The sequence below is a fragment of the Ziziphus jujuba genome, chromosome 4 (assembly GCF_031755915.1).
Source record: "Ziziphus jujuba cultivar Dongzao chromosome 4, ASM3175591v1".
NCBI lineage: Eukaryota > Viridiplantae > Streptophyta > Magnoliopsida > Rosales > Rhamnaceae > Ziziphus > Ziziphus jujuba.
In genome coordinates, this window is record NC_083382.1 from 22,465,255 (window position 1) to 22,537,343 (window position 72,089).

General features: G+C 33.1%; 1 protein-coding gene and 1 non-coding gene across 5 annotated transcripts; both read right to left on the reverse strand.

Moving 5' to 3' along the window:
• Positions 1-38,243: 38,243 nt before the first annotated feature.
• On the reverse strand, positions 38,244-40,919 carry LOC132803371 (triacylglycerol lipase 2-like). Of its 4 annotated transcripts, none has more exons than XM_060816154.1 (10): positions 40,745-40,914; positions 40,575-40,666; positions 40,272-40,385; positions 40,021-40,161; positions 39,805-39,915; positions 39,576-39,719; positions 39,421-39,461; positions 39,156-39,235; positions 38,923-39,018; positions 38,244-38,757 (listed from the first exon to the last, which is right to left on the reverse strand). In XM_060816154.1, the coding sequence occupies exons 3-10, from the start codon at positions 40,338-40,340 to the stop codon at positions 38,438-38,440; spliced, it is 1,002 nt and encodes a 333-aa protein (XP_060672137.1). In that variant the 5' UTR covers positions 40,341-40,385; positions 40,575-40,666; positions 40,745-40,914; the 3' UTR covers positions 38,244-38,437. The 4 variants fall into 4 exon arrangements, with proteins under 4 accessions (XP_060672137.1, XP_060672136.1, XP_060672135.1 ...); XM_060816153.1 differs by having other exon boundaries at positions 40,575-40,669; XM_060816152.1 differs by having other exon boundaries at positions 39,156-39,231; positions 39,602-39,719; positions 40,575-40,919.
• Positions 40,920-62,999: 22,080 nt separating this feature from the next.
• On the reverse strand, positions 63,000-63,072 carry TRNAF-GAA (transfer RNA phenylalanine (anticodon GAA)). The gene has a single exon. It is a non-coding gene; the product is annotated as a tRNA-Phe (tRNA).
• Positions 63,073-72,089: the final 9,017 nt, after the last annotated feature.

The following is a 72,089-nucleotide window of genomic DNA, read 5'->3' on the forward strand; positions in this document are numbered from 1 at the left end:
CTGTGGTATCTTATGATGCTAGGGTCATATGATAGGTTTTGATATTGGGAATGACACACATGTTTTGGTATTATATGGACTATGTATATGAAACAATTATTTTGCTTATGATTTATTTTTGGAAATTATAATTTATTCATTTAAGTACCTAAGTTTACGGCTGGTATCATATTTATAGATATTAACATATGAAATATGAGATAAACTATATATTTGGAGGAAATTCATGTGTTTTTTGAAGAATGCTTTCCAAACCAATGAAACTTTCAAATAAACGAAGTTGAGGTTTTGAGAGAAAGATTTTAAAGATAATAATTATTTTCATACTATTATTTTATTCCATTCACTGAGCTTATGTTATAGTTTTTTTTTTTTTTTCCTTTTTAACCGTTTCCTTTTAAGCCTTAGCTGACAATTTACATACATCATATCCAAGCATTTTTATTGTTTGTACATTGTTTTGCTGTTGATTTATTGTTCTTTCCTTTGACTTTGATGATATTGTCTATTATATCTTTCACTATTTCTAATGTATATATTATATCAAGCAATTTCTATATTTTGCATTTGTTCATTTATACTCTTAAAACTAGCAATTTCTATATTATATCTTTCTTTCTCTTGGGTCTTGTGTTTAGAATCCTTGATATTTATATTGATGATTTTATGGGATTTCTATTAGAAGCATTTATGTTACTTTATTTATATTGTTGGGTTATATTTAATGTATAGGGAGGTCCCACTAGGTTTTTGATAAAGCATTTGGTAGGCTTTCCACAAGCAGGGCCATTTTAGGCATCCAGCCTCGGGGGCAATCCTATTAACTTAGTATTAAGCATTAAGTTTCTTGTTCCTATATGATACGAACTTAGGTCGAATCGCTGCTAAACCTGTAACAAATAAAGTACGTATTGTTCTAGGACAAGTTTGATGGAAACTTCAACCTTTAATCAACTTGTGACTAAGAAATTTGGTATAGTGATGATGCCACAATAAGGATGGAAAAATTATTGATAAGTCTAGGGTTTGAATGCCACAAGCAAAGCTTGATAAGCTCATTAGTTCTTAGAGAACCAAGAGAATAACTCTCACAATTACACTGAAAATTCTTAAACTGTTTTATTCAACTAAAAAAGGTGTCTATTTATAGGTAAAGTACAAATTAAATTAAGCCAATTTTCGAAAACAAAAATTAACATTAAACCTAGTTTCCTAATCTCAATTGACTAATCAACATTCCTCTAATTGAAATTAGAAAAGGTGATTTAATTTAAACCTAGTTTCCTAATTTTAGTTTTACCAATCAACCTTCCTTTAATTGAAATTAGGAAAGGTGATTTAATTACATAACTAAGGCAAATTAGGAAACTAATTTGACACTTGTCCTTATCTAAAATAAACACAAAAACAATTAAGATTCGTAATTACAATTTGGAAACTAATTAATAACTTGGACACCAAGAAAAGTTAAGTCAGTAGAAATACCATAAAGGATGCCATATGACAATGCCACATCATCGTATGGTTGCCACATGACTATGCCACTTCAGCAATATGCCATCGTGCCAAGTCAGCAAAGGTTTTTCTTCATGAATTTGGATATGTAATTCTATACATTGGACCATCTTTGGTTCACCTTTAGTAGTGAATTTTCCTTAAGAGCTAAAGACCTTCTGAATTAAACAATTTAGTGCTTCTTTGAATCTTTTAGCTTGAGCTTGTGTTATTAATCTTGTCTTCAATTGTACAGGATCTTGGCTCCATCTTGTTGTGCTCCTAGGCATGTCCTCATCACTATAGACTCACATCTATGTGCTCATCCATTTCCTTGTGATATTTGCTTCATTATTTTAACATTTGTTCTCATTATTGAAGTTGGTTTAGCAGTAATGTGACATTTGAGTTGCACCACTACTTCCTTTCAATATTGTTTTATCCTTCTAAATATTTTGTTTCTATCTTAATATTTGTTAGGCTACGTTACAATATTTGAGTTGCAACATCCTTTAGCTTTTTTATGTATGATTTTTCTTTTCAAACTTGTGTACTTATTGTATTTGTATTGATTGGTCCGAATGTGACTTTTGAGATCACTTTCATTTCATATTGATGTTTCCTTTGAAATTGATCTAAAGATGCCGTATAAATGTGAATATGGTGAATTTAGGATTCAGCTTGAGTTAGATGGGAGTGTTGATTAGACTATACAAAAAGCGGATCCCATAAATTTTTTAATAAGATTTTTGTTAAGACTATTCAAGGTGTAGTTGTTGAGTTTAAAAAGCGAAGTGCTGTGCAAAGTGCCCAATGTTAACTTTATACTAGTAGTCCCTTAGTCATTCTTAGTCGAGGATTATTCAATAAGGTCTATTACAGTTCTAGGTTATCTGACAGTGTTAGTATTATAAGATGCAGTTTTGGTAGTAGTTAATAATTAGTGGATTATATAAGGCGTTCTTATCATTTTGAATAACTTATGTTCCATGTCACTTTTGTAAGCACATTTCACTTTTTGATTTATCAAAGATGTAATGGACGATACTATTATAGATAGCTTAGTCATTTCAAAAGGGAATGTCCTCTTTTGGTGCCCAGTAATGCTGAAGCTTCTGGATCTAGTTTTTCTCATTAGCAAGCTTGTGGTATTAGATGATAGAACACTCGAGTAAGACATGTTAATGGCACTTCTTGTGGCTACAGAATACAACACCTAGAGATAAAGGTAATGGTTAACAGGGATGACCATCAGGCTAAGGCTAAATTTTGCCATGATACAGTGAGATGTTCATGCAACTCCAAATGTGGTTACAGATGTATAATTATGGTTAATGATCAAAGATGGAAGCAAACTCAACTTTTGTGAACTTTCAAGACTTCTTTTTAGTTTAAAGATAGAATTGTTCACTACCAATTATTCTTCAATTGATTTTTTCTTTTTTCCTCTTTTACAAAAAAATCACTTTAAGATGATCAAGAAAACCTTAGGTCTTACCCTACAAAAGGCACGAAATCTTCCTCCATGTTTTATACATGTATGATCTACATGATGTTTATTTCATTCAAAGGGCATTTAAAACACAACCGTTACCTTAGATACTTAAAGATCATCATTTAGAAATGACTTTATGGATGAAGGTTCAATGACCTTCTGAGTTTCCGCCAGAACGAGAAACAAATTTACTAGTGATCTTATTTTTAGTTACATGATGTCAATATATAATGAGCAACTAGTAAAGATTTGCTATAAGAAAGACCATGCGTTTCATCTCGAGATCCTGCCTTTAAGAAAATATTGTGAAAAAGACATATAAATGAAAAAGCTACATGGAAATCTAATGAGCAATTGTGAGCTCAACCTACATAGCTTCCCTGTTTCCATGACTATGAAATTTCGAGGATAGTCTAGCGGTGATCTTTATGTTTCCTATAGTGCATGTGGCAAACATCGCTTTAAGGTTGTCAAAGGTGGGACGATTGTTTCTATTATGGACAATTAGCCCATTTTTAGGCAAGATTATCCTTAATCGATGTGGCAATATTGGAGTTCCTAAACCTAGCAGTGGATTATTTATGCTAATAGACATAAGGTATAGGTATGCCAAACTACAGGAGATCCCACCAACATTAGGCAGTATTTTACAACCACAATTAAAGTGGAGATTGGGAAGAATGAAAAGAAAGAAGAGGCAGACCATCATCTTGACTCAGCATGTGTAACAACCCATATCAAAATACACATGTTTTAACAAGTTTGACCATGTTTGACCAAGTGAAGAATATGTGGGTCTAAGTTGACTTTTTCATTGGTCAATATTTTTTGTTTGACTGAGGTACCATTGTGTAGATCTCATCGATACGACTTCATAGACTGGTGACACGCCAAATTCTAAGTTACGGATAAAGAGTTATGGTTCTGAGAAATTTTAAGCATAAGTTTTATATCAATGTCCAAACCCGTCCTTAGTTTTTGTCTGTTAGTGACCGAAGGCTCTATTTAAGTCTTGATAAGCATACCAAACAAGAAACCAATTTTCAAAATACCCTTTCATACCTAAAATCAGAGAAATTCTCTCCCAGACCGATGGGTCCGTACTGGGTCATTTCGACCAGTTTAACGCCGAACCGGGTCATCGTCCTTTTTGCCCATCTGGCCAGCCACCAGTTACACGTGCTAGCTAGGGATGAAGCCCACATGGAGGCGAGCTCAGCAGTGAAAATCAGGTGTTTATAATTTTTAAAATGTTTTGAGTATATAGAATAATATATATATATATGTGTGGTCTAGATATTTTATTTATATACCAATTAATTAAAATGTCTAATTTATGCATATATAAATATATGCTTTCACCTATATGTGTTATCATTTTATATGGATTTTCATAAGATTTTTAATGGTTTCTAATTTTGATGAGTTCATAGTGAACTTGTGAATTATGTTAATCGTATATTCTGGTATTTTAATTGTGATTTTAAATCATTTCGGAAAATGGTTGATTTGAGAAAGCAGATTGTAAACTTTATGATTTTAAGCATGTTCAAGTATTTCAAAATTTTATATGCTTAAAATTGGTTTATGGTGAATAAATTTTAGTGTGATATTTTCGATTTTAGTGGAAAATGATGATTTGAAAATTTTGAAATATTTATATAAGCAGATAAATTTTGAGATTAAATAAGGACTTATGATACAGTATTATTCAAAAAAGTATTTAAGATATTACAAGATTGTTTTAATGATACTGTATCGGTTATTTTTAATTGATGTACCATATAGTACCAGAGTTTCTATTTTCAGTATTATATTACAGCGCGCTGGGTTTGCCATGGTGTCGTGAGGTTGGTCTCACCTAACGGTTTACTATTGCCACAGACCGTGAGGTCGAGTTTATCTGATGGTTTATTATTATTACCACGGTGTCGTGAGGTTGTCTCACCCAATGGTTTATTATTGCCATGGACCGTGAGGTCGGGTTTATCCGACAGTTTATTATTATTACCACGGTGTCGTGAGGTTGGTACGTCCCGACAATTATTATTTCCACGACATATTTCATATATCGAGGGTCGTGAGGTGGGTGTATCCCACCGTTTACAGATTGGTACATCATGTGATACATTGTATACGTTTGAATATATTGTTGATTTGCAAATATTATGGATATTTCTGCGTTTTCATATTTATCTCGTGGAACTGTGCTTATAAGATTTTATGCTTATAATTTACATCATGTTTATGATATTTTGTAGCATTGTATTGATCGTTCATTTTATAGAGCATTGAATTTTTATGAGACTAAATTGGTATACAAGTTTGGATTTTGTAAAATGATTTTTAAATGAGGAACTTTTAAAAAAAGCAGATCGAGAGGTCCTGAGAGAATGATTTTTATGGAAATAAATTATTATTTTTATATTATACTATACCACTCACTAAGATTCCCTTATCTCACATTTTATTATTTTAAATTTGTTCCTCTAGGCCCAGGTAGCTAATAGCAGTCTACCTTTCGCACAGCTTATCGTTTTCTTCCTTCCACGACAGCAGCCGTATTTATCTTTCTTTATTTGTCATTATCTTCTGGACTTATTTAATTTCTTATTTGTACTCTTAGACTTCGTTGATATGCTTAGAATGCTCTGATTTTAAATATGGGACTTAGTAGAGACCATGGTACTTATATGTATAGTTATGACCTATAGTACAGTAGGCCGGTTGTGGACTTTATGCTATTGTGGATTTGTTTATTTATATATATATATATATTGAGGTATTATTGTTATCATTTGTGTTCATATTTTCTAGTGAGGTTTCATTGAATATTCTTTAAGGATTATCCGGTGGAACTTTACTAGGCGAGACCACCCGAGAGATCCTAGAAAGGTTCCCCGGACGGAACCTATCAGCATGACACCCAAATCATTTCGATGATGTGATAGAGATTTCCACACCCACAAAAAACTCCTTGTGGTCTTTACGAATGTTAAAGAGTTATTTTTTGTAGAGAGCTTGGAAACCACACTTAAGTTTGATTTATGCTTTTCCAGTGAGATGTTTATCTAGGCCCATTGAATACTTAGCTCTTGTGGTTGATACTGCTTAGTGGTTTTTGATTTTTAGGAGTATTGTTAATTTAGACGATATAGATGATTTAGAGCATATCAAAAGACCATAAGAGGTAAGATGGATAATTTTCAATAGTTTGAAGATCTAGCATTTAGGTTATTATTATTAGTTGTGATGTTAGAAGTAAGATTTAAATTTCTTTGTGGTTTGAAGGATGACTTCTTGGAGTCTACTCAAAAATTGAAAGAAAGTGTGGATTTCTCAAGAATAATATTTTGGGTTTATGAGAGAGGTTTGACTTGATCTTTTGGATATTTATTCCCTTTTATGTTTTATTTTGGCAATTGATGATATCTTTTGCTACTTGTGTATCGATAATCTTAAAAATTATATTTGGCTGCATGAGCATTTTGAGGTCTTTTATTAGCATAAATGTGGAAATTTTGATTTATGACTCTAGTAAAGTAATGAATAAAACAATATTGTTTGAGAATCGAAGGATTAGTGAAGATTATGGACCTTACAATTGAAAGTACAAGAAGTTGAGAGGAAAGGTAATATAATCAATTGTATTTTTAATTTTGGATCACTACTATGTTGTTTAAATAAATAGACTTAAGTTATAACTAGTAAGAGATGGGATTTTTGTAAAAGTGAAATTGATGGTTGTGAGATAATTTTGGGATTCGATAGTCGGAAGATAGATTCTTGAGTGATTTTTTTTTAGGAGTTAATAGAGATCTTTTGTTATCATTGTGATTTTTGTGGATCTATTGTTAATCACTTTATCAGTGGTTAGTTCTTCCTTTTGGATTATTTGTTAAGATGTTAGGCCTTTGTTTCTGTATCGAGATTGTGGTATTTGTAGGGTTGAGTTTTCTTTTGTGAATTTAGAAATGTTGTCCACTTAGGATTGAAAAGTAAGTACTTTCTTTTGGGAGTTAATAGTGTTCTCCAAGTGGGCTTGGTTGGATTGAGTGAGATCTTGCAGGCAACTAGTTTCTGCTAATGGAAATTTTGTGGTTTCTCATAAAGTTTGGGCTGTATTGAATTGCAAACAATTCAACCATATGAAGTCGGCATCTTTACACATTTCAATAACAATGTATGAAATTTTGAAGATGAAATTTTTATGAAGAGATATGTTGTAACTACCTATCTAAAGAAAGCACCTGGAATTTGAAATTTTGAACATTTCTCTTAGGTTAACCAAATTTTAAGGTATTGAACTTTTAAGAGGGACTAAATTTAACTTTTCTTTAAATATGGATTTTGCTTTAAGTCTTATACAATTGTGTAAAACTCATCGATATGAGTCTGTAGATTGGTGGCGCATTTAATTTGGAGATATGATTAAAAAAGTTATGTTTCTAGAAAGTTTTGAATATCAACATTTTATCTCGATCCAAACCAATCCAAGTTTTTATTTATTAGTGAACCAAAGGCTTATATGTACCTCATAAGAAGTACAATAGGAGTAAACAACTAAGAATTATCCAACAAGTCCCTAAAAACCTCTGAAAAACCCAAGACACTATGGCCTAAACTCATCCCACTAAAGACCCATCAAACCATTACCTCTAACCGTCAGCCTTCACCGAATCAACAAAGCTCTTACCATAATCAGCTCACATGTGCCACATACTTAGGAAGCACAAAAAATTTTAAACCAAAAGGCAAACTTTCACTGCCATCAAACTGGCAATGCACTGAGATCGGCCAGCTTTCTCCAACATCAAAACTCTAGCTTTCTCTCACCAATCTAACCAAATTAACCTATTTCCAATCGATTCAACTCTTACCAAACAAACAAATATATTACCCATGTAAAGATTGACCAACATACAAAATTTTCATGGTAAGAGAGTGTCGACCAAGCCTATATCAAGTGCTTTCCAGCGAGTGAGATTTTTCCTCTTTGCCAAAATTTTAGCCCAATTTGGACCATTTAAAGCTGTGCAATAGGTACTTGATCACTATTTTGGACCTCTTGAGTTCATTTCTATCCTTCTTTTGCTCAATTCCAACTCGTTTTTTAGATATGAAGAGATCAACTTTGGCTGAAATTTTTCTTACATTTTTTATCACTTACGTCGTTTTTTGATCAAGTTGAGCATACCCTCTTGTTACCCATTCTGATGTGATTCCGCCCGAGCCCGCTCCACCGATAACCCGCTGTGGTGTTGACTCGACACGGATGAAGACTAGGCCAATCACAATAGCTCAAATTAAGAGATTTAAGGACAACCTGGGAGTATTTATACAGGGGGTAATCAATCTCAATAGAGCTTGTCCATACTTGAAGATACAAAGCCTATTCTAAGCATCCAAGTGGTGGAAGCCGATACGGACCCGGGTGACGGTTTTGGTACATTTTTGGAGTCCAGGAAGCATGAAATGGTTCCAATGATTTATGGGTTCAATACATATGCCTAAGAGGTCATGGAATCAAGTTAAAGCAGCCTTAAATGCAATCAAAAAGGGCTTGTACGGACAGCCTCAACAATTTGGCCAAATTTGCTATATTGCTTGCTGGCTTTACTGTATTTTACTGTATTAGCCTTTTCTTATTTTTTCAAGCATGGGCAACGTGTGGGACTTCATATTCAGCTTATTTGGCATCCTAAAAATCATCTAGAAGCTGATTTGAAGCTCAAAGAGGTCAAAGATTGATCAAAGTCAACTTGATCAAAAAGGCTAGCATTTTTAGTTTCCTAATTTGTTTTTACTTTTTGTTTTAGGAAACTACTCATTACGTTTTGGCTTTTCTTTATTTATTTCCTGGAAAAATAACTTTAGGAAGGTTTTTATTTTATTCTTTCCATTGTAAATTAATTAATTCCTAATTTAATATAAAGGAATTAATTAATCAAACTTAGATTAGGAAAGGAAGTATAGTTTCAGCCAACTAGGTTTCTTTATGTGTGGTGGCTGGTTTTCTTTATGTTCTAGGGTTTTATTTCGTGGCTTTCTAACCTATTTAAAGGTTTAATTATCAATAAGAAAAAACTTTGATTTGATTAAGAAAATACTCGTGAGATTAATTATCTCTTTGTTCTTTGAGAACACCTAAAACACCATTAGAGAATTGGTTGTTTTAGCTTGACTTATCAATAGGTTTTCCATCCCCTATTGTGGCGTCTATATTATACCAAGGTTTCTAACCACAGGTTGGTTAGGGGTTGAGGTCCAATCCATTAGAACTTGAACTTAATTAAGATCCGGGCTAATATAATATGGGTTTAGGAGCAGGTCGTCCTAGGTTCGTATCATTTGGTATCAGAGCTACATTTTGTTCAAGTTTAATCTATCTTTATTTGCTTTATTTGTTTTTGTGTTATTCTGCAATTTTAGCATTAGGTTAAGGTTGCAATCATCCTATACACGTTCAGCATCTTAAAAAAAAAAAAAAAAATCATTCCTAGTTTTATCGTATTTTTGTTTCCTAGTTTGTTGGTTCTCTTTTATCATTGTTCTTGTTAATTTGGTTTTTGTTGATTTTTCTTTGCTGTTTTAGTCTTAAATATTTGCATTCATATATTCAAAAAAAAAAAAAAAGAAAACAGGAAAAAAAAAAGTTTGCGGCAACATTTAAAAAAAAAAACAAAACTGCACATTTTGTTTATTTGGAGGTCACGGGTTTGGTGTTTGTTTTGGAGTTGGAATTGCAATTTTGGTAATTATTCTTGCTACTGCAGTTGTTTATGTTCTGTGAGTGAAAAAAAAAAAAAAAAAAAAGAAGGTAAAGCCGAATAAAAAAAAAAAAAAAGAAAAAAAATATTTCGGTTTGTTGGAGTTTGATTTGTTTGCTGAAAATTTGTTGGAGCTGCTGGGTTTTTATTATTTATTCAATATTTGAGTTGCTGGAGAATTATTTTTGCTGCTGGATATTTGGATTTTGGGTGCTTAAATTATTTGGATTAAAATTAGATAAAGGAATTGATACAAAACTTGAATTACAAGAACAACAACCAACACTTTTCTATAATTTTGTTCTCTTTGATTCTTGTTCGTATTTGAATTTCTTTTTCTGGAATTTTATTCTTGAACTCATAATCTACTACCATCTGGTGCAGTTTTCAAAAATTCCAACGTTTTCCCATTATTTTGTGTTTTCTTGTCTAGAAAGCCGAAAAATTAGGATTTGTTGGATTCTTTCTGTATTGCCTACTTTTTGCTACTGCTTTGTTGATAAGTTTAATTAAAACATACTAGTGATCTAATTGCTGTTTTGTGGGTGTTTTAATTAGAACTTTGAGATAATTCATTGAGTGGAAAAAGGCAAGAGTGTGAGAGCTTAAAAGAGGGTAAAAGTCAAAACTAGTGTGCAAACACGAGTGTCGAGACCTTGTTTGAGTGAAACACGTGAGGGAGTAAATATTGTGAGGATTTATTTTATTTTTGCAGTATTTTACTAACATGGCAGATTCTAGAATAAGAAGAGGGGATCCACCCTTGAGGATCATTGAGGAAGAGTCCGTAGCATTCCATGGCGATGACCGAGCTACCGGGAGTGGAGACCAAGTGGATATGAGAGCTGTCTTGGAATCAATACAGCGGGTTAGCGCTCAAGTTGAGCATGTGAATCAAAGAGTGGGAAGACTAGAAGCCTCACAAGGAAGGCCGAATACAAGAAATAGGCAAGAATTCCATGGAGGACGAGGCCGAGGACGAGGAGGTCGCGAGAGGCCGATAGAGGAATTTGATGAGGAGCCATTCGACAGCGACTTTGAGGAAGGTATGGACGAAACCTTTGCTGTCCAAGATAGAGCTGGTCGTGGGAGATATAGGAGGGAAGATACAGATGATGATTTGGGAAATATCAAGGTTAATATCCCACCTTTTATGGGTAAAAGTGATCCCGAAGCTTATTTGGAGTGGGAAGAAAAACTGGAGATGATCTTTGACTGCCACAACTATTCGGAAGGTAAGAAGGTGAAGTTGGCAGCAATGGAGTTTGGCCATTATGCACTCCAATGGTGGACAAATGAGCAAAGCACCCAAAGGAGAGTTGGTGATGACTTAATTACAACATGGCGACAAATGAAAGGAGCCATGAGGAAGCGGTTTGTGCCATCCCATTACCATAGGTTGCTGCATCAAAGGCTTCAATCTTTGTCTCAAGGAAGTAGGTCTGTGGAGGATTATTACAAAGAGATGGAGATGTTAATGATGAGGCTGAATATGAATGAGGATAGGGAGGCAACCATGCCAAGATTTCTTGGAGGGTTAAACCGAGACATTGCCAACCAACTTGAATTACAACAATACTTGGAATTGGAGGAGATGTTGCATGTAGCAATTAAGCTTGAGAACCAATTCAAGAGGAGGGGTGTTAGTACACGGTTTGGAGGAGTTTCTAGTAGTGGAAGGACAAGTTCAAGTGGCTGGAGGAACAATCCCATCTATGAAAGCAAGCCAAAGCCGAAAGTCAAAGAAGAAAGTTCAAACTGGCCAAGGAAGGAGACTAGAATCAAATCTGTCCAAGCACCAAAGAATGAGGTAAACTTAGATCCTAAACCTTATAGAACTCATGATGTTGTGTGTTTTAAATGCCAGGTAGGAGGACACATTGATAGCCAATGCCCGAATAGAAGAATCATGGTGTTAAAGGGCAATGACGAGATAGAATCGGAAAGTGAAGAAAGTGAGGATAAAACCAAGCAAGAGGAGGAGGACTTGGAGGATGAACCCAAAACCTTGCAAGCATCCAATGCTAAATTAAACTTGCTTTCTAGGAGAGTACTTGCTGCATACAAAGATGAGGATGAAATTCAAAGAGAGAACATCTTCCACACCCGATGTGAAATTCAAGGTAAGATTTGTAGTATGATTATTGATAGTGGAAGTTGTACAAATGTAATTAATAACATTGTAGTTGATAAATTAGGCTTAATAACTATTAAACATCCAGAACCTTATAGATTACAATGGCTTAATGATGGTGGTGAAATAAAAGTGAATAAACAAGCCAAAGTAAAATTTAATATAGGTAGATATGAGGATGTAGTTTTATGTGATATTGTACCCATGATTGCTGGACATATACTATTAGGTAGGCCATGGCAATTTGATAAAGATGCTACTCATTTTGGTCGAGAAAATAGTATTGTTTTCAGGTTTAAAGGGAAGAAGGTCAAGCTGGAACCATTATCTCCTAAAGAGGTTTACAAAGACCAATTACAAATGCAAGAAAGGAGAGAAGCCGAAAAGCTTAAGGAAAAAGCAAGTATGGCACCAACGGCTTCACCATCCTTTCAAAAAGGTAAGAATGAGGTTGTTGATCAAGGTAAGGTTTCTAAGACTCATATTGAGTGGAAAGATCAAGGAAAAATCAAAAGAGAGGGGAAAGAGAGTGGCAAACCCGAGAGCTTGGAGAAGGAAGGGAAATCTGAAGGTTTGCGCCAATCCAAGGGGGGAAAAGAAAAAGAAAGAAAAGAAAGGTCAAGTAGCAACTTTTATTTGAGTTTAGGGAATATTAATAAGGTTATTGAGAGTAAGAAACCTTTGTTGGTCATGATTTATAAAGAAAATTATTTTAATGATCAAACTAACATTGAAGAACTTGAATTGCCAAGTTCAATATTTTCTCTTTTGAAGGAATTTGGAGATGTCTTCCCAAATGAAATTCCAAGTGGACTACCATCCAATCAAGAGGGAAATGGTAAGCTTGCTATTCAAGGTAAGTCTTCTAATACTCAGGTTGTGTGGAAAGATTTTAATAAAACCAAGAGTGAAAAATTTGATGCAAAAGCCGAGAGTGAGGAAGGTGAGATGGCATTGAGTGAGAAAGGAAAAGGAAGACAAGAAAGGAAGAATATAAATTTTTATCTTAGCTTTGGTGATGTTAATAAAGTAATTATGAATAAGAAACCATTGCTGACCATGAATTTTAAAGATACTTATTTAAAGATATCTTTATTGAATAGAACTTTATCTGCATTGTTGAGAGCTTTACTTAGTGGCAATTTGAAAATTTGGGAAATATTGTTTGCTAACTTTAAAAAGTGCAATTTTTACCATAATGAGCATGTATTTCTAGATTTTGTTGTAATAGTGTTTGACCCAGGAGAATTGGTTTGGTTGCACTTACAAAAGGAAAGGTTTCCTAATCAAAGAAAGTCAAAGCTCATGCCACCTATGGATGGACCTTTTCAAGTTTTGGAGCCGAATAACAAGAAAGCCTACAAGCTTGATTTACCGGGTGAGTATAACATGAGTGCTGCATTTAATGTTGCTGATTTAACTCCTTTTTCTGCAGGTGATGATCTTGATTTGAGGACAAATCCTTTTCAAGAGGAGGGGAATGATGTGATTCCGCCCGAGCCCGCTCCACCGATAACCCGCTGTGGTGTTGACTTGACACGGATGAAGACTAGGCCAATCACAAGAGCTCAAATTAAGAGATTTAAGGACAACCTGGGAGTATTTATACAGGGGGTAATCAATCTCAACAGAGCTTGTCCATACTTGAAGATACAAAGCCTATTCTAAGCATCCAAGTGGTGGAAGCCGATACGGACCCGGGTGACGGTTTTGGTACATTTTTGGAGTTCGGGAAGCATGAAATGGTTCCAATGCTTTATGGGTTCAATACATATGCCTAAGAGGTCATGGAATAAAGTTAAAGCAGCCTTAAATGCAATCAAAAAGGGCTTGTATGAACAGCCTCAACAATTTGGCCGAATTTGCTGTATTGCTTGCTGACTTTACTGTATTTTACTGTATTAGCCTTTTCTTATTTTTTCAAGCATGGGCAACGTGTGGGACTTCATATTCAGCTTATTTTGCATCCTAAAAATCATCTAGAAGCTGATTTGAAGCTCAAAGAGGTCAAAGATTGATCAAAGTCAACTTAATCAAAAAGGCTAGCATTTTTAGTTTCCTAATTTGTTTTTACTTTTTGTTTTAGGAAACTACCATTACTTTTTGGCTTTTATTTATTTATTTTCTGGAAAAATAACTTTAGGAAGGTTTTTATTTTATTCTTTCCATTGTAAATTAATTAATTCCTAATTTAATATAAAGGAATTAATTAATCAAACTTAGATTAGGAAAGGAAGTATAGTTTCAGCCAACTAGGTTTCTTTATGTGTGGTGGCTGGTTTTCTTTATGTTCTAGGGTTTTATTCCATGGCTTTGTAACCTATTTAAAGGTTTAATTATCAATAAGAAAAAACTTTGATTTGATTAAGAAAATACTCGTGAGATTAATTATCTCTTTGTTCTTTGAGAACACCTAAAACACCATTAGAGAATTGGTTGTTTTAGCTTGACTTATCAATAGGTTTTCCATCCCCTATTGTGGCGTCTACATTATACCAAGGTTTCTAACCACAGGTTGGTTAGGGGTTGAGGTCCAATCCATTAGAACTTGAACTTAATTAAGATTCGGGCTAATATAATACAGGTTTAGGAGCAGGTCGTCCTAGGTTCGTATCACATTCCACAAGCTTTAAAATTATATATGTCAATTTTGGATGTCATTTGATAATATTTCCATTTTGGATCAATTAGCTTAATACTAGATAAAATTAAACTTTGTTTATACAACTTTGGACCAAATGGCAATTTTAGTTCATTTCATACCAATATATATTTCTATGAATCAAAATATACAATGTCACACTTATTATTGAATTATGTTGCTTCATTAAATGTTGTTTTTTATCATACCATATAGGGAATGGATTTGGAATCAGCCACCGGTGATAGTATAAATGCAAGCTTTGATTTAAATGATGGTCAATCATTCAGAACACCAAGATGTGAAGATCCACATGTATTAAATTCGATATTCAAATATGGAAAATTATATACTTCATTATATACTTCTCTCACAACAAAACACATGCTTAGAGGGAAATTTGACTCACTTGAAGCACCAGGGGAGTTTAATATTTAAAGATAATAAATTTTGGTATCTGAAAGCATCATTTGAAAAAATATGTGAACCATGAGGTTTAATATGAAAGTGAAGTGAAGTATAGTTTAATATGAACGATAGTGATGTATAGTTTAATATGAAAGACAGAAAAAGAGAACCACGAGCTATAAAAAGACAATGATGCAAGGCCAAATTTTGTGTAGTAAAAGGAAGGTCGACAAATAAATGGACTATTATTAAGTTTAAGACAAGGCATTCACACAAGTTGTTAGGAACCACGAGGTTTAATTTATTCGATCAAATATATACATGAGTAAAAGACTTGCAGTCCAAGATAAATAAATGCACAAATTGGGTACTGGAGCTAATAAAATCATGGAGTACACAATGGACAAAGCAGGAGGAAATGATAGAGTTGGTTCATGAGGAAAGATTTGCATAATAAACTTTCAGTAGATCGTAAAAAGGTCAACTAGATATCGACTCAAAGACAGTAGTTACGCACTTCACGACAGAAGAAGAGTTGGATCCTAATCTATTTATCTTATACAAAAATGATACACATGGTCGACTTGAAAATCTTTTTTGGGCCAACGCAGTTGCTCATCATAATTATTAGTGTTTCGATGATGTCTTGACATTTGATGTAATATACAAGAGAATCATGTATAGGAAGCCACTAGTCATCCTAATAGGTGTAAACAACCATAACCAGCAATGATATTTGGAATGGCATTATTGGTTAATGAAAAAGTGGATATGTACACATGAGTACTAAATGAATTCCTTCATGCAATGAACAACAAGTATTCTGGTTCCATTATTACAGATGGAGATAAGTCCATGTGAAGGGATATTAAGAATGTAATGCATAATTCCTACCACCATCTATGCACATAACTTTACAACAAAAAGCTTGCACAAAATTCCTCGATGTCCATGTAAGAAATGTGTTCTTAGACCTTATGCTCAGTGAATACACTCCCAAAGAGTTTGATCATCGATGGATACTCATGTTAGACAATTTTAAGTTGAGTAGTAATGACTGCTTGACATTAATGTATGAATCAAGGGAACTATAAGCCGAAGCATCCACGAAAGGGCAATCTTTTTTACCAAGATGTGAACCACGGGCAATGATTTGAGAGTTCTAACACTTTTCTAGAAAAGTGTGTGCAGACCTAGTTAAAGTTGTATAAGTTTAAAACAGCCATTAATAAGACTATCTTAAAGATTTGCAACCAAGAAATTCATGATGACGTTAAAGGTAATATTAGCACATGTGTCTCTGATACTCATTTAAAAAACTTAAGCAACATGTTGTACAAGTATACACATGAAAAATATCGAAGAAAGAGTGAGAATAGATTAGCAAGGAAGCAATGCTAATCAAAATAGGATGCCCTCAACTAGAAGATAGGTTTGTATGCATGTAGACAAAGTTCATGGAACAGCACTAACAGTGAGAAATGATTTTCCTGTTCAGGGATATACACATGCAATGCTCATGCAACATTTTTTATAGTGTTGGACTCTTTGCAGCCATTTATTTTATATATGAAAGAGGAGCATATCCATGAGATACCAAGAACTAATTCTAAATCAATGGATAAAAGATGCAAAGATCGACAAATATCAACTCAATGGTGGACGTCCTTTGTTGGATGATGCTACAACATCTCTTTGATATGACTCATTAAGTTGGGAATGTACCAAACTTTGGTTGTTTAGTTTGAAGATGGAAGAAGGGTATGAAAACACCAAAGGAGAAATATCATGATTGACCATCCGAATGGAAGAATTGTTTCAAAAGAATGAGGACACAAAGATATCAATGGGGATATTACACGGAAGAAAAATATTATTCAAGATCCTTTCGTTGGTCAAAACAAAAAGTGGATTGCTAGGATAAATGGATAAGGAGCAAAAGGAAGATATGCAGTTAGTATAGGAAGGTTGGTCACACAAAATATACATGTGGGAAGAATCCGACAATTAACAATAGTGGTGAGTTTAGGGAGAGAGTAATAATAAAGCAGCTAAAATTGGAAACATCAAACCTATACTAATTATAGAATTTAATTCAATACAAGTGGGAAAAATAATACAAGCAAAATAAAAATAAAAAAAGTAGACGAAGCTACTGATGTGGGTGACTGCAAAGATATTATGTGCAAAAAGAGCTACCACCTAATAATAAAAACATAGGAGAATAAATTAAAATAATAAAATGTAAGATAAAAATATCTTAGTAGTGAATTATTTAATATAAGAAAAAAGCTATTTAATTTTTGAAATTCTTCTCTCAAAACTTACATTTCCACTGATAAAAAGTTCTTTGTTTTGAAAATTCTTTCACAATACCCATATGCATAACCCCAAAATCATTATCGAATGTAATCCAATAGCCTATGATTAAATCAATCATTCAAAACCAATCAAACATAATCAATTAAATAAATCAAAGGCATAATTAACCATATTCATAAAATGTCGAAATCAAATGCAAAGTCATATATTTAACATTTAGATAATAATTGATTTACATAGCTAAACTACCTTTATAATTTACCCATATCACAAATAATTTCATAAATAAATCATCATTATAAATATCAAATCCAATTTTAAAGATTTGCTTACCATACAATATAGCAGGTACTGTTAAGTGGTCTTTAGCACTCCATGGGACTAAAAGATAGTAGGGGAGGGGGAAAACTCAACACGACTGTTTGCATCGTAAAGTGTCATGGCAAATCTCATCATAACCCTTTGCAATAAAGGATGGCCAAATGTGTGCACAATAATTGTATATCCATATCATACAAAACCATTGGTACTGTATGGTATATCGATCTAGTCAAATTCAATATCATGATTCAATCATATGATACATATGTGTGTATATATATATCTATTCTACAACCTCAATTCTCAATTTCATCAACTGTTCCATGTAAACCAACATTTTCTAGTTTCATTTTCTTAACATCGATGATTTCAATTTTATAAAATCAAGTTAATAACAATTTGACTAAAACATGAATTTAAATACCCAAAAAATTTAAAAATGATGATCCCCAATTTTACCATGAGTAGATTAAAATTTGAGAACGTTTAAAATCTTACCAAATATCATATAAAATAATAACATATACATACATATATATAATCATATTTACTAAAAAATTTGATAAAAATTCAAACCATCAAATTATCAGGTTAACATACCAAAAATATATATTTGAAAATAATTTCCTTTATAATATATCGATTCCCATTTCTACTCTGCTATAAGGTCACCTTCAACTTAAAATCTATCTAAAGACATTGGTGCATGCCAAAAGTTCTAAAATTAATTTTACCACTTTAGCCTTACAAACATTGGACACTAAATAATGCAATTACACTATACCCCGTTGGACTAGTATTCAAAATTAGGGTTTCTTAAGATATGGTCAATTTAATGAGATTGAACCTTTTATTAGCTTCTAATAACCTTTATGACACATTAACAATGAAAATTTAGTCCAAAACTATCAACTTCGGTCCATTTTATTAGGTATTTACCAGAATTGACTCATATTAAATAATTACTCAAAACTCACTTATAATGGGCAAATCAAATATTAATAGAAAGCCCATAAAATGGGTAACACAATAGTATACTTGCCTAGGTCTATTGTCTCCAATGGTGGCTGGAATCTTGATGGAAAGTTTAGCCTAACGTTTTAAGCAAATATATCAAACAATGAGGAATTTGAGCTAAGAGGAGATCATATTTGAACTCGGTAGGCCTTAAATAAGGAGGGAGAGACCAAACTTACAATCTGAAAGTGGTCGAAATCCAATGATATGAGGGTTGCTGATGTTCAACTTTCAAGCCCTGATTTCAACTCGTCAAGTTACATTTTGGCAACATTTTTTATGGATGGTAAGAAATTTCATGGATAAGGCCATGGTGGGAAGCGTGTATGGTAACTTGGCATGGAACTAGGTCGATTTTGGTGAAATAGCTAAATGTATGGTGAGGTGCATGGTAACTCAATGATTAGTGAGCATTTTACTTACCAATCTAGCCTATTTAAACTTAATTACTTACTTGATTTATCAAGGTTTTTGTCATTTTTATATGTTTTATTGTGTTTGTGCAGGAAAGCTTCAATTTATGATTTTGATTAAGTTATGCTAAAAGTTTTCATTTGTGAGCATGAATGAGCTATTTTTTATAGCTAAGCAAGAGACATGAAGATAGACCTTTGGAATTGAGTTTGGGTGTGCAAACTTCATTTCATGAAGTGCACATGCCATTTTTTGTCTTCTAAAATTGATAGAAATAGCAGCTAGGGCATGCCCACTTCCCCCCATGAAGTGCACACACGATGTCCATCAAGGAAGGAGAACAGGAGTAGCATGTCCACTTGGTGCTACAAGGTTTCTATGCCATTTCCACCTATTCTCACGTGTAGAACACATTTGACCTGTCTAGTGTTAGGATTAAGAAAACCTCTTAAGAATTGGCTATATATTTACCCAAAGAGGCAAGATCAAATGGGGGCTAGAGAGCTTGGAGCATTTAAAAAGGTAGAACACATCTAGAGAAAGATGATGAAGCCCTAAAAGAGCTTTTGGGGAAGAATACACCATAGCACCAAATTTAGAAGAAGAAAGTGCTTTCAAAAGAAGGAAGGTTAAGGATTTTGGAGATTTCTTGAAGACCCATAAATTTAGGAACTTGGAACAGCCATCATATTTTAGTTTTCTCTAATCTTTCTAACTTTTCTCTTAATTTGTGTAGAGATTTAATGGGATTTTGTATAAACATGATGATATTTATGGAATTCTCTTTGTAGTATGTTTGGTATTTTTTCATATCTATGAACATGTGCTAGATTTTTAATTTAGGACTTTGATCTAGATTAGATTTGGATTGTGATGGTATAATGTGGTTGATTGATTGTTTAATTCATTTTAAATTATTTGTGTTTCCTTTGTTTAATTAAATAACATACCTAAATACACTGAGAATTTGATTGGGTGTTGTCTAAATTTAAAAATTAAAGCTTTAGAAAGCCAAATTTAGTAAGTTGGTCACTAGGAAAACACAACTTAAGCATTTATTAGGACTTGAGAGAGCCATATTAGGCTTAGGTAACCTAAATCTAAGCTTGAATTGAGTTTGAGAGAGTAAGTTTAGCTTGGGTAATTGAAAGGAAATTTAATTGCATGATTAATTAGTAGAATTAGGAAAAGATTCCAATTTGAGTAAATATTCCATAATTTTTCTTGCCTTGAGAGAGAGAGTAAGTAAATTTAGAAACCTTTATTAATAATTGGACTAGAATTGGTCATTAATTGCTAAATTAGGTAGTTACATAATAGGTTTAAGCGAAATCAAAATCCTAGAAGTTTGAGTTCATAGATTCTCTTAAAAATTATTCATGTTTGTGTATTAGTGATTAGTATATTAGATTAGTATTTACTATTTTAGTTTAATTTTCATATTTTTTGGTTATCTATAAAATTTAGGTCACCATTATTATGGTAATTGGTCTAGCTTTGCAAGTCAATCAATCATTATGGAAACATTACCCTTTCTCATTCACTTCATTACTTGTAGAACCCGTACACTTGTAAATTAATCAATTTTTTGGCATTTTCTAGAGATCTAAATTGTGATCAATCACCCAATGGCAACAGGTCTGTCATGGGTTGGGGGTTTTCAGGGGCATTTTTGGTATTACCTTATGTAACATTTATGCTATCTCTAATATAAAAGCACATACCAACGTATTAATACACCCCAAGGTCCTTTTAAAACACAACCTATATTGATTTTGACACATATAAAATACTTAAGTATTAAAATTTTATATATTTGTAATTTTTAAATTACAACCCAGAATTAAATGTACAACCAATATATAAACTCGTCTTGATAAGCTCTATGCAATACTGTAATGGTCAAAACTAAAACTTGATCATACAAAAAGTCAATCTCTATGCCTACACATGATCCTATGGATCAAACCTTGATCAAACTTATTATTTAAGTACTAATTATCATGGGTTGTTACATTAATGTTGGCAACCAAGGTACATCAACTTCATTACTTGCCCCTTTAATCGCTTTTCCCATGATGCTAGCCCTTCAGGTCATGTCTGGCATGGCAGTGACTCTTTAGACTGCACCAATTTAAGTTTAGACTATTTTATCCACACCCTCTAATATGAGATAGGTTGAATTCATTAGATAGAAAATTCGACCATTTATTCCTCCATTAAGCCAGAATCATATCCAAGATGAGGAACCACAAAGTGTACTTCAAGGCTAAAATTATATTTCTTAACCATATTTCATATTTGGCTAATTCCAATGACCTAAGATAGAGAACTAGGTACCATCACCCTCATGCCAACTAAGAATTTGGACAGCCAAAGGTCTAGAGAAAAGTAACAAAGGCTTAGGCATGGATCAATAAGCTACTGAAAACAAGATTCTTAAGATGACTTGTCATACAGCCATAAAGCATGTTCCAACAAGATTCTAGTCTATACAGAAGACCAAATGTTGCAAAAGAAGAACATCAAAGACCAATGAAACTTTTTTTTTTCCTTTTTCTTGGAGGTGGGTGGAGGGCAATGTTTGTAATGTTATGCATTCCATTAAATTATTCTTATTAATTTAAAGAAACATGGGGGAGGGAGGCGATGTTTGTACCAATATTTTTACTTAAATAAAATGAAACTAGAAGAAGAAAAAGTAGTATTTGTCCCACATTGTATAATAACAAAAGCCACATGAATATTAGAAGTAGAAATATTGGCCTTTATTCCATATTGGAAAAGCAATTTGTGGGTGATTCTAACTCTACATATAAAAGCCTCCCATGTACTTTGATAGCACATCTGAACATCTGCTACTCCTTTTCACATTAAAATATTTCTCTTAGCTTTCTAATTCTAGTTTAACAATAGAGCAGACATTCTAGCAACTTATTAATTAGTGGGAGGAAGTAGGCTTGAAAGTAAGTTTGCTTGGTTTTATACAAAATAAAGAAATTATACAGTAAAATCAGGTATTAGGTGGCTCGTATGATAGAAGGTGGTTCAAAATCGAGTTGTCCAATTGAAAAGAAAGAGTGAAACTAATGGAAAAAGATATGGGATATACATATTCATAACAAAATAAGGTTTTTTTTTGTGGAGAACTTGTATTGATGCATTATCATGTGCAATGTCTCCTTTTTTAGGAAAGATTAAGGAAGATGGAAATTGAATTCTATGGGGAGAAGGAATTAAATCTTTTTTGCATGCATTGTGGCAGTTTCCTATGGCAAAAAGTGTTTAGAGGGAAAAAGAGTTCCATTTACAATTGGAAAAAGGCTCATAATATTTTGTATGTATATTTAGCTACTTGGGCAATTATTCATTTATCTCCCTTTATATTCCATTTAATCGTAGTTAGTAAATTTGTGAATAACATGCATACAATTTGGGTGCATATATATTTAAAAATAAATAAAAAACTCTTTGTTGTGTCGATTTCAATTGTACAGAAAAATGTGTTTTTTTTTTTTTCTAAAAAAAGCCTAAAACATGTATTAAACATATTGTCGTATTATACAAGTAAAAAAATATGTATTTTAAAAAAAGAATAAATATTTTCAATTTTTTATCTATTAAGGCAATATAAACAAATGTGTACAAAATTTTTTTTTTATTTTACTCTTTTATTCTTTTAATTATTTAATTTTTTTATTTTTTAATATATTAAACTATCATACCTTACTAATAATTATATTTTTTTTTTCAAGTATATTAAAAATAATTGACTTTAATATATACTCAAGACCCGTAATTTTTTGTCTCATATTTTTTAGTTTATAATATATCATACACAAATGTATTGAATTTATAAATTTCCCATTCACGTATTTTTTCGGCAAATTGTTCTCTTTATTTTTAAATAATTAAAATGATTTATACACACACATGTCTTTTATGTATTCTTATCATCTCATATTTAACTAAATATGCTTTTTTACATTGAGAAATTTGCTTTCTAGAGTTGGGAATTATGGAATAGATGAAATGTTGTTGAAAAAACATGATTTGTTGGCTATATTGAAGCTTGATTTTAAGCGGGCCCACTTGGTCATTGTAGAAAATCAAAGTGGAATCAAGTTCTCTTTATGAGATTTTTAAAACAGTATATTATATGCTCAAAATGATGCTTGGGTGAATAAGAAATTGATGGCCAAAAAATGCCTATTAATGTTGGAAAAGTTGGAAACCACACTAAGGAAACTTGTTGTCCCACATGAACGAGACATTAAACTCTTTTGGCACTTAAATAGGATTGTTTATTTTACAGTTATAATCTAGTTAGCTAAAAGGCTCTCTCTTGTACGTGTGGGGATGCAAATCACGAATGAACGAACCAAAGATTCTGATAGAATTTAAAGACCTCGGATTAATTACTTTTTGTTTCTCCTTGCCATCTACACTATTTTCTATGCATATGTTTTCTAACAATGCCACCATGCTTGGAGAATCATATAAAACAGATCTGGCATGCTCCGATACCACAACTAGTATTCATGTGGAATATCATGAAGTCAAGAATAAAGAAAGAGTAGTCTCAGTTACGAAGGATACAAAAATTTGGAGGTTTCAAATTTAAGAAAGCTAGTAGGGTAAGGCTTGATTATTTGAAATGCAAATGGCGAGGTGATGGCTACAATGTCAAAACCATTCGTTGTTAGATATTTTATGTGGACCAGCCATAATCAATGACTCACTTATAGGGTTTATTTGTGTTAGTAATGGAACAGACTCATTTATTGATTTATGCAATATAGCTCTTAAGCACACAATTTGTAATACTTCAATTGGCCCATCGGACTCGAAAACCAGCTCATTCTAGAAGCTCATTTGACTTATTTAGTTTTTGTTATGTATATTATTATTATTAATTATTATTTTGTGAGTTCTAAAATAATGGATAAGCCATATGACTTGCACATGATTTTAATATTTAAAAGTTAAGAGATTGTTAGTAGTGTAAATCTATGAGAATACAATATAGTGCATTTTCAATTAGGATTTTCTAATAACATTTACGATCTATTGGGAAACCTGGGAAAAACAAGGTTCGAGAGCACTATATTCATTAGGCATTACTATCATGTTTATTTGTTTTCTATTTTGTAGGATCATGGCTCAAGATTTCAATGAATGCTTTTGGAGATTAGTGATTTTAATTAGTTTTATTTATCTAATGCAGTTTATAGTGTGTGATTGATCTACGGATGATTATAGTAATATATTGATCTACTTAAATTTTATTAGCAAAAATTATTATCAGAGCCACACAGAGTGATACGAACCTAGGACGACCTGCTCCTAAACCCGTATTATATTAGCCCAGATCTTTAATTAAGTTCAAGTTATAATGGAATGGACCTTAACCCTTAATCAACTTGTGGTTAGAAACCTTGGTATAATGTAGACGCCACAATAGTGGATGGAAAAACCTATTGATAAGTCAAGCTAAAACAACCAATTCTCTAATGGTGTTTTAGGTGTTCTCAAAGAACAAAGAGATAATTAATCTCACAAGTATTTTCTCAATCAAATCAAAGTTTTTTTTCTTATTGAAAATTAAGCCTTTAAATAGGCTTTGAAAGAAACGAAATAAACCCTAAAAACCCTAGATAAAACCAGCCACACACATAAAGAAACTTAGTTGGCCGCAACTATACTTCCTTTTCTAATCTAAGTTTGATTAATTAATTCCTTTATATTAAATTAGGAATTAATTAATTTACAATAAAATAAAAACCTTCCTAAAGTTATTTTTCTAGAAAATAAATAAATAAAAACCCAAAAAGAAAGAAAGTCAATCGCAAATTAGGTAACGAGTTGACTTTGACATCTAGGCGGAATTATGTCTTCAACCGAGCTAACTTATGTCTGCCTGATGTCCGAGCTAACTTATGGCCTATCCGAGCTAACTGATGTCTGTCCGAGCTAATTTGTGTTTGGCCGAGCTAACTGATGTCTGTCTGAACTAAGTTGTGTCTGGCCAAGCTAAGTTAAATCCGATGTCCGAAGTCCGAGATCAGATGTCCGAGGCAAGACTCGTTCGAGATCAGATGTCCGAGACATGGGTGTCCGATATAAAAATATCCGATGTATGGGTGTCCGATGTATCAGCCTCCACCACTTGAATACTTAAAATAGGTCTTTTATCTTCAGGTATGGACAAGCCCTTTTGAGAATGAACTACTTTCTAGATAAAGGCAGCAAGGTTGTCCTTAAACCTTTTAGCTTGAGCCCTAGTGATCGGTCCAGTCTTCATCTGTATCGGATCAGTACCCCAGCGAGTTGTCGGTGATACGAGCTCGGGCGGGTTTGCATCATTCCCCTCCTCTTGAAAAGGATTTGTCCTCAAATCGAAGTCATCACCTGCAGCAAAAGGAGATAAATCAGCAACATTAAAGGTGGCACTAACACTATACTCACCCGGTAAATCAAGTTTGTAGGCATTGTCGTTTATCCTCTCCAAAACTTGAAAAGGTCCATCGGCCCTCGGCATTAGTTTGGATTTCCTTTGTTCATGAAACCTTTCTTTCCTTAAATGCAGCCACACCCAATCTCCAGGTTCAAACACCATTGATTTTCAGCCTTGATTAGCCACCTTTGCATATTGCTCAGTCCTCCTCTCAATGTTTGCTCGTGTCTTCTCATGAATCTGCTTTACAAATTCAGCTTTTTGTTTTCCATCTAGATTAGCACGCTCACTTAAAGGTAAAGGTGTTAAATTTAATGGAGTCAAAAGATTAAAACCATAAACAATTTTAAATGGAGTAAATTTAGTTGCTGAATGTAAAGACCTATTATATGCAAATTCAACATGAAGCAAACATTCTTCCCAAGTTCTTAAATTTCTACGAATTAATGCTCTTAACAATGCAGACAAGGTTCTATTTACTACTTCGGTTTCTCCATCAGTTTGTGGATGACAAGTAGTTGAAAATAAAAGCTTAGTACCTAATTTAGCCCACAAAGTTTTCTAAAAATAGCTTAAGAACTTAGCATCCCTATCCGAAACAATAGTTCTTGGCATTCCATGCAATCTCACAATTTCCTTGAAAAATAAATTAGCAATATTGGATGCATCATCAGTTTTGTTACATGCAATAAAATGTGACATCTTAGAAAACCTATCTACTACAACAAAAATTGAATCCTTACCTGTCCTTGACCTAGGCAACCCAAGAATAAAATCCATAGACAAATCTACCCAAGGATAGGTAGGAATCGGCAAAGGCTTATACAATCCATGCGGCTTCAATGTTTATTTTGTTTTTCGGCACTTCAAACATCTTTCACAAATTCTCTCAACATCTCTCCTCATGTTAGGCCAATAAAAATGTTCTTGTAGCAAGGATAAAGTTTTTAAAACACCAAAATGACCCATTAAACCACCCCCATGTCCTTCCCGAACCAATAATTCCCTAATACTACAATTAGGCACACAAAGTTTGTTTTCCTTAAACAAATATCCCTCAAATATGAAAAATTTATTAAATCCATGTTTCAAACAGGTTTTAAAAATTTCTCAAAAGTCACTATCATGGTCATAAAGTTTTTTCAATTGTTCAAATCCAAGCAATCTAGCATCAAAGGTATAAAAGAGTACATACCTTCGGGATAATGCATCGGCAACCACATTTTCTTTACCTTTTTTATAGCGGATCACATAGGGAAAGGTTTCAATAAATTCAATCCACTTGGCATGCCTTCGGTTGAGCTTTCCTTGACCCTTGATATGCTTCAAAGACTCATGATCCATATGAATCACAAACTCCTTTGGTATGAGATAATGCTGCCACGTCTCCAAAGCCCTCACCAAAGCATACATCTCCTTGTCATAAGTCTGGTAGTTTAGGGCAGCTCCATTTAATTTTTTACTAAAGTAGGCTATGGGTCTTCCTTCTTGCATTAAGACAGCTCCAATACCTACACCGAAGCATCACACTCAATTTCAAAAGTCTTAGAAAAATTTGCCAAAACTAACAAAGGTGCATTACACAATTTTTCTTTTAACAAATTAAAGGATTTTTCTTGTACTTCCCCCCATTTGAAGCCGGCATTCTTCTTGACAACTTCATTCAACGGTGCTGCTATGGTACTAAAATCCTTGACAAATCTTCTATAAAAGCTTGCCAAGCCATGAAAGCTCCTCACTTGGGTGATAGAAGTATGAATCGGCCACTCTTGAATTGCCTTCACCTTAGCTTGGTTAACTTTAATTCCTGCAGCACTTACTACAAATCCTAGAAACACAAGCTCATCTTTGCAAAATTCACATTTTTTAATGTTAGCAAACAATCTTTCTTTTCTAAGAACTTGCAAAACTTGCCTAAGTTGATCCACATGGTCATCCAAATTTCGGCTATATATTAGAATGTCATCAAAATAAACAACCACAAATTTACCAATAAATGGACGCATTACATGATTCATAAGCCTCATGAAAGTACTAGGTGCATTGGATAATCTAAAAGGCATAACTAACCATTCATACAGCCTATATTTAGTTTTGAATGCGGTTTTCCATTCATCACCTTCTTTCATCATAATTTGGTGATAACTACTCTTAAGATCAATTTTTGTAAACATGCAAGCACCATGCAACTCATCAAGCATATCATCTAATCTAGGAATGGGATGCCTATATTTGATGGTAATGTTATTTATAGCCCTACAATCAAAACACATTCTCCAAGAACCATCCTTTTTAGGTACCAACAAAACGTGAACAGCACATGGACTTAAACTCTCACGAATGTATCCTTTATCAAGCAAATCACTTACCTGTTTTTGCAGCTCCTTTGTTTCTTCTAGATTGCTCCTATAAGCTGGTCTATTTGGTATGGCAGCCCCTGGAACAAAGTCAATTTGATGTTCTATCCCTCGAATAGGTGGTAGTCCACTTGGAATTTCATTTGGGAAGACATCTCCAAATTCCTTCAAAAGAGAAATCATTGAACTTGGCAATTCAAGTTCTTCAAAGTTAGTTTGATCATTAAAATAATTTTCTTTATAAATCATGACCAGCAAAGGTTTCTTACACTCAATAGCCTTATTAATATCCCCTAAACTCAAATAAACGTTGCTACTTGACCTTTCTTTTCTTTCTTTTTCTTTTTCCCCCTTGGATTGGCGCAAACCTTCGGATTTCCCTTCCTTCTCCAAGCTCTCGGGTTTGCCACTTTCTTTCCCCTCTCTTTCGGTTTTTCCCTGATCTTTCCACTCAATATGAGTCTTAGAAACCTTACCTTGATCAGCAACCTCATTCTTACCTTCTTGAAAAAATGGTGAAGTTGTTGGTGCTATACTTGCTTTTTCCTTGAGCTTTTCGGCTTCTCTCCTTTGTTGCATTTGTAATTGATCTTTGTAAACCTCTTTAGGCGATAACAGTTCCAGCTTGACCTTCTTCCCTTTGAACCTGAAAACAATACTATTTTCTCGACCAAAATGAGTAGCATCTTTATCAAATTGCCATGGTCTACCTAGTAGTATATGTCCAGCAATCATGTGAACAATATCACATAAGACTACATCCTCATATCTACCTATACTAAATTTTACTTTGGCTTGTTTATTACCCTCATCTCACCACTATCATTTAATCATTGTAACCTATAGGGTTCTGGATGTTTAATTGTTTTCAAGCCTAATTTATCAACTGCAAGGTTACTTATCACATTGGTACAACTCCCACTATCTATAATCAAGCTATAAATTTTACCTTGTATTTCGCAGCGAGTGTGGAAGATGTTTTCTCTTTGTATCTGCTCTTCATCTTTGTAGATAGCAAGTACTCTCCTTGAAACCAAGCTCAACTTGGCATTAGATGTATCAACAGGTTCGGCTTCATCTTCATTGCAATCATCCTCTTGCTCGGTTTCAACTTCACTTTCTTCACTTGCAGATTCCAGCTCACCGTCACCCTTTAATACCATGATTCTTCTATTTGGGCATTGGCTGGCTATGTGTCCTCTTCCTTGGCACTTAAAACAAATTATTTCTTTGGATTTTTGAGGTTTAGGATCAGATTTTATCTCACCTTTAATGGCTTGGGCAGGTTCGGTTTTAAGTTCCCTTCTTGGCCGGTTAGTAGCTTCTTCACCAAACTTCGGCTTCAGCTTGCTTTCATAAATGGAATTGTTTTTCCAGCCACTTGAACTTGTCCTTCCACTACTAGAAACTCCTCCAAAGCGTGTACTAACACTCCTCCTCTTGAATTGGTTCTCAAGCTTAATTGCTACATGCAACATCTCCTCCAATTCCAAGTATTGTTGTAATTCAAGTATTGTTGGCAATGTCACGGTTCAAACCACAAAGAAATCTCGCCATTGTTGCCTCCCTATCCTCATTCATATTCAGCCTCATCATTAACATCTCCATCTCTTTGTAATAATCCTCCACGGACCTACTTCCTTGAGACAAAGATTGAAGCCTTTGATGCAGCAACCTATGATAGTGTGATGGTACGAATCGCTTCCGCATGGCTCCTTTCATTTGTCGCCATGTAGTACTCAAGTCATCACCAACTCTCCTTCAGGTGCTTTGCTCATTTGTCCACCATTGGAGTGTATAATGGCCAAACTCCATTGCTGCCAACTTCACCTTCTTACCTTCCGAATAGTTGTGGCAGTCAAAAATCATCTCCATTTTTTCTTCCCACTCCAAATAAGCTTCGGGATCACTTTTACCCATAAAAGGTGGGATGTTGACCTTGATATTTCCCAAATCATCATCTGTATCTTCCCTCCTATATTTTCCATGGCCAGCTCTATCTTGGACAGCAAAATTTTCGTCCATACCTTCCTCAAAGTCTCCACCGAATGGCTCCTCATCAAATTCCTCTCTCGGTCTCCCGCGACCTCCTCGTCCTTGGCCTCGTCCTCCATGGAATTCTTGCCTATTTCTTGTGTTTGGCATTCTTTGTGAGGCTTCTATCCTTTCCATTCTTTGATTCATATGCTCAACTTGAGCACTAACCCGCTGTATTGACTCCAAAACAGCTCTCATGTCCACTTGGTCTCCACTCCCGGTAGCTCGGGCATCGCCATGGAATGCTACGGACGCTTCGTCATTGATCCTCAAGGGTGGATCTCCTCTTCTTATTCTAGAATCTACCATGTTAGTAACATACTGCAAAAATAAAATAAATCCTCATAATATTCACTCCCTCACGTGTTTCACTCAAACAAGGTCTCGACACTCGTGTTTGCACACTAGCTTCGGCTCTTTACCCTCTTTTAAGCTCAACACTCATGCCTTTTTCCACTCAATGAATTATCTCAAAGTTCTAATTAAAACACCTACAAAACAGCAATTAGATCACTAGTATGTTTTAATTAAACTTATCAACAGAAAGCAAAAGGTAGGCAATACCAAAAGAATCCAACAAATCCTAATTTTTCGGCTTTCTAGACAAGAAAACACATAAAATAATGGGAAAACATTGGAATTTTTTTGAAAACTGCACCAGATGGTAGTAGATTATGAGTTCAAGAATAAAATTCCAGAAAAATAAATTCAAATACGAAGAAGAATCAAATTGAACAAAAATATAGAATGGTTGTTGGTTGTTGTTCTTTGTAATTCAAGTTTTGTATCAAATCCTTTAACTGATTTTAATCCAAATAATTTAAGCACCCAAAATCCAAATATCCAGCAGCAAAAATAATTTTCCAGCAACTCAAATATTGAATAAATAATAAAAAAAAAACCCAGCAGCTCCAACAAATTTCAAGCTAACAAATCAAACTCCAACAAACAGAAAAAATATATATATATATTTTTATTTGGCTTTACCTCTTCCTTTTTTTTTTTTTTTTTTTTCACTCACAGAACATAAACAACTACAGTAGCAAGAATAATTACCAAAATTGCAATTCCAACTCCAAAACAAACACCAAACCCGTGATCTCCAAATAAACAAAATGTGCAGTTTTTTTTTTTCTTTAAATGTTGCCGCAAACTTCTTTTTTTTTTTTTTTTTTTAATATATGAATGCAAATATTTATGACTAAAACAGCAAAGAAAAATCAACAAAAACCAAAATCAACAAGAACAATGACGAAAAACAACCAACAAACTAGGAAACAAAAATACGGTAAAACTAGGAAATCCTAATTCAACTAGGAATGAATTTTTTTTTTTTCTTTTAAGATGCAGAACGTGTATGGTGATAGAAGCAACCTTAACCTAATGCTAAAATTGGAGAATAACACAAAAACAAACAAAGCAAATAAAGATAGATCAAACCTGAACAAAACTTAGCTCTGATACCAAATGATACGAACCTAGGACAACCTACTCCTAAACCCGTATTATATTAGCCCGGATCTTTAATTAAGTTCAAGTTCTAATGGAATGGACCTCAACCCCTAACCAACCTATGGTTAGAAACCTTGGTATAATATAGATGCCACAATAGGAGATGGAAAAACCTATTGATAAGTCAAGCTAAAACAACCAATTCTCTAATGGTGTTTTAGGTGTTCTCAAAGAACAAAAAGATAATTAATCTCACAAGTATTTTCTCAATCAAATCAAAATTTTTTTTCTTATTGAAAAATAAGCCTTTAAATGGGCTTTGAAAGAAACAAAATAAACCCTAAAAACCCTAGATAAAACCGGCCACACACATAAAGAAACCTAGTTGGCCGCAACTATACTTCCTTTCCTAATCTAAGTTTGATTAGTTAATTCCTTTATATTAAATTAGGAATTAATTAATTTAAAATAAAATAAGAACCTTCCTAAAGTTATTTGTCTAGAAAATAAATAAATAAAAACCCAAAAAGAAAGAAAGTCAATCGCAAATTAGGTAACGAGTTGACTTTGACATCTAAAAGGAATTATGTTTTCAACCGAGCTAACTTATGTCTGCCTGATGTCCGAGCTAACTGATGTCTGTCCGAACTAAGTTGTGTCTGGCCGAGCTAAGTTACATCCGATGTCTGAAGTCCGAGATTAGATGTCCAAGGCAAGACTCGTTCAAGATCAGATGTCCAAGACATGGGTGTCCGATATAAAAATATCCGATGTATGGGTGTCCGGTGTATCAGCCTCCACCATTTGAATACTTAAAACAGGTCTTTTATCTTCAGGTATGGACAAGCCCTTTTGAGAATGAACTACTTTCTGGATAAAGGCAGCAAGGTTGTCCTTAAACCTCTTAGCTTGAGCCCTAGTGATCGGTCCAGTCTTCATCTGTATCGGATCATTACCCCAGCGAGTTGTCGGTGGTACGAGCTCGGGCGGGTTTGCATCACACACTTTTTTTTTTTTTTCGTCATCAACTTGTATTGAATTTGTGAAAGCCAAGAAAAAAACAAGATTGTTAGGTGTGGAGATTTTTTATAACTAATCCACATTGATATCTGTAGACCTTTTACACCAATGGCCTTGGGAGGTTACAGGTATTTTACTACCTTTATTGGTGACTTTTCTCATTATAAACATGTTGAGCTTATCCATAAGAAGTCAAACTTCTTAGTTGCTTTAATAAGTTCAAGGTTAAGATAGAGCTTGAGAATCATAAGAAACCAAAGTAGTGAGGTTTATCAAGGTTGGTAAATTATGGTAGATATGATGAAACCGGATGGAATCCAAGGTCATTCATAATTTATTTACATGAGTGCAGCATTGATGCACAATATACAATTGATGGTACTCCTCAGGAGTATGGCATAGTTGAAAGGAGAAATCCTACTTTACTAGACATGGTTTGACACATGTAGACGAATATTAGTTTGTTAGATTACTTGTGGGAAGAAGTTTTAAAGACGGTCTTTTACAATCTAAATGAAGTGCCAAGAAAATCTAGTTCTAAAGCTCCTTTTAAGTTGTGGTCGAAGAAAAAGTCTAGCCTTCATCATTTCTAAGTATGGGATTGCAAATCTAAGATTTGAATTTAAAATCTCCAAATAAAAAAGTTGGATCCTAAAAAAAATTAGTGGTTATTTTGTTAGTTATTGCATAGGATCTACAAGTTCCAAATTCTTTTGTCCATTCCACACCACTAAAATTGTTGAGTAATATAGGGCTGTTTACTTTAACGATGATTTCAAAACTAATGATAGCAAAGATTCAAGGAAGATTGAATTCAAAGATAAAAGCACTTTCATTCCTAATGTTGATATTCCTGCCAAAGATATTGTTGATCCAGTCGTTGAGGAACCGATAGTTTATCAGGATGAACCTATTATGGAATGGCAAGATGTTTTAGCTATAATAGATAATGATGTGCATGTGAAAGAAGAAAGAACTTTCATTGCTAATATTGATGTTCTTGCCAGAGATATCGTTGATCTGGTTATTGAAGAACCAAAGGTTGATCAAGATGAACCTATTATGGAGAGGCAAGATGTTTTAGCTCTAACAGATGCTGATGTGCCTATAAAAAGGTCATAAAGCCCTCAAAGATCCACTATACTTGATGATTATGAGGTTTATCTACAGGACCATGAGTTTGATATAAGTGATGAGTCAGATCCAATTACTTATGAAGAGGCCATAGGCAGTTCGCACTCGAACTTATAGTTAGTTGCAATGGAAGATAAAATGAAATTTATTGCATCAAATGGCATTTAAGAGTTGGTTAAGTTACCAAATGTGAGCAAATCTATTGGGTACTAGTGGGTTTTTAAGATCAAAAGAGACTTTATTGGTTAAGTGGAGATATATGAGGCTAGATAAGTTACCAAAAGATTTAACTAGAAAGAGGGAATTGACTACAAGGATACACTTTCTCCTGTATCCACAAAGGATTCTTCTAAAGTCATTTTGGCGATTATGGCTTGCTATGATGTAAAGTTGTATCAAATGGATATCAGAACTGCTTTTATGAATGAAAATTTGAATGAAGACTTGTATAAGGTCCAACCAACTAACTTCCAACAAATGGGGAACAAAAATTTGGTTTGAAAGCTTAAAAAGTCCATTTGTGCTCTTAAGTAGGCTTTGAGATAGTGGTATCTCAAGTTTAATGAAGTTGTCATCAAGAATAACTTTAAGGATAATTTTATTGACAAATGCATATACATACAAAGGTTAGTGGGAGCAGCTTTATATTCCTGGTATTGTATATTGATGACATACTTTTGGCAATCAATGATACTGACTTGTTGACTGAGACGAAATAGATATTATGTAACCATTTTGATATGAAGGATCTTGAGAAGGCTTGTTTTGTCTTGGGGATCAAGATTCTTCGAGATAAAACCAATTATGTGTTTTATTTGTCTCAGAGAACCTAGATTGATAAGATCCTGAAAAGGTTTAATATGCACACTTATTCTCTTAAATATGTACCAGCCACAAAAGGGTGAAAAGCTTTCTAAAAATTAGTATTCCAAGAATAATAGGGATAGGATGGCGATGAGAGATGCCCATTGTTCTTCTACAACTGGTAATTTGATGTATAATCAAATTTGTTCACATCCTGATATTACTGCAATGGATGTACTTGGTAGATTTATGATCAATTTTGATCCTATTCACTACCAAACAATTAACAATGTTTTTAAGTATCTTTGGGTACTAAAGATTATACGTTGACATATTGGTATACCAACTCTCTTGATATAGTTAATTATAGTGATGCAAATTATCAAGGCTATGTAGATGATAATAAGTCTATTATTGGATATATATTCATCATGGTAGAAGAAGCTATGGCAAGGTGCCAAACAATCTGTGATAACATCCTTGATTATGGAGAAAGAATATATGGCATGTTATGAGATAGCTCATTATGCAGTTTGGCTTTAGGATTTTACTTGTCACTTGGGAGTGGCTAACTCCTTTAAGAGGCCTATTACGATGTACTATGATAATACTGCAGTAATATCTTTCTCCAATAATTTGAAAGATACACCAGACGCGGGTACATCAAGGAAAAGTAGTTTATATTGAAGGAGGAAGCTACAAATGGCCTCATCACGGTTGTTCACATGTTGACATACAACACTGTGGCAAATCAATAAACAGTGGCTTGCCAATAGGCATATTTGAGAAGCATGTATCCCAGATGAGATTGTTGAATAGTTGAGACTGTTGTGGGTCAGTGGAAGTTTATTTGTAATCTGCAATAATGACCATGTTGAGTATTGTTTCTTTCTTTGAGTGTTGCATTCTTGAGCAATACATGGATGTATGTGGATCATTATTTATTTATTTGTAAGATATTTATTAAACATATTGTTACTCCTTCTATTTACAGACCTGTTTTAAGATTTTTAGTCTGTATATATGTATATTAATGTACAAGTACCATGGTGAATCCCTAAACTTAGTTTAAGCATGTTGTTGTATCCTATCAGTAGACAATGTGCTTAAATAAAATGGTATTATGTGTTAAAGAATTGTAGGTAGTAAGGTAAATCTCAACTACCTAGACTGAGATTATGAAACGTGAAATGTTTGGTTGAAATGGTATTTAGTGTTCTTTTTTTTTTTTTTTGGAGATTTACAAACAAAATTTCTACTACCTAGTCTAGAGGTGTTATTATGCCCTATTGAGATGCAATAAGCTTAGATGAAATAATATTTCATTTTAGGAGATTTTGTAATAAATGAGTCTCTTGTTATGTGATGATGATGCATTTAAATTAGAGAATATTAGATATTTTATATGAATTAGCTATAAACAGTTACTCACTTACAGGAATTATTTATATTAGTAATTGAACTTGTTTATTTACTAATTATGCAATAGGGTTATTCGATATACATTCTCTATAATACTCCAATTGACTCAGTGAATTGCAAGATTAGCTCCCTTTAGAAGCTCATTTGGCTTATTCAAATTTTATTATATATATATATTATTATTATTAACTATTCGTGTATTAAAATAATGGATGAGTTATCTGACTTTTTTTTTTTTTTTGGATGAAAGGATAAGTTGTCTGACTTGCAAATAACTTAAGTATTTTAGAGATTAAGGGATTATTTGGGAATGTGAGTCCATGAGAATACAATATGGTGTATTTTCAATTAGAAGTTTAGGATCATTTTTAGGGTCTACTGGGAAATCTGAGAGAAAGAAAGAGGGTTAAAAAGTAATGTGTTCATTAGGCACCGCTATCACATTTATTTGCTTTCTATATTGTAGTATCACAGATCAAGACTTCAATGGCTGCTTTTGGAGATTAATTATTCTAACTAGTTTTATTCATTTAATACATTTTAATAGTGTGTGATTGATATTTGGGTGATTATAGTGCTAGATTAATATTTTTAAAATTTTATTAGCACTAACATTCATTTCATCAGTTGTGTGATCTCTAACTATGGAACCTTTGGCCATAAAGAAAGCAATTTTCTTTAGAGTTCAATTGGGCTTTTTTGGTGAGAGCGTTAACAATTGATTCGCAAGGGGCTATGGACTTATTACTAAAGGATGATGATTATTTAGGACCCAATTGTTATCCCGTTGATGATATTAAAAATCTGCTAGTTTCTTATGGTAGTTTTAAATGGGTGTATGCTTTGAGTGAAGCAAATAGAGCAAATCATGAGCTGGCGAGGCATGCACTTGGTTTGGATAATTTTGTTGTGTGGTTGGAAGAATTTCCTACATGGTTTCTTTCCATTATTCTGTATGATGTGGCTTCTGGTCCTAATATTCAATAAATTGTCATTTTCTTATATATATATAGCTATAACTTTTAGATTTCCGTCATTTTCCATTGATTTATCCACTCACAATTATTGTCTTGTCTCCAGAGGACCACATCTTATACCATTCATTGATTTTTCAAGGTTTTAAATCATTTTATCCTATCATCGTTTAACACCCAATAAAATACAAACAATACTTTAAGATTGATCCATTGTTGATCACTCGACCATCTGTATCTAAACAATTCAATAAAAAATTCCAAAAGATTCTGTATTCAAATTTTCCAAAAAAAAAGTAATATATAAAATTTAATTGATCCTCAAAGAGGTCAAGCTTAGAAGGCGACCAATACGTATTGTATATGATTTATCTTTTCGAGAGTATTTATATATATATATATATATAAATGAATTTTCACATATAAAACTCCACTTAAATTTTTTAAGATTTAATAATATGTAACCATAATGATCAAGATTATTTCTCTTTCATTTTAGTTTTTAAAACTTTGAAATAAAAACATTTTATAATAAATGCATAAATTTAATTTCATGGAGCTTTTTTGTCTTTTACTTATTTTAGAAATTCATGGACAAAAATAAAAATAAAAATAATCATAAATCTCCTTTCAAAAAATGTAATAATGATATTTATGAATATAATTATCTAATGAAAATTTTTAAAATATAAAAAATTTTGAATACTTAACATTGTATACTTATTAAAAAAAAATCTTTGATAATAAAAGTGCATTTTAACATGGAGTACTTTGAAATCAAAGTTATGTAGACTTTTTTATTTACGAAAATTATACAGATTAAAGTGTAAAACAAAGCTAATAACATTAGTTATAAGTAACTATTTTAAATTTATGTTGGAAACATTATTTTAGTAATTATACAAATTTTCAAATTTTTATTCTTTTTGAAAAAAAAATGTATTTTTTTTATATTTTTTTAAATACTTAGATTTTGAAATTGTTTTCATTCGGTTTGAACAAATTCGCTTATACTCAAAAAGGAGTTTGAAAAAAAATGTTATTTTATAAATTCTTATGTGAAGTTATAAGCACTTTTTATTATTCCTTTTTTTTTTTAATTATTCGTAGTTGACCATTATTTACGTGTGTATTTAATAAATATTTATTGAAAAACTAACTATATTTGGAAGTTTTTAAAAGTAAAAAGACAGAGAAATAATGTTAACGAGTTGATGACCATTTTTTCTTAAATCCTTAAAACTTTAAGTAGAATTTAAATTAAAAGAGAATCCATATCTTAATAATTTAGCAAACCAAAGATGGGAATTGATAGTCTCCCTGCTATGGAGATAGCAAATAGCAATCTCTAATCTTTCTACTATAGTCATATGTGAAGTTTTTGGTTTCAAATCTCTACTGAGCTTTTCTTCTTCTTCTTCTTCTTCTTTTTTTTTTTTTTTTTTTTTTTTTTTTTTTTTTTTGGTTGGCTTACATATATTACACTTAGAGCACTTACATTATAAATTACAACCAGGAGGGGAAAAAAAATAAAAATAAAAAGGACTTACATTATACCAAGTCGCACCCATATAGAAGAACCGACATCCACCTGCATACCATTATTTTGCAACATGATTTTGCCAGAAGGCCACCAAAAAAAATTGTACAGTATAAAAACAACAAAATTTTGGAGTTGTTTCTGCCAGTGGTATAATGAATCCCTCACCCCAATATCCCCAAAAAAATAAAAATAAATAAAAATAAAATTGTCTAAGAAACTTATCAATGAAGCATGAAGAAAGCTATTAGAGGATCATACACAAGTTTATTAGCATTGTAACCAACAATGAAATCAAAATGAGCATAGTCATCCCTGTACTGTAAAACCAGCTTATCTGCTTTATGATCTCTGAGGTCTTCGAGCAAAATCTTCACGTCATTAACAACAGTAAGTGTATCCTTTCCTCCATAGCTGAGGAGAAGAGGTACATCTTTCGGAATGCTTTTTACGTTGTACGCAGGAGGAGTAATCTGCCCATAACTTTTCACATTCTCATACACATTACCATAATCATACTTTGTTAAGGTTCCCCTTCTTATCACTGCAGTCAATAAATTAATCCTCAGACACCAACCCAAAATAATTAACCAAAAAAATAAAAAAAAAAAACAATTTGGTCAGATGTTTGTCTGCTTAATTCTAGAAGAATGTTGCAAAAACTATATATTGGTTATTTCCAGACTGAGTGAGACTCAGAGAGACTTACTCTGGCTCAAGTGAATCACGTTCTTAGTTGCAGTTGACTGGGGTTCGATACCAAGAAAAGAATCCACGGTCGATTTTTTGATGCAGCAATTTGGGCCTATAAATTGCAATAAACAAGATGATCCGAGGAAAAATAAAATAAAACAAAATAGAAAGAGTGTGTTTGTGTGGGTATTTATATCCTTGTTGGTCAGATTATCAGGGGTTGTAGCAATCATGAAACACTGGAATTACCTGTTATAACAGTAAATGTGTCTGAGCAGTTAATTTCCGCTTTTAAACATACAAACTGCAGAAGTTTGGCCACATCCTGCCTTTGGAGATTAAGGAAAAGAAATTGATATATATAAGAACCATTTTTTTGAATTGGTTACGAAAAGAAAAAGTACTTTTTTTGAGTTACACTGGTTTTTTTATGTTGGATTTTTCTACGAGTTGATACAAAATTAAATTTAGTATGCTAGGTTACGGGTACTAGTAAATTGCTTTAGATGCTCACCCCTTTAGAATAAACTCTCGAACACCTAACGAGTATAGTTTCTGTCAAACAAAAAGACATATAGACTATGATCAATGAATGTATATGTTCTGATTACATCAACAAACAAAAATTCAGAATCTGCAATCGAAAAGAGAGTTTGCAAAGCTTGTTACTTCAGATAAAAATAGTTCAGCAATACTTCTAAAAGCCGGTGAAGTCATCTGACCCAGATAAGCGACTGGAGTTAGCATAGCAGCTGATCTTAGCATATTTACGAGCTTGCCTTTAGACAAGGCAACAAAAGCATTCAAAGTTCCCTGAAATTCAAAAGCATTCATGTCTAACCAAAAAATCGTATGCAAAATCAAACAGAGTTTATGCAGACGATAAAATATTAATCACCAAGGAATGCCCAACGTAATAAAGTTTTTGCCCTGTTTGATGGTACACATACTCAAACAACGCTGGAAGTTCATATTCAGCAAGTTCATCCCATGACCATTCCCAATATTCCTACATAACATATAAGACAAAAACAACATGATTAAAACAAGTTCATCAGAAATTATCCAATACCCCAGAATGTAATTTTAATAAAAAATTTGCAAGAAAATCAACCGGATCTTGAGGATTAAGCCAAGCATGACCGCGGCTCGAAGCTGTCCCTCGAGTGTTGGAAAGCCAAACATCAAATCCATGATCCGCCAATATAAACCCCAAAGCTTCATCAGGGGAACCCAGCAACCATGTTGCAGCATCCTGGTAATTTGACAAAGAAATATATAAAATAATTTTGTCTTGAAACATTTAAATGCATTGAACTAATTTTTCAATGTATGTACAATATTGTGGAAAGCAAAGCTACTAACCAACAAAAGACCATGTTGTAATAAAACAGGGGGTTTATTATTTGCCGTCTTATTTGCGGACCTCCCCATTGGAATCCTCTGCACCCCAAGAACATAGCCATCTTTTGTTGTCACCTGAAACCATATATATATATACGCATATATATATACAAAATTATATACTTATCAGATTTTCAATCACTGAAAGTGAAGAAACTTATTATTGTTTATAGTATTTTGTTTTTTTTTTTCTTTTTTTTTTTTTTTTTTTTTTTTTTTTGAGGTTGGGGGGTTTTGGGGCGCAGGAAATAGAATTAAGCCTACTTTATGTTCTTGGCAAATATAGCCTTGTGTCTCCACCAGTGATTTGCAGATATTAGCAGCAGGGGATCGAAGCTTAGCTGTTGCTGCAACGGCTGCTGAAACACATAGCAGCAAAATCACTATAAATACAGTGGTTGATGAAATATTAGCCATTTAGAAGCTTCGTTTACCTCTGGACTGCAAAAACGTTCATTGTTGCCTCATCCTTTTATACTGTACCAAATTCAGGGACGCGGGCAGGATTTAATTTTAGGGACGCGGGCAGGATATAATAACAAAACAATTGTCAATTTTCACCCTTCTCCTCTTTCTATCTCTTTTCTTCCTTATTTCTTTGTTTTCTTTTTTTTTTTTTTAGTGAAATACTTTGTTTGTTGGTTATGAAAGTACTAATATCTATATATATATATATGTATATTTTATTTTTTTGTGCGTGCTTTTAAAATGGGTTTTTTTAATCATTTATAATAATTTTCCTCCTTACCTTTAGCGTTTTGAATCCACGACCTACTCATCATAAATATAACTTACGAACCAAGTTAACTTCAATTGATAAAAAGCTATGTAAGAGTTAGTTTATTAACATTTATGGTTTTGGTTGTTAATTTTTCTTTTTCGTTTAAAAGCATGCAGGTAGCAGGATATTCCTTATTGATAGCAAAATGGACAAGCTTTATAAAAAACAACTTCATTTTATAAACAATTTCAAACCGTTTTTAATTTAGCGTTTCTGTTATTGCAGGGGTCAAAAAAAGGTAGTGTTGCTGTTTTTATTTTTATCTTGATGGATTGATAAACGCTACTTAAGAGTTAGTTTATTAACATCTATGGTTTTGGTTGTTAGTTTTTCTTTTTTGTTTAAGAGCATGCAGGTAGCAGGGTATTTATTATTGATTGCAAAATGGACAAGCTTTATCAAAAACCGCTTCATTTTATAAACAATTTCAAACCATTTTTAATTTAGCGTTTCTGTCATTGCAGGGGTCAAAAAAGTTAGTGTTGCTGTTTTTATTTTTATATTTAAGGATTGTACTTTAACCAAGCTATTGATAAAAGCTATTTAAGAGTTAGTTTATGAACATTTATGGTTTTGATTGTTAATTTTTCTTTTTTGTTTAAGAGCATGCAGGTAGCAGGATATTCATTATTGAAAGCAAACTGGACAAGCTTTATCAAAAACAGCTTCATTTTATAAACAATTTCAAACCATTTTTAATTTAGCGTTTCTGTTATTGCAGGGGTAAAAAAAATTAGTGTTACTGTTTTTATTTTTACCTTTAAGGATTGTACTTTGGGAGAAGCTTAACCTTTAAGAAAATTTAATAAAACCCTGAAGAAAAAAATTAAAAATAGAAAAGATATTCAATTGGATTTCTAAGCATACCTAAAATCATCTATGCATGAATTCATGATTATATAAATAAAAAAATAAAAAATAAAAAACCAAAAAAGACCTATGCATGAAATTACCAGTAAGAAAATTTTGGGTTCAAGCCCATATTTTTGCAAGTTTATTGACAAAAGATTTCGTAAATTAATATAAATAAAATAAAAGTAATAATTATTTCTTCATCGGAGAAAGTGAATCAAATTTGGATGACTTATTAATTATATCGACAATGGCACCTACATATTAGAAAAAAAATTTTTTTTTTTTTCTTTTCCTTTCTTAGTGAATTGCATATTTGGGTTCTAGCAATGCCAAATAAGCATAATGAGGTGGACTGTAACAATGACCTCCACCAAACCTACTTTTGGATGGAAATTATTCATCTATAACTAAATGGGACCTGTTCTAACCTAATATTGCATTCTATTAATGCTAAAGCATGTGCAACAAAGTGAATTAGCAATATATCTTTTCGGTTTTCTTTGAAAAACATACCCATTTCTTCGAAACAAAATGCTTCTTTTATAAAGTTTTCTTAGGGTTGATTGAAATTTAATGCCCTTTAATTTTGACTAACTACACTTTAAATTTTCAGTTTAAGATATTGTAATTTAAGCTTTTAAGTTTCAATTTATTGGGCTATTTAACAGCATATAATTTGAATGATGATATTAAGATAAAGTGGGAAAATGTTAGTTGGATGCCACTATTACAAGGACAGCTGATGATTGTAAGAACTTTGAACCCTAAAGAATGCAAGACAAGAAAGGAAAAGATCAGTGAACAATACACTAGGGCGAATTGTCACGACCAGAAGTAAGCCAGTATAATATCACGAGGGTAAGTGTGGGCAGGTGAGAGTCATTGATAGGCTACCATACTGATGAAGGTCACCTAATATCCAATTCCATATCATCCAGGTGTGGAACAATAATAATCCTGGAGTTAAACGTGCTCTAGTGGAAGCAATCCTAGGATGGAGGTCACGGTTTTGAGTGCACCGCTTCTTAGGATGGATGATCTTCTTCAAAGTCTGAATAAAGCCCTATATCATCTAAAGTGTTATGGATAAATGGAGGATAATATCGGTTAAAAAGGTGTGGGGTACTATAATAAATGATGATAGGGCTCAATCTAGTGATGTGAGGGTGTCATGTATAAGTGTTGTGGTTTGTGACAGAAACAATCAAGTTCTAAGTGTGCTTGCCAAGCCTCTTCCATAGTTGTATACTCCTTTAGTTCCATAGTTATTTTCTATTACGGAGGCTCTAATATTTTGCAATGAAGCAAGATTTTTTAGGAGGACAAATAGTCAATGATTATAAAGAAACATTATGTCTTATTCATAATCCAAAATCTTTTTAGGCTGTATGTTTTCTATTAGAAGATATAAAATTTGTGTTAGCTTCAAATAGTCAATGTATATGTTCTTTTTCACCAAGAGAAGCATATAATGTAGCTCATGTCTTAGCATGTTATTCTTTGTCCTTGTATTCATCTTCTTATGTTGCATGGATGGAGGATGAACATGAGGTTTTGATTCCTCTCGTATGGTTGTAATATTGTTATTTCTTAATGAGAAGCATCAAGTTTTACTTTCAATTAAAAAAAAAAAAGTTTCAATTTGTTGCATTGTTTATCCAATTTGACTTTTTGACTAATAATGTTAAACGATTACATCCAACTTGACAAATACTACAATAAATTGGATTTAGTCCAATTTATATTAATTTAGGTCTTCCAGTTTTGATTTGTGGGAATTCGTGGCCTCTATTTTAAGAAATTTAAATTTTAATACCCTTTAATAATTTATGCCTTGTGTTAACTACAAGTTTCCCAAAAAAAAAAAAAAAAAAAAAACTTATTGGTCTAAATACAACAATTGAAGCATGAGAATGTCAATTACAATATTTTATATGTTAGGGTTTGGCCTTCCTAAGGTCCTTTTGCAATGACATTAGCTACATTAATATTGCTAAGTGGTCCTTCTTATTCGAAAGCCTTTCCTTTGAAGTACTATTCATCAAATCATATATTTACCTCTCTATTTGGAGGGTTTTTCACAACACAACAAAATAATATTGTAATAACTTCAAAGACTAAACAATACTAAACTTAAAATCTTAACCTCATACATACCAAGATATTACACTATCATTCCGAGAATTATAGGTTACGATCCAATTTTCAACAAAAACTACTTAACCCTAAAAATAAAACATAAATAAATCAATTTTCAAATATAAGTCATGTTCAACCTCAATACAAGTTTGAGTCAATGACCAAATACAAATACAAAAACATTAATTTTACCAAGTACAACTTCAGTGACAGTTCATTATCAAAACTAACCTTCATCAAACCACTTCTGTAGAGTCCGAATAGGCCCACTTCACTCCCCAAAACTAGCACCATCCTAGTATCTGCAGAGTTTGGAAATTAAGGCATGAGTACAAGCACTCAGTGAGACGTTTATACTCACACCAAAATAAGCATTCCTACAATATCAAATTAATATAAAGCATATACATATATAACTACAACATGATATGCCATGTATATGCAACGGGGTTAGGATTTTGGTAAAATAAGAAAATCATAACCACTTCGCATATAAACATACACAAAGAACAAATCAATATATGTTTGGCCTCAATGAATTATTTTCCTAACACGTATGCCAATAACATATCAAGGTATGATAGAGGAAAATTTATCACTACACATATAAAGAATGTTTCAAAATATGTGAGTAAGTCTATCACGAACCTCAACTCCACTACCTGGCGAGGATACTCATCACCAAGTAGGAGAAAACCATAACCAAAATCAACATTATCACAATATAACCATAATCATCATACCATAGCCTCTGACTCCGAAATTTGGAGACCAAACCAAATCCAAAAGCCAAACATGTCTATCTCTAGACGGTGATCAACCCTGCAACCACAAAACAGCCCTACTAGCAATCTCCCTAGGTGATCAGTCTGAGACCATAGATAACTTTATCTCTAATCCTTATGCTGATCAAACTAAATCTGGAGATCAGAAATAAATCCATATAATATTATCAAATCATAACCAATCATATTCATGTTCAATCATATCCATATGCAAATGTCATCCATCATATTAATGTTCAAGGTCTTGTTTAAAAATCAGTTTTACAAAACCAGGCCACGGGCTTTGAAAATCCATTTGGAAATTTCTTTGATAAAATGGGCTCATGTGTTATGCTCAATGCATGCTATGCATGGAATAGTATGCATAAAACAATTCAATTTAATTTAAAACACAGCATATCCAAAGTGAGCTTTATTAATGGTTATTCGCAGACTGAAAATCAGGAACCATACTTAACCAAAACACATATAGCTTTAAATGTTATACTCATGAATGCATGAATGCAGTGCACATTACCATATACATATATTCAGGAAAATAGTTAGAATTTGGAAAATGCCCACTCATACTATAATCTGGATCTCCAATCCAAAATATCCCTTGTTCAATCATGCAATGGTACTTCTTCATATAAAGCTCAATCACTATTCTAAATCCAACATATTTCACAAAATAAACCACACCAAACTTTTTTTTCTCATTTTACAAGTTATCAACTTAACCATACATTATCTTCTCTTATCTACAGTTTCTCTTTCTATCACATTTCTAAAATTGGAAAGTTTCATACTTATGAATTCATCCTTCCATCCATATTCAAAATAATAACTACCAATTATAAGATTAACTCCACAACTTCAATTGAATTTCAATCTCATTCCCAATATAAATAAAAATAGATAACATAAAATTAAAGAAATGTAACTTAACTTCCATAAAATGAGTCTAACGGCCCAAAATAGTTTACAAACAAACGCCATTAAGACTTAAACTCACGATCAATCATTTAGATCCAAAATACTTTATAAATCTCATATTAAAGCAAGTCTAACCAAAGGAAAACAAGTTCTAAACCTTATAAAAAGATAAATGGATAAATGATTCCAATTATCTTTCAAAATAAGAAATCAAAGCTTGACCTCAAAATACTTTTAATTATCCAAATGTCTTTCAAATAGTTTAGAAAAATTAAAATTTAACCTTTTTAAATTTTATTTTATAAAATTTCAAAATCTAGTAAATCTTCAATTTACTTTAAGAGAATGTTCTTAAACCCAAGCCATAAATATAACTTAAAAGTTCTTTTTTCTATGATGCTAAAAATCAATTAAAACAATTTCTTTTAAACTTCATTCCCAATATAAATAAAAATAGATAGCTTAAAGTTAAAGAAATGTAACTTAACTTCCAAGAAATGAGTCTAAAGGCCCAAAATAGTTTACAAACAAACTCCATTAAGACTTAAACTCACGATCAATCATCTAGATCCAAAATACTTTATAATTCTCATATTAAAATAAGTTTAAAAGCCTCTAACCAAAGGAAAACAATTTCTCAACCTTATAAAAAATAAAATAAATAAATGATTCCAATTATATTTCAAAATAAGAAATCAAAGCTTAACCTCAAAATACTTTTAATTGTCCAAAAGTCTTTCAAATGGTTTAGAAAAAATTAAAATTTAACCTTTTTAAATTTTCTTTTATAAAATTTCAAGATCCGATAAGTCTTCAATTTACTTTAAGGGAATTTACTTAACCCCAAACCCTAAAATATAACTTAAAAGTTCTTTTTCCTTTGATGGGTCCAAAAATCAATTCAAACAATTTCTTTTAAACATCCATTTAGCCAACTTCAAATCAAATCCCTATATTAACCATCAATCATATCTTTTTTCTCATTCCAAAAATTGAAAACATCCATAGACAAACATTTGATCATATTTATCTAGTTTAATCAAACAAAACCATCACACTCGAACCATTTACTAACCTTAACTTCTTAATCTTTACTTAACAAATTTGCTTATGATCAAGTACCTAATTAAACCAAATCCAATCCAAGTTTTTGAAGTTTGATTCATTATGATGCTTAGCTAAAATAAGTGATCTTTGAACTTTTCTAGATTCAAAATAAAACTACAAAATTCAAAATCTGTTAATCTTGTGCAAGTAAATAAGAAATTCTTTTAAAGCCAAGGCAAGACACAACGAGTGCATAATTGTATGCATAAAATGAATATTGGTAAAACAAAACATAGTTCTCAAATTAAAGACAATAATAAGCTTAAAAGTTTACTAGGAAAATAATTTGAAGAAAAAGCTCAACATAATACAAACTTGAAGAAAGAAAACAAAACACAAATGAAAGAATCAAAGTAGCACCTTAAGTAACACTTCTCCACTTGACTCAACAAAAAGATCCAGAATTCTAGCTTCAAACCTTACACCTTATAAACTTCCACACTTGAAGAAAATAGCATGAATAATAAAAACAAGGTTCAAACACATTTTCTTGGTATTAAATAAGGACAAAGTAAATCAACACTCTCGATTTGGTCAAGAACATTATCTTATAAACTTAGAACTTAAATTATAAGTCTTAGAAAACACATCAAACAAAGTTCAATAAAATAAATTTAAACTTTTACAAAAACCTAGTTATAAAACAATTTGAAATGGACCATTTCCTTGTCAGAAACTCCTTAAAATTTCATATGGCTCCATATTGAAATCTTTTAGTGAAGTCTCAAACAAAAATAAAGATAATTGAAACATAAAACAATTAAGAGTTTTAGAACTTTCAAATCGAAATTACAGGGTAAAAATACTTAAATTATAACAACTCTAAGCTAAAAGTCTCTCAAATCCAAAATCTATAATATAAATTAAACTAGATCTTGAAATAAACTAAACAAAAATGAATCATTTTCACTACAAAGTTTCATATTGAACATGGCCCAAAATAAAAAGAAGCATTATTTCTAACTCACAAATCATCACTTGCCAACACATAAAAGAAGATATCAAAAGTCTAACTCAAATTTTATGGCAAGCTGTCAAATCAAAGTTGAAATATAAAAAGCAAGGATGCATTAATGTAAGACTTGTGAGCCCTAAAGGATACGAGATAAGAAATGGCAAAATCAATGAACAATATGCCAAGGGGGATTGTGATGACAAGGAATGAAACTATACAAGGTAGCCAGGGTAAGTATTTGTGGGTGCAGGGCATTAACAGGCTATATTACTGGCATTCCATTATCAGAACAAAAATATTGTATGTATCCATATGGATGGAAATATTTGTTATAAAGGTTACTAAGTGTCCAATCCCATAACACTTGAGTGTGGAACAGTAATAATTCAAATGTAAAGACAATCACTTTCTTAATAATCAAGGACTTTTCAGAGTGTTTGGTTTTAGGATTTGAAAGAACTTTTGTCAAGACCTATCCAGGATTCTTTTTGGAACCCGAGACAAGCCCTAATCCCAGGAGAAACTCTACCGGACCATCCAAAGGAAAATTCGGCAGCATCTCCTCTAAGGGTAGAGCATGCCCAAAAATTTCCTACACGAAAACACACTTCTGTATGCTACCACCTTATCCTTCCCACCTTACTACAATAAATTCCACAAATGGCAGCACTTTAATAACAAATTATATAAAAAATATATATACAATGGAAATAATTTAATAAATAAACAACCAAAATATACATTTAAAGTTCACGTCCAACCATACCACCCACTTAGTATTGTATTACGTTTCGATATCGTTTTACAATGTACTAATGTATAATGTAGATAGGAGGGAAATAAAATAACAATAATATTAGTAATATTAATAACAATAGCTACACAATTTACCTGAAGGCTGCCATACTTGTTTGAAGGCTTACATACTTGCCCGAAGGCTTCCATATCATAATAATAACAATTGAAAGTAATAACAATAAAAATAATGATAGTGGAACGATATCAATAATAATAATAAAAGGTAATAATAATGAAATTAATAGTAATGGATAAATAATAATAATAATAACAAGTAGTAATAATTATAATAATCTCAATAATTAATAATAACAACTACGATAATACTAGTAAACAATTTTAACGGTAAATACCATTGATAATAAAAATAGTAATAACAATAATTATAATAATGATAATTAAAAATAATAATAATAATAATAGATGATGGAAATAATAATAAATAAAAAATCATAATAAATAAGAATAACAAACACAACAACAATAATACTAAAAACAATAACAACATTAATGATAGTAATGATAATGGTAATAATAACAATAATAATAATAACTGATAATAATAATAATACTAATTAATAAATAAATAAACAATAATAATAATAACAATAATGTTAATAATAGTAATAACAAGAAAGGTGATTAAGGATAATATTATAAAATCAAATCATGAATAGATAAGATAACATAAGACAAAATAATATTTTAAATTTCATAACATATTACAAAATATACACACTCGTATAGGAGGTACATATGATACCATCTAACATATTACGTGATCCATAATATCAGCTGTCGCCGGCACGCTGCTACCTATACAGCCAAGGGGTGGTTGCCCATATTAGCCATCTGATCCCTTGGACTTATAGGTAACATAGTTACGAGGCTAACTATTCATAGAACAAATCGGATCGTTGCCCCATACGGCGTGCTACCTACAAACATAATATAACATAACATATATATATATGTGTGTGTGTGTGTGTGTGTGTGTGTATATAAGACACTTGATGCACCATACTATATACCAGTGGTGCCAGATAGTGTCCAGTGTCTTGAGTACTACCTGACGGAAGGTTAAAGAGAGAAACTTGCAAACGGCCACCTTGGTATCCTAACGATGCCGATGCTTATAACAATCCTCCTAGCCATGGAGGGGGGTGACTTATGTTCACTACATAATACTTGTCAACCCTCACGTCCATGGCTCCCACAAGAAGACCCTATATACTTGCGTACTTACAACATATATAATATAGAATACCAATACTATGTGGTGCATCTAAAACCATAACCTGACACACCACACTATGTACCAATGGTGTTAGATGGTACCTAACATCCCAAGTACAGCCTTATGGGAGGTTAAAGAGAAACTTTCAAACGGTCACCTTGGCATCCCAATGACGTCAATACTTATAACAGTCATCCTGGCCATGGAAAGGTGCTCACTGTATAACTTGCCAACCCTTAAGTCCATAACATCTCACAGGATGACCATACAACCCGCATGCTTAACAATATATAACAAATACAGTACAAAACACCAGTATTGTATGGTGCATCTAAAAGCCATAAAATTTTATAATATTATAAAATTTGAATTTTGATAATATACAATCAAATTTGTGCACCTTTATCAAATCCATAAAATTTCATATTCTCTTTTAAATCATCATCACAAATCCATCAATTCACATATTCACTTTCTACCACCATAAAATTAAATCCATGAATGGATAAATAAATAATTAGATACATAAATATATTTTTGATCACAGAAATTTAATATAATAATATAATATTTTCTCAAACCTTCCAATCAATTTATACCAAAAATATCATTAAGACCATATACAATTTCACATATAATTAAATATATGAGAATGCATTTTATTATATATCATACCTGCAACAGTAAAATTAACAATAATTTAACAGCGAGTTAAACTACAGTCTTCCTAAATTTTGAAAATATTAATTTAATGCCATACTTATTTAATTTAACATAAATTTGGAATCACAAATTTAAATAACAATTTATTTAAACATTAAACATATACATTTTTCAAATTTCCACATTTAATATAAAATTTTATTCAAAAATGATATCTTTTTAAATACGCCACCAAAATTCACAAACAAGATACCAATAGAAAGCTAAGAGGACGATGAACATTTTACTAACCTCCATCGGCCACAATTTCATCGGTGTGGCTAGAAAATGGCTTGGAAGTTTCAACCAAACTTACCCTCAGTGTATCTCGCAAACCATTTAAAATTTGGATGGATGGAGGTCATTTTTGAAATCAAGGGACCCAAAATAAGGAGGAGAGAGCATGAATTTGGACTGGGTCTGTCAAAAAATGGCAAAATCATTGAAATAGGGGGGTAAAGAGCATGAATAGGGTGGAGAGAGCATGAATGCATCAGTGGCTGGCACATGCGACGTGATGCCGGAAAGATTGAAATTTGGTGGAACACGAGAAGAAGAAAGAGAGAAGGAGAGAGAGAAGGAAAGGGAAAGGAAGAGAGGGACCCCACCCAAGGAGAAAAAAGATGGAAAAAAAAGAAGAAGGAGAGTTTCCCCATGTGCGCAAAAAAGGAAAAAGAAAAAGAAATAAAATAATAAAATAAAATGATAAAATAATTATAAAATAATATAATATAATATTTTATTGAGAATAACATGTAGCACTTTATAAATGTGGCATAGGGTGCATCCCAACTTGTGACATGTGGCACAAATCAAAGTCCTTTGAATATTCCATTACCTGGGTAAAATCAATCCTGTGGAAAAACAGATATAACTTTACAGATCTGTAACTTTTCAACCATAAATCTAAATTAAATGTGCCACTAGTCTATAGACTCATATCGATAAGAACTTTTACATAATATATGGGTCAATGCCAAAATCTATGTAAATAAAAAGTCAACTTTGGATTTATTGATCAATCCATATCATATTTTGTTTTGACCATAACCTTTTATTCTTAGCTCTGATTTTGGCATACTACCAGTTTATGAACTCCTGTCGACAAGTACTTTACCATGGTACTGATGAGGACATGACCAGGAGCCCTTCAAGATGGAGCCCAGATCCACTTCAAATGTCTACAGGACCTATAACCCCAGCACGAGCAAAGAGATGGAAAGAGGCACTAAATGGTTTAATCCAAGAGGTGTTTTCAACCCAAGGAAGCAAGTTCATTAGTAAAGATGAACTAAAATCGGTCCATATGATTGGGATGGTGGATGCCAACGTGAAAGAGAGTTTAACGCATGGACTTCTACAACATGGTCATGTGGCATCATATGGTGACATGGCATCCAACTAAGCTTGGCCAAGTTTTATAATTAGGAAAATATTAATTTTTATTGATGTTTTGATTGGACTTTGGCATGTTGCCTATTTACTTTCCGAATTTAGTTTTTATTAGGTTTTTAAATTACTTTCCTAATTTTTATTATAGTTGAATTGGTAAAAGAATTATAGACCATTCAAATTAGGAAACTAGGAGCTAAATTAGGTTTCCTAAGCCTAACCATATTAGGTTTCCTAAACCTAACCACATTAGGTTTCCTAAACCTAACCAAATTAGGTTCCCTGAACCTAATCACATTAGGTTTCCTAAACCTATCAAAATTAGGTTTCCTAAACCTAATTTTCGTCCATTATTATTCCACCTTTACTTTTAGCAAATTTAGGAAAGCTTTGTAATTTATTTTGCCTATTTAAAGGCACATAAGTGGTGAATAAAGGGGAGATTACAATTTTGATTCAAAGTGAGAGTGATTCTCTTGGTTCTCTAAGAACTATATCGAACTTTTTCAAGCTTTATTTGTGGAGTTCAAATTTGAGTTATCAATAGGTTATTCTGCACCCTATTGTGGCGTTTTCACCATATCAAGGTTCATACCTTAAATATAGGTAACGGGTCGAGGTCTTCCATCAATAACTTGTAATTAGACGGTCCTTATTCAATTTTTGTTACGGGTTTAAAGGCAGGTTGCTCTAGGTTCGTATCAATTTGGTATCAGAGCTAGTTTCTAATTACATGTTTGATTTATCTTTATTTGCTTTATTTATTTTTGTGTTATTCTACAATTTTAGCATTAGGTTAAGGTTGCATCCATCCCATACATGTTCTGCATCTGAAAACACAAAAAAAAAAAAAATTTCATTCCTAGTTGAATTAGGATTTCCTAGTTTTACTGTATTTTTTGTTTCCTAGTTTGTTGGTTGTCTTTCATCATTGTTCTTTTAATTTGGTTATTGTTGATTTTTCTTTGCTGTTTTAGTCTTAAATATTTGCATTCATCTATTCAAAAAAAAAAAAAAAACTGCATTTTTGTTTTTGTTGGAGGCCACATGTTTGGTGGATTTTTGGTGTGGAATTGGGATTTTTGGTGTTGATCTTTGCTACTACAGTTGTTTTATGTTGTGTGAGTGAAAAAAAATATATATTGTTCTTGTGGTTTGTGGCATTGAATTATTGAGATTTCAAGAGAAACCAGGTAGTGAAATTTTTTTTAGCTGATTTGAGGAGCACCAAAAACAAGCCAAAATCAATACCGAAGATAAGGTTTGTTGAATATTCACTAATTCCATTTTGCAAATCTCATTCCAATTTGTTCCTCACATTCTAGTTTCTTTTGTTCTCGCTAAATTTCTTGTTGAGCTTTCATCGTTGTCTTTTTCTTGTTACTTTTCATTCTATTTGTCTTGTAGCTTTATTTTCATGACTGTTTGGTAGGTCTATTTGGATTGTTACTTGCTAGTTTGTTTAGTTTAAAATTAGTTTACAAAGAACCAAATAGAATTACTAGAGTGGTAAAAGGCAAGAGAGGTGAGAATTATAGAGGGTAAAAGCCGAACTATAACTAGAGTACAAACACGAGTGACCTTGAATTTGAGTGAGACACGTGAGGGAGTGTTGTGAGGTCTTTCTTTTTTACTAACAAATTTTGCAGAAAAATCATGTCATAAGAAAAAAGTAAAGAAAGCATGGATGAAACTCCAGGTGTGGCTGATCCGAAGTTATACGTTCAAGCCGTGGTGGGAGAACTTTAAAGAGCACTACGGCTAGAGATGGGGCAGATCCATGATAGGTTCGATAGGATGGAATCATCAATCCAAACACCGCAGCCATAACCTCCACAAAGGTTTGTTCATGGACGTGGTGAGGAAGAAATACTCCAATAAGGGAAGAATGGGAATGTGTGGGAGATGACTGTAAGGAAGAAGAGGAAGACATTAGTTTGGGAACCAACCAACTCCGTGGGAGAGAGAGGTTAGACCGAGGCAGTGACTATGGATGAATTAAGATGAAAATACCATCATTCCAAGGTAAAAGTGATCCAGAAGCATATCTCGAGTGGGAGAAGAGGATTGAGATGGTATTTGATTGTCAGAACTACTTCGAGGCAAAAAAGGTGAAATTAGCTGCTGTTGAATTCACGGACTATGCCATTGGATGGTGGGACAAAGAGACACTTTCTAGGAGGCGAGCAGGACAAAGACCTATAGATACATAGGAGGAGATGAAGGCTTTGATGAGAAAGCATTTTGTACCTAGCCATTACTGTAGGAGCATTTTTCAGAAATTACAAAGCTTGTCTCAAGGAAATAGAAGTGTGGAGGACTATTATAAGGAGATGGAAATCCTTATGATAAGGGCTAATGTTGAGGAGGATAGGGAGGCTACAATGGCACGTTTCTTGGCTGGTTTGAATAGCGAAATAGCAAATCAAGTGGACTTGCACCATTATGTGGAGATTGAGGAGATGCTGCATATGGTCATCAAAGTAGAGCAGCAACTCAAGAGGAGGGGTACCACAAGACCTAGTATTGCTCATCACACTTGGAAAGCAAGCCCATCCACATGGAAACCAAATCAACCCAAGCTTGAAGATAAAGCCACCACACGGCCTAAATTCGAAGTTAACGCTGAACCATCCTCATTTAAGCAAGTAAGTAAATTCGATTCATCTTCAACTAGAAATCGAGATATCATGTGCTTTAAATGTCAAGGCAGGGGTCATATTGCAAGTCAATGTCCTAATAAAAGGGTCATGGTGATTCGGGAAAGTGGAGACATTGAAACTGAAGAAGAAGAGTCAGACAATGAATCCATGCCACCATTGGAGGACGTTGGTGATGAAGATGAAGAAGATTACAAGTATCCAGTTTGAGGGGACTTGTCATTGGTTGCTAGAAGAGCTTTAACTGTGTATAAAGATGAGAAGGAAGTGCAACGAGAGAACATCTTTCATACCAGGTGCAAAGTCAAGGATAAGGTATATAGTATGATTATTAATGGAGGAAGTTGTACTAATGTTGCTAGTCTTACTATGGTTGAAAAGCTAGGTTTACCCACTATGAAGCATCCAGAACCATATAAGCCACAATGGCTTAATGATTGTGGAGAGTTAAAGGTGAATAGGCAAGTGAAGATTGCATTCTCTATTGGTGATTATGAAGATGAGGTTATTTGTGATGTGGTACCAATGCAAGCTGGTCATTTGCTTTTAGGACGTCCGTGGCAATTTGATAGAGATACTAATCATCATGGTTGAACTAATAAGGTTGCCTTCAATTTCAAGGGTAAACGAGTGGTGCTTATGCCGATGACTCCTAAACAAGTTTTTGATGATCATATATGAATCATTTAACTAACTCTGATGAATCCGTTTTGCCTAGTTCTATTATTTTTCTTTTGCAGCAGTTCGATGATGTCTTTCTCGAGGAGATTCCAAGTGGGTTACCACCGATTAGAGGGATTGAACATCAAATTGATTTTTTTCTGGGATCAACAATTCCAAATCGACTGGCTTATAGGAGTAATCCAGAGGAGACAAAGGAACTTCAAAGGCAGGTAAGTGAATTGCTTGAAAGGGGTATGTTAGAGAGAGCATGAGTCCATGTGTTGTACCTATGTTATTAGTCCCTAAGAAAGATGGAACATGGAGAATGTGTGTAGATTGTAGGGCTATTAACAATATAACTATCATATATCGTCACCCTATTCCTAGGCTAGATGATATGCTTGATGAATTGTATGGTGCATGCAAGAGTGGTTATCATCAAATTCTCATTAAGGAAGGTGATAAATGGAAAACAGCATTTAAAACAAAGCATGGTTTGTATGAGTGGTTGGTTATGCCATTTGGATTAACTAATGCACCTAGCACTTTCATGAGATTAATGAAGCATGTCATGCGTCCATTTATTGGGAAATTTGTGGTTGTTAATTTTAATGATATTCTTGTATATAGTAGAAATTTAGGTAAGCATGTAGAACATCCTAGGATAATTTTAGGAGTGCCTAGGAAGGAAAGATTATTTGTTAACCTTAAGAAGTGTGATTTTTTCAAAGATGAACTTGTGTTTCTAGAATTTGTTATGAAAGTGTTTGACCAAGGAGATTGGGTTTGGTTGCACATAAGGAAGTCAAGGTTTCCAAAACAACGAAAGTCTAAACTCATGCCACGTGGAGATGGTCCATTCCAAATATTGGAGAGACTTAATGACAATGCCTACAAGTTGGATCTTCCAAGTGAGTATAATGTAAGTGCTACCTTTAATGTCGCTGATGTATCTCCTTCTTGTGCAGGTGATGATTTGAGGACAAATCCTTTCCAAGAGGAGGGAAATGATGAGGACATGACCAGGAGCCCTTCAAGATGGAGCCCAAATCCACTTCAAATGTCTACATGACCCATAACCCCAACACGAGCAAAGAGATTGAAAGAGGCACTAAATGGTTTAATCCAAAAGGTGTTTTCAACCCAAGGAAGCAAGTTCATTAGTGAAGATGAACTAAAATTGGTCCATATGATTGGGATGGTGGATGCCAACGTGAAAGAGAGTTTAACGCATGGACTTCTACAACATGGTCATGTGGCATCATATGGTGACATGGCATCCAACTAAGCTTGGCCAAATTTTATAATTAGGAAAATATTAATTTTTATTTATGTTTTGATTGGATTTTGGCATGTTGCCTATTTACTTTCCTAATTTAGTTTTTATTAGGTTTTCAAATTACTTTCCTAATTTTTATTAGAGCTGAATTGATCAAAGAATTAAAGGCCATTCAAATTAAGAAACTAGGAGCTAAATTAGGTTTCCTAAACCTAACCACATTAGGTTTCCTAAAGCTAACCAAATTAGGTTTCCTAAACCTAATCACAATAGGTTTCCTAAATCTATCAAAATTAGGTTTCCTAAACCTAATTTTCGTCCATTATTATTCCACCTTTACTTTTAGCAAATTTAGGAAAGCTTTGTAATTTATTTTGCCTATTTAAAGGCACATAAGTCATGAATAAAAGGGAGATTACAATTTTGATTCAAAGTGAGAGTGATTCTCTTGGTTCTCTAAGAACTATATCGAACTTTTTCAAGCTTTGTTTGTGGAGTTCAAACTTGTCTTATCAATAGGTTAGTCTGCACGCTATTGTGGCATCTTCATCATACCAAGTTTCTTACCTTAAATATATGTAACGGGTCAAGGTCTCCCATCAATAACTTGTAATTAGATGGTCTTAATTCAAACTTTGTTACGGGTTTAGAGGTAAGTCGCTCTAGGTTCATATCAGGTACCTTGGTCAACACAAAATTTTACCCACAGTAAAAAGTCAATTATAGGATCCACTTGGTCAACCTCGCTCAACTTGGGTTAAAACTTCACATTTGAGGCATTTTCTCTAAACGGGGTTGTTACAAATCTGATTTAAGCATGCTCCAGTAAGAGCAATCATAGGTTAAGAGCAATCATAGGCTAAAAGCAATCATAGACTAATTGGTGATTTTCTGGGAAGTTTGAACAAAAATTCCATACCATCTAAGATGTGGTGCATAAGTTAAGGACTACATCGATGGAGCAAGAAATTGGCAGACACAAATAAGCATCGCTTTACAAAGCCCTAAAGAATGCAAGGCAAGAAGGGGCAAGTTCAATCAATAATACACTAAGGTTGATTGCGAAGAATAGGCACAAAACTATGTGAGGTGGCCAAGGTGAGTGTGGGCGCATGTAGGACACTAGCAAGCTACTTTACTGGCAAAGGCTTCTTGGTGTCCAATCCAATTCCACGTTGTCTAAGTATGAAAATGTAACTCTTTTAACAACTAAGGCCTTTTGAGAGTGGTTGGCTCTAGGGCTGAAATAACTCTAGAGTTAAGCATGCTCCAATAGGAGTAATCTCTTGGAAAGTCTTAGCAAAAACCTTATATCTCATGGAGAGGTTTAAACAAAATTCCATATCGTCTATAGTGCAGTAACTAAAATAGAGACAATACTGGTGGAGCAAGAAAGTAATGGGGCACCAGTGGATAGGGCGTTATAGATAGTATCAAAGCTTATATCCAACTAAAAGTGGGCTTCAAAGGGGGTTTGTGAGCCCTGAAGGATGTAAGGCAATACAAGACAAGATCAATGAATAATACACTAGGAGGAATTGTAACGACTAGGGGTGTAAATATGTGAGGTTACTAGAATAAGTGTGTAAAGGTGATAGGCAGTAATAGAGGCTATCTTACTAATAAAGACTACATGTTATCCAATTGAACAAGGTTCGGGTATAGAATGGTTATGGTTCAAATATAAAAATATTCATTCTCTTTAAAACTGAAGCATTTTTGGAGAGATTTACTTTAAGGTTTGAAAGAACTCTACGATTAAGTGTGTATTCCAGTGGGAACAATCTTAGGATGTGTGACCCCTCTAATGCAAAAATCAACAATTTAAAATCACATCCTATTTCACCATTATTGAACCATGTGAGCCTGCAAAATAAGAAAAGCTACATTAGAACGCATTTGTGGGTGTCGGTGTGGCACACCATTGGACTTTGTGTGAAAAACATAGAAAAAGAAGAGAAAATAGTAATAGGTGTATAAAAAAAATATTACTTTGTACCTTGTATGATGGCTTAAAGCCTTTATATAGGCTTTTTAATTAGGGCTTAGTAGGAAATAAAATAAATAAATAAATATATTACTTTTGGAAAGAAAATATTTCAATTATAATCCCCAATCTATTCAGATTTGGATATTCCAAATAAATTGGACCATAGAATCCTAATTGTTTTAGGCAGTTTAGATATACCTTCTTTTTTTATGTAGATATTTTTGGGAGTGATGAAATATACGCACACAATTAGCCCCCCCACTCCTCTAAGTGAAGAATTCACTCAGTGGAGTAATGAGTGTTGACTTTTGAATTGAGAATTCTTTAATTTGTTTAAGTTGATGAACATCTTCATGTCGATTCCATAATGATCATTCTTATACTGATTTCATATTCTACCATTTGTACCATTATTAACTTAGTTGATATCAAATATAGTGTTGATTAATTAATAAAGTTTGAATATGCTGATACTAATAATCACTCTTAAGTATCAATTACGTGTCAATAGCTAACTTGTAGTCCAAAACTGTAGACTTTGTTATCGTTCCACCACCTGAATTTCCAAGTTAGCACCTTACTTAAAGTCAAGAAATTGCCAAGATAGTAGGTGAAATGTCCCACAATCTACATGGTTCATAGTCTTTACTAGTCCAAGACCAGCATATTGTCTTTACTAGATGCTAAAAAGGACAATCAAGATCACTGCTAGTCTTGTAGTCATTCTAGTCTAAAATTGGCATCTAAGCCTGGCTTGTAGTCTTATCGTAATTCATACGGCTTGTAGCCTTCATTAATTGCAAGAGAACTACATAGTGTAGTACTAAGTTGTTTTTGCAATTAGTATTGAATATGCACACAAAATTCAAATGATATAAATGAACATGAATGACTAATGAGACCAAGACCTAATGAATATGAATGACAAATGAACTAATACCTAATGAATCTCATACAGCAAAAGAAGCTAATGTAATGGGTCTTCTCATCTAAATGACGCTCGGTTAGTATTGATGTCACTATAAATGAGATCACCAACACAAAGCTAGTCATAATCCCAATATTATAATATTGTACTGCAAAATGCTTCCATTTTTTCCTTGTCTTATGATGAGAGCTGATGATTCGAATTTTTAATTGATCGATAAGTTTGTGTGAGTCTTTATAGCTTTAGAAGAGTATTTTGGTAGCTTTGGATTACGCATTTGATTAATTACAAGCTAATTTCACTATCCATATTGGGGATCAAGTCCGTTAAAGCTCGATAGTTGCATATTATGAGTTATAGGTCCAACAAGCAAAGATTGTTGCTGGTCAGTTTTGTAAACTGCTTAGCAGGAGCATTTTATGCACATAGAAAAAATTGCACGAGTGCTGTGCTGATCATGATTGAATTGTGCTAGTCCTCTTTCTTTGTTATTAGCATATTTATTGAATCGCAAATGTGCAAGGTGGCGTATGCCAACTACTCTAATGTGGAGAAACCTTTCCCTCAATTGATTCCATAGGTGTACATATATATATATATATATATATTTACGAAAACATATTTATGAAAACATCCCCACCTATCATAAATAAAAGTTCCTGAAATACGCATATATATATAGATATAGTATTGCCATTTAATTGAAAGACATCATGATGCCTTGCATGCTCTAATTTCCTCTGTTTTCTCTTTTGAATTATACTCTGTGCATCCATTGTTTCAATGGCAATAAATTGATATCGGCTCATATTCTAGATACTTTCCAACGCTGCTCTTCATATGTAAACTTAGCTCTTTGTTTTCCTTCATGAGTTTTGGATTTCTCCATTGTTTAGGCGCTTTGCCACACATTCTTTTTTTCTTCCTTGTCTATTTTCTCATAGTGGAGATCACTTGCAATCTGATGCTATATATTGTCCAAATATCTATATTTGACCTCTTGCATTACATGTCCATGGAGTCAATTATCTATAAAAAGGCTCATATAATAGTACTTGTGTATATATTTGATGACACATTGAAAAAGCCATTGGAAAATTAAGAGGATTAGTCTGACAAAGCTATTGGCAAATTAAGAGGATTAGTCCTTCCAAAAGCAAGAATGATGAGATAAGATATATAGATGATGTAAACACAAGTATAGCCATATACATTCATATAAATAATAGCTTGAGGATAGTAGATGTATCTATGTATGGGGATTACCCATGACTTCGCGTTCAAAAACGATATGGCATAAACAAAATTGTTAAAAGCAAGCTCCATGTATACCCACATATGTATATATATATATAGCCTTCGTATCCGTACATCTATATATCAATTAAAAATTCTTACATAACACATATACAAAATAGAAAAAATTAGACGATTGAAATATCTATATATATTTCTTATCTTTTGATGATGTCGTTCAATTTTGACCTTAAATGATGAAGTCGGCCCCACCTTCTACTTGATGAAAAAGCTCAATAAAGAAGTAAAATTGTTAACAAAGTCCATAGCAATTGTGATTGAAGCCATCAAGGACTCATCAGAAACCTTGGTCGTGTGAGGGCCTTTTTGCTTATGGTACAATTTATTGGCTGTCAATGATGAAGTAGGATGCACGGAAAATAAAAAGTGGGAAATGCCTGAATCTTCCCGTCCTAGAATGCCAAACTGTTATTGTAAAAATCAACAATGAAAAATCACGCATTCACTGCAAAATAGAAAAAGCTATCTTAGAACGTCTTTGGCGGTGCCTGTATGGCATCGGCCATCGGATTTTCTATGACAAACATAGAAAAGGAAGAGAAAATAGTAATGGGTATATGAAAATTATTACTTCGTACCTTGTACGATGGCTTAAAGCTTTTATATAAGCTTTTAATTAGGGTTTAGTAGGAAACGAAATAAATATATATATTATTTTAGGAAAGAAAATATTTTAATTAGGATTCCCAATCTATTCAGATTTAGACATTCTAAATATATTAGACCATAAAATCCTAATTGTTTTAGGCAGTTTAAATATACCTTCCTTTTTTATGTAGATTTTAGAGAGTCATGAAACATACCCATACAACCCCTAAGAAGCTTGACAAAAACTTCATACCATTTGGAATGCAATAGCTAAATTAAGGATAAAATCAGTGGAGCAAAAGAGTGATAGAAAGCTAATTGGCAACATTAAAATTAAAGAATTTCAAGTGGAAATTTCTTTTGCTCTCGGTTGAAGCAAGCTTCCTAAATTTCATCCTTGAAATACTATCAAGATCTTTTAGCAAGCTCAATATGCAAGACAAGAAAATTCAAGAAAATGAAGACAAAAGATAGCTTTGACCATGGATTTAAGGATTTAAAGTAAAACAAAACCTTGATTCTTAACCATTGTCAAACCTAGTTGCCAACACTTGGATTGCAACCCTAATTTTTTTTTTTTTAAAACACTTAGATCATTACATGCAAAGTAAGATCAAGATTCTACTAAGAAATATCCACACCATATCTAAAAATCAAGCCTTAATTCAAAGGATAAAGTAAAGAAACTCATTCTCAAAGCTCATTCAAACGGTAACCTGATGGAACTTCATCAAAAGGCTTAAATGTAGCAATGGAAACCACTAAAAAACCAACATGTAAGTATATCAAAATGAAGATCAAACATGTTCAAACTATTAAAAGAAACTTACTAAAGAAAAACAAGAAAATCATGAGAAAAACTCATGGTAAAGTTTCCTTGTCATTCTAGGTTCATCAAGCCTTACTCACATGAATTTCTCTACAAAAAAATGTTAGTTCATAAATGAATACCAACATGCAACAAGATCTAAGCACTCATAACTATCACATTTAAAGTTTAGAAATAAACATACAAAAATATTCAACAAAATCCAACAAGATCAAGCCACTTCCTCACCAACACTTCAATAGCAAACCAAAACAATCATAAACAAATGTTAAAGGAAACAAATCATAAAAAAATATAGCTTAAAGAAACTTGAAAATTAGTCTAGTGGTTTCAATAAAGAAGGAATGAAGAAGTTGAAATGGATATTAGTGAGAAAGGAACAGCTTTTTGGGAGTCAAAGAGAAGAAAGAGGAAATGGCAAGAGAGAGAGAGCTCCAGTGGTAAGAGGAGTAAAAATGAATCTTGGCTATTCGTACCCCTCAACTCCCCTTGTAATATAGAAGAAGTAGTACCATTCTTTGGGAACGAGAGGAGACACAGTATGAACAAATAAATAAAAAGACGAGGAAACAAAATCTATTTGTTTCTTTAGATACGCTTTACTCATCTATAAATACCCATCTATAAATATTCTCTATTTCTTAAATAGAAGGGGTATCTCTCCAGCCGCTTAGATGGATAAACATGTATCACGATCTATACTATTAATTAATGAATATGTATGACGACCAATTTGTAGAATCGATACTCATACAAACAATCCATGTGCCAGGAACCAGATTTGAACTGGTGACACGAGGATTTTCAGTCCTCTGCTCTACCAGCTGAGCTATCCCGACCATCCACAACGCATCATCCTCATTTTAATAGGTGGTGAAGGGAGGGCCCCAATTGGTAGAAAAAAACCCACAACCCCTTAAGGTTATCCTGCACTTAGAAGAAGAAGTAGAAAAAGGAATAAATATAGTGATAATATCATTCATCGTCACCGTACTAAATAGAATTTGTTTCTTCGTCTTTACAAAAAAAAAAAAAAAAAGGAGTAATTAATTGTGAATGCAATAGAAACAAAGACACAGGGAACGAGTTACCTACTCTTAACGGTCAAAGCGAACCCTTTGATCCCTTTGAATTCCATATTCGAAGTTATGATCGGATCTATTCATTAAAAAGAATCTATTCAATACATTTCTTATGTACCGATTGGTGCTATATTGGAATTGAAAAAGCTTTCGGATCAATCTATATTGATTGAATACCTCCATTATGTTGTTGCCAGCAAATACCACTTTTTTAGTTTTGTATCTTCCAAATCATTCCCGCAAAAGGTCCGAATCGATCCTCTTCTTCATTACATAGAAAAAGTGAGCCACCAGTTCAGGTACAAGATACTATCATTACCTCCTAAACAATTAGGCATCCAACTCGTAATCGCAACAACCCAATTACAAGAGCAGAGCTCTACCCTAAGCTATATCCTCCCATCGAGGCCATAATTGCAGAATTTATGCTTTTAATTGCAGAATCCTCCCATCGAGTATGTAAATAAATCGCAAATATGGTCCAAGTAATAAATGCCCAAGTCTCTTTAGGATCCCAATTCCAATATGATCCCCATGCTTAATTAGCCCACACCACTCCCGAAAGGATACCTATGGTTAAAAAGATAAACCCGAGGCCAATAATACGATAGCTCCAAAGATCCAATTGTTGAATCAATTGAGATTTGTAATAATTCCTAGAAGAAAGAAACGAAGTGGTTTGTAAATTGTTAAAAATTTCTTCCCCAATCTTTAGGAATTTTGGTCAAACCACCAATTCTTCTATAACGATCAATGTAGGCAGGTGCAAAAGGCACTAGTAGGCTACCTAATGTACAATCAAACATCGTTCGAGTGTGCAATGGGAGATAGTTCAAATATAATAATAATCAATCTCATAATTCCGAGGCCTTTTCACAACAATTGGCTTAAGGGTTCAAAAGAACTTCAAAGTTAAACTTACTTAGGCAATATTAATCCGAAGATGGATGACCTATTGAAAAGCTCTGAAAAAAAAACCTCATACCGAGTGGCAGTGGCAAAATTGGAGATAATATCGACAACGATTAACAAATCCACCAATGGAGACAAGACATTACAAATGGTATTATAGATGGTATCAGAGCTTGTGCCAAGCCAGAAGTGTGTAATCGAGGATGCTGGACCACAAGGGAGTGGATTGTGACGATCAATGTGGATAGGTACAAGAGACACTAGCAGGCTACCTGGTGTCCAATCCTAAATCGATAGTCAATCTAATAACGCCAAGGTCTTTTCAAAGTAGTTAACTTTAAAGTTCAAAAGAACTTCAAAATTAATCATGCTTAAGCAAGAGAAGTCTAAGGATGGTTGACCTTCTAGGAAGCTTTGAACAAAAAATCTCATACCGAGTGGCTATGGCTAAGTTAAGGACAATATCGACAAAGAGTAATAGGTATGCCAGTGGAGACAAGGTGTTACAAATGGTATTATACCTTCATGCCAAAGTCAACTCAATTTATAACATAAAAATAAAATAAGTCAATTCCCCAACTTGGAAAAGTAAAAAAATTCACTTTAATAAAAAAAAAAAAAGCATAGGAAAATTAAGGCCTTAGCAAGGTAAAGTAAATTTCTTAGTTCTCAATAAATAAATAAAAGTCAACATATATATTTACACATATGCATAAGAATGCTAAGGGGAAATTGAAAATAGGGAGGTTGACATTTAAGAAACATATGATATCTCAAGTCCTAAGTAAAACATTTAGCAAGACAATTTCACAAATCCAAGGAATCAAATATACACAAAAGTAGCTCAACAAATGCATAATAGTTCACTCCTTGTAAGCAATTCAAATGTGGGGGGGGGGGGGGGGGGGGGGATCCACTATTTTCCAACATCCAAAGAATAAAATAATAATAAAATAAAGATTTTTAGTCTAAGCACCATAACAATTTATAACTATTTAAGAAATTGTTGGATTTTGGTGTGGTTTTGGGTTCACTTGGCCAAGTGTGTTGCACACAAGGTGTTAGTCTTGTGCACAACCATTAATCTGATTTTTTGTTTGGTGTTTAGGTGATTTTTCTAGTTGTTTTTAGTATGGTGATATTGAGGTTTGTTAGAGTTTTTTTTTTTTTGGAAGGAAGAAGAACAAGATGAAGAAGAAGAGAAGATACTAAGAGCAGGCAATACAAACTAGACAGCACAATTCATCATTTTATTTCATTCATTTGTTGCATTATATAGATACAAAACTTGTCTCACACAAGTGAGGTGTGTGTGAGACCAAATGGAAGTCTTTAAAATTCAAAAATTACACATTACCTAATCAAAATTCTGATACATAACCGTTCAACCACTAGCTCACATGTGAGTGCACAAATGTGGCAAAGGTTGGTGAGATTTTGAACTTCAAAAGACTGTCTCCACCAAATCAGGTAATGCTACTTTGACCTGATGGAAGGATGAAATATCTTCATCCAAATTGCTTGAATTTTGACATGTGGCATGTTGAAATTTTAAGGATGAAATATGGGGAAGACCAGGTCCAAAAGAATTGGGTAAAGCTTCCAATTTATCTTAAACCCATGGGACATAACTGCTGGAAATCTCAGCAGTTATGCCAATTTGCAACATGCATATCTTTGGCTTTCCAAGTCCTTTTTGAGTCATTCTTTTTGGTATATTTTCTTTTATATGTCTATTAAAATATATCCAAAAATCATAATCTGGTTCAAACAAAAAGAAATACTTCATCCCCCCCAATGGACCTATGTTGCTGGAAACATAATTTCCAGCACATCACTATTTTACAAAACAAAATCAACACCCAACAAAGAGACAATTCCTAAGCTAAATACAACAAAACTTAGGCATTTAAAAGACATTAAAAGGAACATAAAACATAGACATAAATATTCCATTCGGACAAAATATTTCTTTTAAAGAAGGAAAGAGGGTGCAAACCTTGGTGGACTTTGGCTTGCACAAAGTGGCAAGATTACCACCCTTTCAACACTCCGCCTTGGTAATCTTGCTAGAGACATTAAGAATAGTCCTTAATGCCTCAAATATTGTCTTTCTACATCAGCAAGGTTCTCCTCCGAATTCATATGCTCCAAAGAAACTTCTCCAAGATCTTCCAACTCCCTCAATGAATGACATTTCATCGGAATATATTTTGTTCTTCCATATTATACCACATTCTTGGCTATTCAAATTGCTAAAGTTTTATCACATTTGACGATGGTTGGGCCTTCTTGATTATGACTAATGATGAGAATCCATCCGAACCCGTACAACCGACTACTCAATATGATGCTGTTCCAATCTGATGAAGACCAGGACAATCACTAGAGTACAAGCCAAGAGATTTGAAGACAACCTGATGAGAATCTGCCCAAACTCGCACAATCGACAACCCACTAGGGTGCTGACCCGATACAGATGAAGACTGGACCGATCTAAGAGGTTTAAAGACAACCTTGCTGCCTTTATCCAGGGAGTAATTCATTGTCAAGAGGGGTTATCCATACCTGAAGATCCAAGACTTGTTGTGAGCATACAAATGGTGGACGCTGATACGGACCCCGGTAGGGGTTTTGGTGCATTTATGGAGTCCAGGCAGCATGAAATAGATCCAATGCTTCATGGATTCAATAAATATCACTAAGAGGTAATGAAAACAAGTCAAGGCAGAAGTAAAACCAACTTTTACGGACTTGTATGGACAGCTTCAAAATTTGGCTAAAAATTGCTGTATTGCCTTTACTGTATTTTTCTGAGTTGGCTTTTTCTCTTTCCTCCAAGCAAGGGCAACGTGTGGGACTTCATAATCAGCATATTTGGCATCCTAAAAAGCATATGGAAGCTGATTTGGAGCCTAAATTTGTCAAAGATTGGTCAAAGTCAACTTAGTCAAAAAGATAGTATTTTAGTTTCCTAATTTGGTTTCTAATTTTTTTTTAGGAAATTAGTCTTTTATTTGGTTTCTTTTTATTTATTTTCTAGAAAAATCAACTTAGGAAAGTTATTATTTTATTATTTTTATTGTAAATTAATTAATTCCTAATTCAAAAATAAAGAAATTAATTAATTCAAATTCGATTAGGAAATGGGTAAATTTAAGCCAAGCTAGGTTTTCTATTCTTTGGTGGCCGGTTTTACCTATTGTAATTAGGGTTTATTTTGTTTTCTCTTAGCCTATGAAAGGGCTTGTTTTTTAGGAAGAACACACCATTAATAATATTCAGAATTTATTTTGTGAAATTGAATTTCTCTTTGTTCTTTTGAACACCTAAAACACAATTAGTGAATGAGTGTTTTAGCTTGACTTATCAATAGGACTTTCATCACCTATTGTAGCATCTTCATTATATACCAAAGGTTCTAAACAGAGGTTGGTTATAGGTCAAGGTGACCATTAGAACTTGAACATAACTAGGTCCGGGCTAATATAATACGTGTTTAGGAGCAGATCGTCCTAGGTTCGTATCATTCTGGCTGGATTCATACAGAGAGTTATCAATTCTCAAAAAGCTTTATCCATATCCAAAGATACAATACCCGTTTTATGCATCCAGGTGGTGAAGGCCGATACGAACCCGGATAGCTGTTTTGGTGTAAATATAAACTCTGGGCAGCACATAATGGGTTCAACACTTCTTGAATTCAATTCATACCATTAAAAGGTCATGGAAATAATTCAAGATAGAAGCAAAAGCAATCAAAGAAGTCATTTACACATAGGAGGAGTTTTTGGCCGAAATTGCTATTTTTGTTGTTGGCTTTACTATATATTGCTGATTTGCCATTTTCCTTCTGTTCCAATCAAGGGCAACGTGTGGGAATCATCATTAATCCTATTTGACATCCTACATGGCACAATAAATCTGATTTGGAGCCTTTACAAGCTGGAAATTAGTCAAAGTTATCTTAGTAGTCAAACTAGTTAACTAGTTTCTTAATTTGATTCTAACTTTTTATTTTAGGAAACTAGCTTTCATTTTGGTTTTATTTAATTATTTTGCTGGAAAAATTAACTTAGGAAAGTTAATATTTTATTATTTCAATTGTAACTTAATTAATTCCTAATTCAAAACAAAGGAATAAATTAATCAAAATTAGGTTAGGAAAGGAATGGAATTTTCGGCCACATTAGGAATATGTCAATATAAGGCCGGTTTTGTCTTAGATTTTAGGGTTTTTATTTTTTTCTTTCAAGCCTTTTTAAAGGCATATTTTTAATGAAAAATTTACTTTAAGCACCTAGAACACCATTGGAGAGAGAGTATTTTAGTTTCACTTATCAATAGGACATCCATCACCTATTGTGGCGTATTCATCATAAACCAAGGTTTTTAGTCACAGGTTTATTAGAGGTCGAGGTGACCATACGAACTTGAACTTAATTTTTCAATCTGAGCTAAAAGGTTTGTATCATTTGGTATCAGAGCTAAGATTTTGCTCAGGTTTGATCTACCTTATTTGTTTTATTTATTTCCTTGTTAGTCTGCAATTTTAGCATTAGGTTAAGATTGTTCTTAGTTCATACACATTCTGCATTAAAAAAAAAATTTCCTAGTCAAATTAGGTTTCCTTGTTTTACCGTATTTTTGTCTCCTAGTTTGTTGGTTGTTTTTCATTATCGTTCTTGTTAATTTGGTTTATTGTTGATTTTTCTTTGCTGTTTTAATCCTAATTAGTTGCATTCATACATTAAAAAAAAAAAAAAAAAAGGGAGAGATTTGGAAGCATATTGCATAACTTCTAAAAATTGTGCAATTTGTTTTTGTTTGGAGTGTGGTCTTGGGTTTGGTGGCATTTTGGTGTTAGAATTGCAGTTTTGTTGGTTGATTTTCATTATTGTTCTTGTTAATTTGGTTTATTGTTGATTTTTCTTTGCTGTTTTAATCCTAATTAGTTGCATTCATATATTAAAAAAAAAAAGGGGAGAGATTTGGAAGTATATTGCATAACTTCTAAAAATTGTGCAATTTGTTTTTGTTTGGAGTGTGGTCTCGGGTTTGGTCGTATTTTGGTGTTGGAATTGCGGTTTTTGTTGTTGATTTTGCTACTGGAGTGATTCTATATTCTGTGAGTATTAAAAAAAAAAAAAAAGCTGAAGATTAAAAACAAAAAAAATTGTAAAAGGCTAGTTTTTTGTTACAATTTGGAGTTTGAATTTGTTTGCTGAAAAATTGCTGGAGCTGCTGAGATATTGTCTATTTATTCAAGATTTGGTTGGTGGATATTTGAATTTTGAGTGCTTAAAATTATTTGGATTAAAATTGGTACAGGATTTGACACAAAAAATGAAGGTAAATCTGATCCCAAACCTTCAAGATCTAGATAAATTGTTTATTTTAAGTTTCAAGGATGAGGACACATACCAAATTAAATTTGGTTTCTAGGAGAGTGCTGGCTGTATACAAGGATAAAAATCATGTTCAAAGAGAAAACATCTTCCACACCCAATGTGAAATCCAAGGTAAGATTTGTAGCATTGATTGATAGTGGAAGTTGTACAAATGTAATTAGTAATATTGTGGTTGATAAATTAGGCTTAACAACTATTAAACATCCCAAACCATATAGATTACAATGGCTTAATGATAGTGGTGAGATGAAAGTGAATAAACAAGCCAAGGTAAAATTTAGCATAGATAAATATGTGGATGTTGTTTTGTGTGATGTTATGCCTATGCATGCCGGACATATTCTATTAGGTAGTCCATGGCAATTTGATAAAGATGCTACTAATTATGGTACAAATAATTGTATTTTTTTTAGATTTAAAGGTAAAAAGGTCAAGCTAGAGCCATTAACTCCCAATGAGGTGTATAGAGATCAAATACAAATACAACAAAGGACGAAGGCCAAAAAACTCAAGGAGAAAGCTAGTATGGCACCAATAGCTTCACCATCCATCCAATAAGGTAAGTTTGAATTTGCTGTTCAAGGTAAGCATTCTAAGACTTAAATTAAGTGGAAAAACCATGAGAAAATTGAAAGTGTGGTGAGGAAGGGAGAGAAACCTGAGATGGAAGAAGAACCATCAAAAATTGAGAGTGATGCAAAAATCCTTGGATCCTTGAGTGAGAAAGGAAAAGAAAGAAAAGAGAGGAAAATAAAAAAAAATTATTTAAGTTTTGGGGATGTTAATAAAGCTACCTCGGGTAAGAAATCATTGCTGGTCATGATTTGTAAAGATAACTATTTGAATGATCAAGCTAACCTTGAAGAACTTGAATTGCCAAGTTCAATTCTTTCTCTTTTGCAAGCTTTTGAAGATGTCATTCCTGATGAAATTCCAAATGGATTACCACCTATTAGAGGGATTGAACATCAAATTAACTTTGTCCCAGGGACTGCCATACCAAATAAACCTGCATATAGAAGTAATCCCGAGGAAACGAAGGAGCTACAACTGCAGGTAAGTGAATTTCTAGATAAAGGTTATATTCGTGAGAGTATAATGCCTAAAGAAGATGGTTCATGGAGAATGTGTGTTGATTCTAGGGCTATAAATAATATCACCAGTAAATATAGATATCCAATTCCTAGGTTAGATGATATGCTTGATGAGTTGCATGGTGGTTGCATGTTTTCTAAAATTGATCTTAGGAGTGGATATCATCAAATTAGGATGAAAGAAGGTCATGAATGGAAGATCACATTTTAGACTAAATATGGGCTGTATGAATGGTTAGTCATGCCTTTTGGTTTAACTAATACACCTAGTACTTTCATAAGGCTTATGAATCATGTTATCCGTCCATTTATTGGTAAATTTATGGTTGTGTATTTTGATCATATTTTAGTGTATAGCCAAAATCTTGATGAACATGTGGGGCACCTTAGACAAGTTTTAAATACTTTTATGAAGGAAAGATTATTTGCTAATATGAAAAAGTGTCATTTTTGCAAAGATGAGATTGTTTTCCTAGGATTTGTAGTAAGTGCTGCAGGAATCAAAGTTCATCAATCCAAAGTTCAAGCAATCCAAGAGTGGCCGACACCAACATCTATCACCCAAGTGAGGAGCTTTCATGGATTGGCTAGTTTTTATCGAAGATTTGTCAACAACTTTAGCACCATCGCAGCCCCTTTGAATGAAGTTGTTAAGAAGAACATTGGATTGAAATGGGGGGACGTACAAGAAAAATCTTTTAATTTGTTGAAAGAAAATTTATGTAATGCACATTTACTAGTTTTATCAAATTTTTCTAAGATTTTTGAAATTGAATGTGATGCTTCAGGTGTAGGTATTGGAGCTGTTTTGATGCAAGAAGGAAGGCCTATAGTCTATTTTAGTGAGAAATTAAATGGAGCTACACTAAACTACCCAACATATGACAAGAAGATGTATGCTTTGGTGAGGGCTTTGGAAATGTGGCAGCACTATCTAATGCCAAAAGAATATGTGATTCATACAGATCATGGATCTTTTAAGTACATTAAGGGCCAAAGGAAGCTTAACTGAAGGCATGCTAAGTGGATTGAATTCATTGAAACATTTCCTTATGTCATCAGCTACAAAAAATGTAAGGAAAATGTGGTTACCGATGCATTATCCCGAAGGTATGTACTTTGTTTTACCTTGGATGCTAGATTGCTTGGATTTAAACAAATAAAGAACTTTATGAGCATGATAATGACTTTGGAGAAGCATTTAGAACCTGTTTGAAACATGTATTTAACAAATTTTACATATTTGAAGGGTATTTGTTTAGAAAAAACAAACTTTATATGCCCAATTGTAACATTAGAGAGTTACTAGTTCGGGAAGGTCATGGGGGTGGTTTCATGGGTCATTTTGTTATTTTAA

Bases quoted from the DNA above. Each gene is read 5' to 3' on its own strand.
- LOC132803371 (XM_060816151.1), bottom strand. From the start codon at position 40,727: ATGGCTAATATTTCATCAACCACTGTATTTATAGTGATTTTGCTGCTA. The intron at 39,720-39,804 runs GTGATTAATATT...TTTGAATTTCAG, and splicing joins ATTACGTTGGGCATTCCTTG to GGAACTTTGAATGCTTTTGT. The intron at 39,019-39,155 runs GTAATTCCAGTG...TGCAATTTATAG, and splicing joins CACATTTACTGTTATAACAG to GCCCAAATTGCTGCATCAAA.